Below are 71,314 nucleotides of genomic sequence, written 5' to 3'. Positions count from 1 at the left end.
CCATGCATGTCTTACAATAGAGACTAATTCTAACTTACCTTGCATCAGCCTAAATCAGGAGTCACTCCAATAAAATCAATGGAGACACACCCATGTTGGAGACACACCCATGTAGGGCCAGCATAGAGGAAACAAAATCAAGCCCTATGGGCTGCCCCACTGGTTTGCTCCCTGCAGTGTGAGGCATCCAGGATCTTGGCTCTGAGCAATATTAGGTAATGGGCTAGCCCTGTACTTGCTGTGCTGCCACCTCAGCTCATATTGCATGGCCTGTTCTCACAGGCTGGGTTCAGCTTTTGGGGACACTTGAGTGACTCTGAATTTGTCTCGTGTCTCAACCTGAGTTCTCCTGGACTGCACGGTGTCAGAACAGTTAGACATTAATCTCTGCGGCTGTATAAAATAAAGTTTGCCAAGGAAAGCCCCAATCGTTTCCTGTGTCACAACGTGGGAACTGTCTGGGTCCCACAAATGACTCAGCACATGAGTCAGACTGACTTTGGGCTTCTGGCAACTACCAGGCAATTATGCCATGCTCTGCAATTCTGTTTTAAGCACCCACTCTCCTCAGACAGCCTCATCAGCCTGAGGAAACTTCCTGGATCGTTAGAAGGCAGGACCTTTGGGAATAAAGTCACTAGCCAATCAGCATTGGCTGTCACTACTAACGTTATTCATGAGTATTGTATATAAATGTGCACCTTCCACTTTCTGAGGGAAAACGGACGTGCCAGCTCATGACACCATTGGCTTCCCTGCACCCTCCATGCTTGTTACCCTTTCCTTGTCTTCAGGCTAGCCTCTGACTGTGACACTGACATTTTCAGTTGCCTGTGGAACTCCTTGCCAGAGGATGTGGTGAAGGCTAGAACTTTAACAGGGTTCAAAAAAGAGCTAGATAGATTCATGGGGGTTAGGTCCATCAATGGCTATTAGCCAGGATAGGTATGAATGGTGTCCCTAGCCTCTGTTTCTCTGGAAGTGGGTGACAGGGGAGGATCACATGGAGATTACCTGTTGTGATCCCTCCCTCTGGGGCATCTGGTATTGGCCACTGTCGGCAGAGAGGATACTGGGCTAGATGAACCTTTGGTCTGACCCAGTCTGGCCATTCTTATGTTCTTAGGAATTTGGATGCCATTGCCATTCGTATCAGATGGTTCTGAAAATCTCATCCTGAACTGCTCAAGGCAAGGACCACAACCCAAAGACCTCATTGTGTTTCACTGCGACATCCAGCCACAGCATTCTCTGGTGCCTCAGCATTCTCTGCTTTCGTTTTAGCCCACTGGGTTAGAAAACATAAATCCAGAATTTTGTACTGTGTAGGAGGAGCTGGAACCCAGCAAGCTGTCATTAGGAGCAGATGTTCCTAGACTACCACAGCCAAGCAAGGACCGCAATATGAGTAGGCTTACCAGAATTTAATTTTGGTTTTATATATCATTTTGATGGCTAATAGCTACATTATTTTAAGCACTTTTTCAAATGTTATTAATTTAAATTTTCACAGTTTGGGGAAATTAAAGGGGTCGGACTATAATTACTTCATGGCAGTAAATGTTGAGATTTGAAATGTTAAAGATATATAACCATTAAAAAACACACATCAACATCACATCAAAATTTTAGCCTTAAATCAAACCTTTGTAAGTTCTCACATGGTATTTTTTTTTTACTATATGTTTCTGGAAATATGTATTATGATTGATGGGAAGTATGTGTTTATCAGTTTGAGTGCATGGTGAAATCAATGTTTTATTGATTTTACTAATAAAAATCTGATCCTTCTAAGCCTAAATATGAGGATTTATGGTTGCTTCTAGAGTGACGACAATGGCCAAAGTAGAGAGGGAGTGGAATCTAAGACACACCAAAGATAGCAACTTGTGCATACGTCCAACCTCTGACTAGAAGTACTCCAATGCTAGCTAGGGTCACCCCAAAAACTTTCCTCATCCAAAATGAGTAGTTCTTTTAAAATAGCTGAGTAAAATATTCATGGTTTCACGAAAGACTTTCAAGGCTGAACAAGGACTAGGAAAAAACTCAAAAGATGCTGGGACTCAACAACAGGGCTGGTCGGAACCTGGTTTCCCATCCTGTGGTAAAGTCCGAAAATAAAAATCATTCTGCATTGGAATGAAGCCCGGGCTCACAAAGCAGCCACAACGGGTTCAAGTTTGGATTTGTGTGATTACTTCAACGCAGTGTTCAACTGGCTCTTTATCCACATTGCAAAACATCTTTGTAACAGGGAGTCTGCTGAAGAGAGCCCTCATGCTGAAGTAGCTGGGAGCAGCAAATTAGAAAGGAAGAGTGGAAGAGAGGAGTCTGGGGGAATGCGGGAGGTCAGGCTTGAAGCATTTCGGTGGCAAGACGTTTACACAGCACCTTTCGGACTCTGTTTGTATTAGTCTTCACTTCCATGAGCATTAAACTCATACAAACGTGCAAGGGAGACGCAGATAGCACAATTAACCGCCCATGTCTCCCTCTTATAATTCTGTAGTTCCTTCTTAAAGTAAACATGTGAATGTTTGAAAGCAATCTCAGCTCATGTGGTTGGCTCTGTACTCAGACACCGTGTAATAAAGGGACAAGTGAAATGTGGCACTTTAAAGTTTATCCTCTAAGATTGGAGTGATTGTTAACAAAAGAAACTGACCTCTTACCTATACTATTTGTAGCTGTGTGTGTGTCAGATGGGCTGGGAGAGGAGGGCGGGGTGGGGCAAGGAGAGGAACAGTGACAGTAGGTTGGCCAGAACAGAATATTAGCTTAGCAGAATTGCAGAGTAAAGTCCAGTGTTCTGCACCCTGGACCATAGAAAGAGCATAAGCTGGAAGAAAAACATGTCACTCCCCTCAGTGCCACAGGGGGAGAGGCAGGAGTTCAGGGCAGCACAGAAACAGATTCAGACCCTAGCTATTCACTCAAGAGAGACACCAAAGCAACCCACTGCCCCACATGCTAAATCCCTGGGAAGAAACGGAGGGGCAGTCCTTCCCAAATTTGTCGTCTACATGGCATGTTCAGTTTCCTTATGGCATGTTTGGGGAAAAGAGGGAGAGGCTCTTTTCACAGGCCAGAGTTTCTCAGGTTGTTCACATCAAGTGGGTTTTCAGTGGTGCTGATCAAAACATGCAAAAAGTAATTCACCCTGTATCAGCGAACAAGCTGGAGGTAAAACTTTGACTCACAAGGCCAGTGGTTCTCAGCCCTTTTATACTGTGATCCCATGCTACCACAGAAAGACGTTTAAGGACTCTTCTCCCATAGGGTCTGATATGTCCCTCCCACCTAGCCATAAAAAAAGAGAAGATAGTCAGGATGATGTCCTCTCCAATCAGAGCACAGGATTGGAGCACTTGTACAATTGTACCCTACCCCCCTAGGTATCAGAACACCATATAGACATCAGTGACTTAATTGTCTCAACACTCTGTAAGACTGGGAAGGAGAGTTATCCTTATTTTACAGATGGGGAAACTGAGGCATGGAATGATGAACTGACTTCCCCAAGGTCATACAGAGTCTGTGTCAGAGGCAGGAATTAAACTCATACTTCAGTCCCAATCCAATGCCTTAACACCTCACCCTCCACACACCTTCCACCACCACCACCTTCTTTTTCAGACTACACCATTCATTTTTCAGGGGCATTTGGAAAGACACCAATTTGCAAAAATATTCACAGTTCCCAAAGTCCTCACCCGTGTTCACACAAGTGGATAGTTCACTGACGATTTGTACAGGAAAGGGTGTTGCTCATTATTTAGACAAGGCCTGTGAGTCACTTATGGACTTGACGCGGGATGTATGTGGTGCAGAGACTTTGTTTGAGTCCTCTAGGTGGAGATGTATATCACCCTGCAGGCTGCAGCCTCTGTCCATGTCTAGTTCTGCTTTGGTCAGATAGAAAGTAGAGAGGACAAATACAAAATAAACAGAATATACCCAGGTTTGGCTCTTCACACTCTGTTAGCCAGACCCACCCCACTGAAGGTTCAGCAAGTAGGATGCTCCCACCTTAAACATGTTTGCACCTGTAACCGTGCAGCTCACTCCTTCATGGCTGGAAGGCTGGCGCTAGTCAACTCCAATTACAGACTGAGCCCGACCTGGGAGGAAGCAGGTGATTCCAGTATAAATTGAGCAGAAAGTTTCAGGGAAAAGAGCAAGTCCAGGAACCAGGGCAATGCCTGTACAGAGTGAGAGGGCACCCAGTCATGGGGAGGGGAGGGAGACAGACAACAAACTGCAGGAGGGAGGTGCTGGGGGGCAGAAAGACAGACCCCCCCAGGGAGGAGAGGCTATGCCCAGGTGAAACTGGCATGAGGACTAGTGAGCTTTTGGTCTAGTTTGAAAGTCTTTGTTATTTTGGGTTATCGGGAAAGATGCTGAACTGGGCTCACAGCTGGAGGACCAGTGGATCTGAGGGCTGGCTAAGTTGGAGCCCAAGTGGGGAGCATTTAAGGCTCTGTAGAGTTTGTTTGGGGGGAAGACCTGAAGAAGGAAAGAGAGGGGATGGGAGACCTGCAAGAATGCCCCCGGTCATGGGTGAGGTTCTGGAAGCAGTAAGTGGCAGCCGAGTTACAGCACCAATCAGTTCTTTGGGCCCTCTCCAAGCGCCAGTCCCTCTGTCGGCGACACGCATGCTAGCAAAGAGACCTGCTCTCATTCTCTCTAGGATCTCTGCTCTCTGACATTCTGCTTGTCCCCCTGGGAGTCTCCATCTGGGAACCTAAGTTGTGAGCCTCTGGCATGGGATTCTAGCCTCAGTGCATTAACGAGGTTGTTCATGTCCCAAACCAATCCATGGTCTCATCTCCACACACAATATCCACTGCATGTTCCAGTTTTAGGTCATATGATTTTCTGGACCAACATGCTGGTGTTTCATCTTCTGAACCTTAGCAAATATTGTTTCAAACGTTCCTTCAAATTTATATGTAAATGCTTCTGGGTATGTCTACACTACAAAGTTAATTCGAACTAACAGACATTAGTTCGAATTAACTTTGATAGGCGCTACACACGTGAACCGCTAGTTCGAACTTAATTCGAACTAGCGGTGCGCTTAATTCGAACTAGGTAAACCTCATTCCACGAGGACTAAGCCTAGTTCGAATTAACTAGTTCGAATTAAGGGCTGTGTAGCCAATTAATCCGAACTAGTGGGAGGCTAGCCCTCCCCAGCTTTCCCTGGTGGCCACTCTGGGCACCACCAGGGAAACTCTTCTGCCCCCCTCCCAGCCCCGGAGCCCTTAAAGGGGCACGGGCTGGCTACGGTGCCCGTGCCAGGTGCAAGCCTGCCAGCACCCAGCCAGCAAACCCTGCACCTGGCACGGATCGAGCCACCCATCCGATGCCACCCAGCCCTTCGCCTCTTCCCAGGACCAGGCTGGTGGCTCCCGGGAGCCTGCCCAGGTCCGCAAGAGGCAGGCGCCCGCCTGGTCTAGTGCAGACATCGTGGACCTCATCCACGACCTCCACACTAGGCACAGGAAAGTGGCTGTCTAGGGCAGGATAGCTGCCAGCCTGGCCACCCAGGAGCAGGTGTGCATGAACATCAAGGTGGTCCACTGAGACCCCCGACCCTGAGTCCTGAGCTTACAATGGCCGTACTGGGTCATACCAAAGGTCCATCTAGCCCAGTAGCCTGTCTGTCAACAGCGGCCAAGACTAGGTACCCTGGAAGGGATGGACCGAAGACAATGACCAAGCCATTTGTCTCGTGCCATCCATCTCCAGCCTTCCACAAACAGAGGCCAGGGACACCATTTCTACCCCCTGGCTAATACCACTCCATGGACCCAACCTCCATGACTTTATCTCACTTCTCTTTAAACTCTGTTCTAGTTCTAGCCTTCACAACCTCCTGCAGCAAGAAGTTCCACAGGTTGACTATTTGCTTTGTGAAGAACAACTTTCTGTTACTAGTTTGAAGCCTGCTACCCATTCATTTCATTTGGTGTTCTTTAGTCCTTCTATTATGGGAACTAATGAAGAACTTTTCTTTATGCACCTTCTCCACACCACTCATGCTTTTATAGACCTCTATCATATCCCCCCTCAGTCTCCTCTTTTCTAAGCTGAGAAGTCCCAGTCTCTTTAGCTTCTCTTCATATGGGACCTGTTCCAAACCCCTGATTATTTTAGTTGCACTCCCCTCTCCCACCCTCTCTCTTCCCCTCTCCCACTTCCTTTTCCCAGTCTCCCCGAGTTTTGTTCAATAAAGAGAGTTTCTATTTTTGAACACACATGTCCTTTATTTTGTACATCAGGAAGGGGGGACTAGGGAGGGGTAAGTGGAAGGAGGTGAGGGAGGAATGGGGTATGAGCCCCCGATGGGGAGGACTAGGGTGGCTCTGCGGGCTCCTCAGGGTGGAAGCTCTCCTGCAGCCCCCCGATTGACCCGCCCCCAGATGGCAGCCTGTGGCAAGTGCAGCCGGGCTGATGGCTGAGTTCTGTGATGTGCCGAGTGTGGTCAGTCTGGGCACTCCAAGCCAGGACTGCTTTGCTGTCCCTCATCGAGTTAGACAAGTGAGCGGGGAACCCCTGAGAAGTGTCTGTCTGGGGTGGGGGTCGGGTCCCTTTAAGCACAGCCCTCGGCTAGCCTGAGACAGCAGCTCCACGCTCTAAATCCTAATCTGATGCCCTGCCGGCACTGCTTCCGGCCATCCTTAAACTCGGTTCAGGGTCCACTCAATGCGGACATGCTAGTTCAAATTAGCAAAATGCTAATTCGAACTAGTTTTTAGGTCTAGATGCACTAATTCAAATTAGCTTAGTTCGAATTAACTAATTCGAATTAAGTTAGTTTGAATTAGTGCTGTAGTGTAGACATACCCTCTGTCTTCCCCACACACAAGGGTTTCCCTCCCCAGTGCCTACCCTTCTGAGTACTGCGTTTTACTATGTAGACAGCTCTTCTTGTCCAAATCTAAATTAGCATCATTTTCTTCCTACACTCCCTACATCACCTCTGCATTTCCTTATTTAATTGTTGCAGATTATTGCCCTTCAGTTACAACCTGGACGTTCCTGCATTTCTGTCATTCCATATTTCTCAACAATACCAATGGCAGCATGGAAAACCAGGGATCCACCCCATCTCATTGGGGTAACGAGGATCCAATTTAAGGGACAGCCAACTGGTGTTTCCTTCATTCTGTGATGAATTGTAGCATTCTGCCATGGGGAATTTTGCTACAAGAGAATGTTAATGTGAAGAGCTGTAGACAGAAGCAGTTACTATGTCTGTCCTTTCCTGGATAAGGCGTGCAGCTCTGGGAAAGTTTCTGAAGAAATGGTAGGAAGGACACATTGACATCGCTACTTGGATTGCAAAGCCCCTGTGAAATAAAGATGGCTTGGAGACCTCTAAACTCTGCCAGCAGATACTCTTTCCTTGGGTAAAGAAGTATCCTTTAGCCAGGGATAGTTTTATACCCATGAGCAGCAGCAATAAGAATGGACTTCATTATCTTTCCTGTACCTGTGAGCGGCCTACACATCTTGAGCAATATCAGTAAAGCAAACAGCAAATAAGCATAGCAGCAGCAATCTGTTTTTCCTCTGCACTCATCTTCTGCTTGAGCTCATTTTTGCCCCCTCAGCAAATGCTTACCAACTCTATAGCACTTCCCTGAACAGCTGAACTGTAAACATAGGGCAAGACCAAAGGTGAGACAAACATGAGGCTGCAAAAAGCAAGCAGCATATCCCAGCAGGTTGCAATGATTCAGGAACAGGGGATGGAGCTGAAGTCCAAGAACTGGACTGAAGCTGGTGTTTGCTTGCCACTACGATCATAAAACGCTGTTTGTTTTGAAGTCCCTTGCCTACTCTGAAGTCTATTGGAAATCGACTGACTAGTAGCAGCAAGGTTGGGAATGGGAAACAATCTAGATAGTTAATAATAGTATTTGTTTTATGTTAAGTGCTTTACGAATGCATGGCCAGTCATCATCCTGGCCACCTAACCTAAAGGGGTAGGTTGTACCCCTTTTGTTTACCCTCTCTTGCCTTTTATATTATAAGCCTTTTGGAACAGGGGCTATACCTTCTGCTGTGCCTGCACAGCTCTCAGTACCTTGTGGGGGCCACTGGACACTCATGGGACTAAATATTGTTTTTTCTGAAGCTGTCCCCCGGGACAGCCACCACCAGCTTCATGATGGATGGACCAGGTACCCTTGGAACAAAGGAAGGATAAGGAGATCCCAGAATGTAGGGAGGTTGGGGGCTCCTCCAGTGGCTATAGGATGAGGTACCCGCCTCTGGAGCCAGGAGTCCAGCATTCAGTACAGGCAACCACAGAACCTTGTTATCTCAACTTGAGGACATGGAAGGGGTTAGCAAGATGGCCCTGAGATGGCTTCCATCATTTCTCATAGGCTGCTCTCCACTGGCTTTCTGCGGCTCAGCCTCCAGAGCTCTCACCTGAGGAGCCCTTAAGGGTCCATGTTCATCCAGCTTCAACATCATATGAAATGCTTCGGAGAGACTGTGATTGGCTATGGACAGTGAGACCTGACTGAAGCTAAACCCTGGAAAGGCAGAGATGGAACTGAGAGGGCGGGGTTGTGAAGAACTCACTGTCTCTGTATCATCAGCTTTCATAGTGATCCTGCTTCCTCAGAGGGCTCAGACAGTCCACAGCCTCGGTATTCCCCTGGACACCTCACTGCTGCTGGACACCCGAATGGCTACATCTTCTAGATACACCTTTTTCCACTATCCACTGGCTAGAAGACCACACCCCCTGTGGTCAGACTCAGAGTTAGAGACCATACTCCCAGCATTTGTCACTCCCCGTCTTACATAGTAAATCTCTACCACCTCGGTATGGAAATACCGGTTTTAAATATCCCCGCTTGCTTCAAAACAGCACAAGCCAGGTACAACTCACCAGCCCCGAGCTCCACTGGCTCATGCTCAAATTCTGGGTCAAATTCAAGGTGTTTGTCCTTATCCTCAAATACGGCCTTGAAGTCCAGTCTCTGTGGCTGAGAGGGAAGAGGAAGCAGGTACCGCTCATGGGGACATCATCACTTTAGAGGTACCAGACATTGTGGTGATGCAGACTGTGAAAGAACCAAGACAGAGATAGGAGCAAACTGGGAATGAAAAAGAAATAGTGGGTCAGCTCAAAAGTCCATCTAGCCCATTATCCTCTTCCAGTGGCCAGTGCTAGAAGTATCAGAAAAATGTGTGAAACCCACGTAATGGACAATTGTATGCCATAATCTGCATAGAGGGACAATTTCTCCTTGTCTGATGGATGTAGATGTCTTTCTCTTGTACATTTTCAGCTGACTGATGTAAAGAAGGTTCATATTTTTGTTAGTCATAAGGCAAATGTCCAGTCTTATTTTACCCCGCAAAGCTTGTGGCTTGATATTTCAAGGCAATGAGTTCCCCAGCCTATATTTTATATAAAAATTATATTTCTTTATCCACATTGAATGTATTGCCTTTTAATTTCATTGTATGCATCTTTGTTATTGTCAAAGGGTAAGTAGTAGTGTCGAATTTCTCTTTTCTTTGACCATTCTTTTTTTTTTTTTTTTTTTTTTTTTGTATACTCCAATTATGTTCCCACCTTTCCAAGCCACGTGGTTCTAATCTGTTTCAGGGAGGCTCTTTCAGGCCTCTGATCTTTTTCATCACTCCTCTTTAGACCGTTTCTATCTCCTTTATGTCTTTCGGATAAGGTGACTAACTCTGAATACAGCTTTCCAGATGGGGCTACTCTTTGGATTTATAAAAAGGTGTTATCCTTTCTTTGATATTGTTTTCTTTGGCATCTTTATGTACCCTGACATTTTTTTTTAAACCACACTCAGCAGAGGTCTGAATTCAGCCTGGAAAAGTATTTTCCTGAGTAAAAAACAGTTCTTTACCTCTACTTGCTCACACTGAAATTAAACTGACATTTGTTTGTCTGCTGTTGGTGAGTCTTTATCACCATTTCTCCCACTCTTGCTACTCTAAACAATGTAATTCAACACTAAATAAGAGGGTTAATGCTACAGAGTCCTTTGGGACTCACATCTCAGAGCCTTTGATGAGGAAGAGCAGATGCCAATGCAATCCTCTGGACCCACCACAATCATGGCCACTGTCTTTTGTGCTACTGAAGGTGGCTTGGAAGATCTGGTATTATCTGGAAGAACAGCTGCCCTCCATCCACTGAGGTGGAGATTGTTATCCAGCTCTGTCTCTGTGCAACAAACAGCTCTGAAGGCTGTGTGATATGGGTCCAAAAATTGGAACCTAACAATTGCTACTGGGGTTCATAGATTTGTAGATTTTAAGGCCAGAAGGGACCATTAGCATCATCTAGTACAGGGTTTCTCAACCTTTTTTGAGAAAGTACCCCTTTAAAAAAAACAAGTACCCGCAGAACCTACAGTTTTCAGACACACACAATTATTTTCTACTGTTGCAACACATTTGTTTAAAAAACTTAATCGTAGCCAGGAGGGCAATGAAATTTTTGGGTGTAAAAATACAAAAATAATAAAACGCTGTAAAACTTAAAACAAAAATTCAGTTTTTTCCAACTTTCAATTGTGTTGATGTACCCCTCAGACTTCTCTCGAGTACCCCAAAGGGTACTCATACCACTGGTTGAGAAACACTGAGCGAGTCTAACTTGCATAACTCAGGCCAAAAAGTTGTCACCTACCAAGTTCCATATCAAGCCTATCACTTCTGTTTGAGCTACAGCATACCATTGAAAAAGATATCCAATCTTGACTTAAAGAGTGCAAGATATGGAGACTCCATCACATCTATAGATAAGTTATACCAGTGAGAGGGCTCCGAACCTAGCAAGGGGTGGGTTTTGGTTACTCCCATGATTGAAGAAGGCAAAAAGATAAGACAGGCTGGATCCCGCAAGATTTCCCACTCCCATAGGACTTCCAGAATAGTCTTCGGGTCTTATGGGATTTGGCCCACGATTTGGAGTCGTATACGCATAGCCACTTCCCATTTGCTAGTTTCCAATGGTGAAAGGTTCCCCCCCTCCTCCCCCCCGCAGTGTTAGTCACCACTTTGGAGCTGGAAAGGATTTTTTTCCCCATACCACTGGACTGGTCAAGGCTGGCTGTATTTTTTTTCACCTTCCTTGCGTGAAATCTAGGGGGTATTTGGCAACAAGAGGGCAGGAATTCTTCCCCTCTTGGGGGCCACAGTGTGGACTTGTACAAGTGTCACTTGGTTTTCACAACTTTTGGCAGGGGACCCCAGTGTAAGAACTCACTGATTTAGGCTCCAGATCCAAAAAGGTAACATTGGGCATCTGCTTATGAGACGGCGGAAGATGTGTCTAGTCCCCTGGAGGCAAACGTGTAGCTGGGGCTGGGGCACGGCCCAGTGGGACTGCCTTGACTATGCTCTTGACAGCAGCATTGTCAGGGGGCTGAGCTCCTCCCCTGCCTCAACCCCTGAAAGGAGGAGGGATGTTAGCAGGTGAGTGGGGGTGCCCAGAGACCCTCCTTGTGTGTTGATTGCAGTGGGAGCCCCCAAGAATTGGTAAAGGGTCAATGGGATATGAATAAAATGGCAGGTTTCTTAATGCCCATCCCATGTGCCCTGGCCTTTTTCCAGGCAGTCAGCACACCAATTGATTACCCTCACTACTAAAATGCACATCTGATTTCTAAGTTTACATTTCTCTGGCTTGAGCTTACAACCTGTGGCTCTGCACTAAAAGGAAAAAGACATCATCCGATTCAATGGTTGGAAGTTCAATTCACACCCACAAATAACAGACCAAGTTTATACTCTGGTCATCTGAAGAAGTGGGTTGTGCCACGAAAGGTCATGGTACCACGTACATGTTTTGTTAGTCTTTAAAGTGCTACTAGACTATTTGTTGTTTTTAAGGTTTTAACAGAGGGGGTAATAAACCATTGGAACCACTTAGCTAGGGACATGATGGTTTGGTCCCATCTTCTCTGACTCCGTTAGAGATAAGACAATAATTTGCAATTGACCCAAGTGTCAAGCACTGGGCATGCAGGAGATGACCATCTCATTCAGCTAGGTCTGTCCCCTGGTACCTCAGATCCCCCAGTGTTAGTAATCAGTATAGTTCCAGTGAATTCAATGAAGCTATGCTAATTTAAACACCAGCTCAGGATCTGCCCTCCTCTACATTCTTGAATTCAGACAGATTGTCTGGTTTTCACAAATACCTGGCTGGCATTTTTTTTCTTTTCAGCCAGATTCCCCCCACATACTTCCTCTTGGAATCCAACAAACTCCATATTCTCACTTGTTTGTTGTTGTGTGCCATAACAGCTCCATGTTAATCCCATAAATAAAAGAAGTGCGCACACACACACACAGGTTTTCACGACAGAGAGCTGTTAGCAAGTCAAAGCAACAGCTCAGAAGGGTGGAGGCATGAACCTAAAGAATCTGTGGTATTTGTGAGAAAGGCAGATAGCAGAGTATTTGAGTTATTTCCAAATACGTCAGAAACTGTTCTCCTAATTCATATGGGCTGTTTGGCCAATTGCAGGGCTTGCTAGCTACTGTACCAGTAGAGAGAGATGTATGGAGCACTGGGGAGTGAAGGAAAAGGAGGGCTCTAGGGGCTTCTGACACCTGAAAGTAAAAGCTGTCATACTTTCTTGTGAAGCATCTTTCCTCTAAGGGTGTCTGAACATTTTGCCTCGCAATTATTGAAGCCTCAAAACATCCTTGTGAGGCAGCTAACTGGCATTATTATTATAGCCGAAGAGCGGGTAAGTGCCTGGCTTCTGGTAGTCAGTGAGAGAGGCAAGAATAAAACCTAGTTCTCCTCATTGTCAGGCCCCACTTCTCCTCATTAAGCAACACTCATCTCCCAGAGCTGGCAGCAGAACTCAGGAGGCCTGACTCCAAGCACCCAGCTGTAATTACTCGACCGCACTTGCTTCCAGAGCCAGGAACAGAACCCAAGGTTCTCCCAAGCCCTGCCTCTAAGCCAGTAGCCCCAGTTCTTTTAAAGAAAGCTTTGGCAAAGAACCATCCATTTGGTTTTAGCTACAAAATCGAAGGCATTGTTTGCTTTCAGACCGTGTGGGGAACAGCATGCCCGGTCTCCTCCACCCGTTGCTGCTGCTTTCCATTGTTTTGGAAGGGATACCTGGGAGAGTGAGAAGTCAGGCCTACCAATGAGAGCAGGCTGGGATTGCCAACCCGAACACAAGTAAGTGTTGAACCACCCACTAGTCACCATCCCTGCTGGGGCACTGGCCCAAGGCATTTCAATCCAGCTCCCCCTCTTTGAAGAAAATGAACAATCCCATCCTACTGGCAGCTCCTGATCTTACTTCTTTGTTCCTTTTCTCTCACTCTCTCCCTTTGTCTTTTGCATCCTCCCTCCCCATCCCCTCACTCCCTCTTTCTCACTGCTGGCTTTCATTTCTTGTGTAAATAGCACTATATCCAGCAAGGACTGTGCCAGACACATGCACAGACAAGCTTATGTTTGTGGGTGGAGGGGTGAGCGGCAATGCCAGCCCTGAATCACCTCCGCCACCTCTACCCCCGACACACCTCAGCAGTGAATTCCACTTGCCAGCTTATGCCAAGTCCGGCAACCTCTGAGCTGGGCTCCATCCTGGTTATTAGTGGCAAATGCTGTCACCAGCTGTGCAGTACCCCATGCTCACTGCTCCAGCCTCTGCCCTCCTACCCTCGCTGTGCGTGTGCGGTCCGGGGCCGCCGGCAGCGCATGTGCAAAAACGCCGCACGCCAGCATGTGGTGGGCTTTTGAGAAACGCAGTCACAGTTTCTCAGTCAGTGCAAGGGCGGGGCTTGGAATGTGCTGCAGGGCTGGCTGGGAACCGAGGAGCCATGGGGAACAAAGGTGGGGGAGAGAGAACCGGGCCTTGCTGGGGATGCTATAGAGATGGAGGGGGAGAGCAGAGCAAATGGGCAGAAAACTGTCACTCCCTGCCCCTCAGTCCCCCCCATCTGGCAGAAACAGTGAGTGGGGGAGTCACGTGCCCCCCCTCCCCCCATCACCAGTTATGTATCCACTCTGGCCAAGTTCTTCTCATTTTCCTTTTCTCTTTCTTTTTGGTGACTCTCCTCATCCCTCTCCATCCTTCCCTCTCCTCTCGTCACCTCTTTCCCTGAGTCCAGTCCAGTGTCCACTGCAATCATTGAAAGGACTCCATTGACTTCGGGAACCTTTTGTCCTCAGTTCTCTCTCTGTAGCCCATGTCTCCCCCTTCTTTCCTCACAGTTTGGTATGAAATCCCTCTGCCATTTCCCATCTATCAGATCACACATGAACCAGGCCAGGAGGAGCAGAATTCCCTCAGTTTCTTTGGCTTATCTCAATTTGTCCAATATCTTTACATCATTATTATTATCTATGTCATAGGCCTGCCTAGAGGCTTCAGCTGAGATATTGTGCAATATGTTGAACATTAAAAGAGAAAGAACATGAACCCTACATACACCTGGTAGGCACAAAATCTTGCCCAAAGTCATATGGCAGAGCTAGGCACAGAGCGTGGGTCTCCCAACTCTTACACCATGCCCTCACTGCTACACCATGAAAACGCCCACCTCTTGCTCTTTTCCCCATCCCTCTCTCCCAGCCACTGACCTCCTCTCTTCTTTATTTTAAGAGTTGACTCTGCCATTTCCCATCTATAAGGTGACAGACAAAAACTTTCTTAGAAAATAGTCCTAAAAAGAAGAAGAAAATGAGAAAGAAAGCCCCAATGGACAGCAGAAAATTACAGTGTCTGGGGCAGTATTTACAATAATTATAATTATTATAAAGTGCAATAGGCTGTGGAAACCCATAATTCGCCGGGTGCTTTCTGATTTTTAGCTCTATCTTTAGACAGTGCATGCCAGAGAAAAAGTCAGAAACGGAATGTCATGAAGTCACTTTCTCCCCTGCACTGTAAACTTGTGGGGGAAATATTTGTGTCTGCAGAGATGCAGGGACTGGCGGCTTTGGAAATGGGAGGTAGAACTGCTGCTGCAGGTCACCAGCTGGGGGAAGTAAACATGCTGGGAATCTCTATACAAGAGTAAGGAGTTGCATCCAGTGGTGACTTATACCCAGGTGACCTTCTTCTGACAGCTCATTGGTCTGAATTTCCCTCACAGAACTCCTCCCTGGCTTTTTTCCAGTAGAAAACCAAGACTTTGTCTTGTACTTTAGGTTGCAGGTCACTTGGCAAACTGCAGCTGCCGTGTGTTTGATATCTCCTTGCACAGAGCTTTCCTGACTTCGACCTCGCCAGGTATCACCTTCTAGAAGCCAGGGTTACTCCCTGTTCTCAGTGCCGTAGCGAGGGTGTTATGCACCCGGGAGCAAAGGCAAAACTGCGCCGAACTGCGCAGTGGGAGCGGCAGCAGTTCCCCAGCCAGAGGCGCTGGGCTCTCGGGCAGGCCTTTGAAATATCCACTCTTGCTGCCTGGCCCGGCTTTGGTGGCTTGTCCGCAGGGAGTAAGTGGCCTGGCAGCTAAATTGGCACACCCCTAGCATGGCGCTCGAGGACAACTGCCCCCCTGCCACACCTCGCTACGTCACTGCTGCTTCTCAAGTCCCTCTGAAGCCCATAACCCACACTAGCAAAGCCATGCAACTCTTCTCATCTGTTCTAGGTTCTTGTGCCACCCTCATCACAGCAGGACCTGAGCATGTTCAAGCAATGCATGAATTCCCATAACCAACATGCATCATGGGTAATTTGTTCTCTCTCTCTTCCCCAGGGCAGAACTGCAAACACTGGGTAAAGGTTTGTTCTGGGGGAGGGGGGTGTTCTGCACGGACACATTGTTCTGAGTTTAGGCTGGAGAGGGCAGGCTGAAGCAGTGGCTTGTGTTTGTGGTGGCCCTTAGTTTCTGGCCAGGTTTGTTCCACTATCAAGGACAAGCCCTGACTGTCTCCTGCACAGATGAGCTTTCCCCACATGACAGACAGTTCCCTGGGCCGTGAGGAATGGAGATGGTGCCCGGGGTCACTTATCCAGGAATGTCAGGTGATCTTTCAGGCATCCTGGTCTCTGGCCATTGATCAGCTTGAAGGCGGAGACTGAGAGTGAAGGTAGGGACTTGGATCCCTATACAATACTGAATCAAGTGTAGGATAGGTGTGATGTACACAAAGCAGCTTGTGTTGCCAGGAGAGATACTGCAGTGTTCTGTGACAGTTGAAGTTGTCTATGATTTAGCTTCACACCATTCCTCTCTGTGGGGTATGAGGGCTGTGCAGAGCACATTACTTAGCATTGCAAACAGCAGCCGACGTGAGGGAGGTCACTACAATGCAGCTTCCTAGTCAATGGCAAGAATGCTGCCACTGGACGAAGCCAAACCTCCCTTGGGGGAAGGAGGCTCATCCTCTTCTCTGGGTAAAGCTCTTTGGAGTAGGGACTGCTTCCTACAGACACTTCCAATAAAATCACCCAGTCATATATTTATATAAAGAGGCTTCATTCTTTATAGGGTGTGCACAGCATCTAGCACAAGGGCCAGCTCTCAAGTGGGGCCTCATGCTACTGCCATACAAACTAGTCCCTTGGCGCAACTGCCAGAATTGAACAACAGTAAATCATTCTCACACCCGGCAGTGCTGCGGCAGGAAAATGGGGCTAGAACTATGATGTCATTCCTAAAAAGAGCCTGTTCCAACTGGTGGCTTTCCCAAGAGAGATATCAGAACATAGCGGGGAACTGGGAGCTTGTCTGAGTACCTGGGGTAAGAGCTAGGATAAGGTGTGATGAGAAGTCTAGGCAGCCCAGGGGTCTTTCTTATGCGATGCAGTTGGAAGCAGCCCCCAGTTCATATTAACATAACTGTTACTCCACCAATGGCCTGTGGGAACTGTATAAACAACAAGAGCAAATTAGAGGAACCCTATAAAGAATGAAGCCCCTTTATATAAATATACAACTGGGTGATTTTATTGGAAGTGTCTGTGGGAAATAAGAATACACCTCTATGCATAACACACATATCCTTTCAGTTAATATAACGCAGTGGTCATAAATGATGGGCCAACCCCTCAGCTGGCCAACAGAGCACTGGAGATCAGGCCCAATGTGTAGGAAACTGACTGGGTACAGCATCTGGGAAAGCCACCAAACTCTCTCCGTTTCACTCAATAGACCAGCGTAAATGTACCCTTCCCTCAATGACTGATTGTCTTTGTGAGCGTCACTCTTTCTGTACAGGATGTGCATAAGTGTGGGCGCCTGTGCACAGATGGCCCCATGAGCGTTGTGTGTTGGTAGGTCTCAAAGGGAGCGTGGAACCCACAAGCTGCTCCCAGAGGAGACAGTAATAGCCACAAGTGAATAATGTGTGCAACATGAACGGCCACGTGAAAAGTCTCTTCCGAGTGTGAACACAGCCCGGGCTCAGAATCATAACTTTCAGGGAGAAAGAAAACCATGTGATTAGCCTCGACCCCGCCACTTTCCAACACAATCACGACAACGGTGCTGCTTATGAGTTGTTTCCATGGCTCTCTAGTGAACTGAGCATGACACCAAAGGGTTATATAGTGAAGGGGAGGACAGCACTGTCAGGGCACAGGTGCTGCACAAAACAAAATGGAATAAGCTGCCTTGGAGGGTTGTCGTATAAACTCAATGGACCACTGGTAACCTATGCCCAATCATCAGGGTGGCTCGTTACTGCAGACACAGAGGGGTACCTTAGGCAGGTGTTCTCCCTTTGGATACCTTACTGCTGTCAATGCCAAAAAGCATGAGATTTTTATAAAGATCACACTGTGGTTTTGTCTTTGTCTTTTACTTTTTGAGCTCCCCCTGCCCACCCCAGTGTGTGTGTAACCACACCATTGTAATATAACAGGTCAGGTCTGAGCACCACTGAGAGGGTCAGATCAGGGTGAATTGCTTAGAACCCAGGCTACTTACAGCCCAAGACTGGAGTCCTTCTCTACAAGGCACCAAACCAGTCACACAGAGCACTTCAGCTGCCAGTGTGGTCAGCGAGAAGCCTCACAAGCAAAACCCCTTAGACACTCCAGCATTCCCTGTACCACAACCAGATCCACACCTTATACAGGTGAGAGGTTATAAAACCAATCTCACCAACTCCAAACAGGTTCTCCCAGTCCCAAAGGACCAGCTACAATCCCAGGTCAATTTATACCTTGGATCTTTCCCAAAAGAGCATACTGAGCCAATTCTAAAATCTAAAGGCTTATTAATAAAAGAAAGAAAAAGGTCAAGAGTGAGATTGTTAATGGGAATACATTACATACATCAATCACCAAGTTCTTGATGCAGACTCTCAGCAGAGATGTAACAAACTGCCAACTTAAAAGTGTCTTGTACATCCTATGTCAGGATGGGTCATCAGATCCTTCCCAGCTCTCTGTCCATAGCAGAGTGGCTGGGTTGATTTAGTTGGGGTTGGTCCTGCTTTGGGCAGGGGGCTGGACTCGCTGGCCTCCTGAGGTCTCTTCCAGCCCTAGGTTTCTTTGATTCTAGGGTGTTGGAATCAGGAGCAGGATTGAAGACAAAGATGGAGGCACCCTCATGGTACATTTATAATCTTCTCCTGGGTGCTCGTGCCTCCCAAAATGGGCTGGTCGCTTGACCCTCAACCCAGTTTCTGTCCCTTTTAGGCAAGGAGCCAGAGTCCTCAGGTATGTCCTTCTCAGGCAAGGGGCCATTGTGTGCTCTTCAAGTGTCAATTGGCAACCCTCAAGAGCCATTGTCCATGCAGTATGGAGCAACCACCCCTTTCAGCAGAAAACATGTCAAATAGAAATACAAAGCCCACATTCATAACTTTACACACACACAGATTGTACAAATACAGGGGTAGCCTAGACACAGTCAGCAAAGCCTAAGCTTTCATTTGACACCCCACATGGCCGGCTTTGCACCGAATTGGGGGCAAACACACGCCAATGGGTGCAACAGCGACCTGCCTGCTCATATTAAAATCCAGTAATGCGAGAACCGCTCATGCTGCCATTCTCCCAGAGGTAGAGGCCATGATTATTTGAGCCCCATCTTCAGGCTGCCTCATGGTGGGGGGCTTCCAGCTTCTCCCCAAAACCCAACACTCCCCCCGTACCACTTCTACCCATGCTCAGGCCCCGCCCCACCTCTGCTTCTCCTCCACCTCCAGTGCTCTTGTCTTCATGCCCCTCCCCCAGGCCAAAGGGGGCAGCTGCAGTCTCCCTCCCCCCATTTTAATGCCTGGGGCAAGGGATAGCACTGTGTGCTCTTCACATCCCTCTCCTCATTCTCAGGTGTGGCATTGCCGAGATGGAGAGGATCACACTGTCCCCTTACTATTCACATGAGAGAAGTGAGGAGAGGAGCTTTTTTTCCTTTCAGGAATCTTGTAACAGCTCTTCCCCAGCACTGGAGAAGTGGGAAAAGCAGCCAATCACAGGGTGCTCTGCCCAGGACAGGCTAAAATTCCCTAGGTGAGCTGGAGCTTCTCACATCACTGCCAGACTTGCTCCAACCCGCACCACAGTTAAGCAGGATGAGTCAAACGCAGGTTGTTTAGGCACTTGCAATTCCACTATGACTTGGGGCAGGACGAGGAGTATTTCACTTTTCTGAGAGTTGTAGCCGGATCAAATTTCCACTGGAATAAAGAAACCAAACGTAGTTGGTGTCTGCTAAGTTCAGCTGAACTGCTTAATCATCTGGTGTAGGCTCGGCCAAAGAGGGACAAAAGCAAAATACTACGTTCCTCGCTCTGCTGACACACTCCTGCAAACAAGGCTTGACTGCAAAATGCAAGGTGAACAGCAATTTAATAAATATCTAGACTAAGTGCTACTGCAGCCGGATGTCTTATTGCAAGCGTGTAGCATGTGCCTTCTCTTTTGGAGATTTGTAATAAACAGAGGATAAGTATATTAGGGTGCGTCTACACTGCACCCTTAGCTTGAAATAAGTGATGCTTATTTGCAGTTGGTCCTGCTTTAGGCAGGGGGCTGGACTCAATGACCTCCTGAGGTCGCTTCCAGCCGTAGGATACTACAATTCTATGATACACAATTTGAGTGATGCAAATTGCATAGCTTATTTCGAAATAGCTTATTTTGAAATCTGGCACTGTCTACGTAGCGCCGACCTTCTGGAACGAGGTTTATGGGGACGTTGGAAAAGCAAGCCCGTTATTTTGAAAGCTGTTTTGAAATAACGGGCTTGTTTAAAAGACACAGAATAGCTATTTCGGGATACCGGAAGTTTCCCAAAATAGCACTCAGTCTAGATGCACCCTCACTGCATATGGCTCTTTTCACTGGTAAAAAGTGTTGTAAACCCTCAGAAAGCTATGCCCTGAGCCCTGGGGATTGGGTAAGGGTGGGTGCCTGAATTGAGAGTGTTACATCTTGAGCCTTTGGAACTGGGTAAAGGTGGGCCCATGATGCAGTTTGGGTTTATGTGGGTCAACACACTGCCCATGAGTGGGAGCCAAAACAAAAAAGTAGTCAATCTAATGGTCTTCTGTCGATGTGCGTTTTAGTAGTTAAATTCCTGCACTGTCATTGCTCATTGAAAGTGCAGGCATATGGGTGGAAAGCGAGTAAATATTGCATTTTATTAATAGCAGCAGAACTGACTTAAATGGGGCCTGCGTGTTGTATAGTCTTGCCTTCATCTTTGTATTCATGCTTGTCAGTGTGAAAGAAGCTATTTGCATACCTTTGCATATAGATTTGCCTGTATATGCAACCACACTTAAGTTGCAGCCCTCAGCACGTGCTGAGAGTATCATCGTGGCCCCCGGGGCTTCCAAAGTTGAATATCCCTGGTCTAGAGTATGTAACAGAGAATTTTGTGTGTGCTACCTAAAGACAACAGGTACTACAGGAAATAGAATCGGAAGACTAGGGCTCGCAAGATTCTTCTTGCAAGATTCACCGGAAGCTTTGCTCCTTTCATTACTTTCTTCTTTCCAATTGGTTTAACGATGTAATGGTGTCTATGGAGTTGTGTCTCCCAGCTCAGGGGAAGTGGTACATTCGGAATACTGAATTCCTACTCTGCTCATCCTTTGGGAGTCTTAAGGAAGGCAACCTTGACAGCTCCCAGCTGATCACCAGTATCTGGAGCAAATGCAGGGTTTGCTAAACTGGGTGAAATAATGAGTGAACACTGACTCAGCCTTTTCCCTCTGTCACAAAGGTCAGGCCGTGTTCTTTTGCTGCTTCCCCTTCCTCCTAGGACCTTGAATCCATGTTTAAAGAACGTGAAATAACAATAACATGTAAACTGTTTTGCCAGGGTATATAAGTAGAGGTCTTTGTGTATCATAAATACATAATAAAGGAACAAAGAGAGGAATGAAACAGCCTTACTCTGTATCTTGGAAGAGTCTTTTTCTATGGGCTCATCTACTCCCCTAGGTGGAAAAGTCTGATGTTACAAGGCTGGGCCCTCAGATGGTATCAATCAGTGCGGCTCCACTGAAATTCGCAGGCAAGATTCCCAGCCACTGTACTCAAGGCAGCTCTGCTGAGACCAATGGAACTGTGCTGATTTAGGAGGGTGTGGGTCATACACTGAAGAGAAATGAGGACATCTTAAGCACCATTATTTTTATTTAGAAAAATACATACATACCCCGGAGTAGAAGGGGGACCAGTTACTGCATGAGCCCAGCCCTGGCATCCATTAGAGCAGTTTAGGACCTAATATATGCCATTGGCAACAGCCCCTACCGGACCTTATGCTAGATGAGAATGAGCAGAGAAAGCAGAGATCCCCATGAGCCTACCCTCTCCCTGCCACTCCTTCTCCCAACACACCTCTTCAGTAGGAACTTTCTTGGAGCAGGAGTCAGCCTAGCCACCCTTATGCCACTGGGAGTTCCCCTCTGAGCAGCACAAAAAAGCTGAATTACAATAGAGAGTCTGGCCTTTGATCACTGTCTATCTAGGTACCCAATCATCATAGTATCTCAGCCATTAATACAAGTTTTGGTGTTTTGGGAGGTACAGTAGATCCTGCAAACATGGTAAGGCTCTATGGTGAAAGTTGCTGCACATATCACATATTTAACACAAACTTCCAAAGCAAGGATCATACCCTCAGCTCCTCTATCCGGAGACATATACCTTCATATCTGCACAATTGATAGACTGCAGAGAATGAACCATAACCGTAACTCTGCCCTAGTCAGGATGCCTGCCTTCCAGTATATCCTTTCCTAACCATTAGTATCCCAAATGGACCAGGCTTCCCCTTCTACTGTTTGGTCCACACAGTTCCAAGAAATTGCACTCCCTTGTGGGGAGTAGCAAGCCATCATTGGAATATGTAGCAGGCTTGCTGAGGAGGCAGGAGAGTGACCAGACAGCGAGTGTGAAAAATCAGGACAATGGGTGAGGGAAATAGGCACCTATATAAAGAAAAGCCTGAAATATCAAGACTGTCCCTAGAAAATCAAGACATCTGGTTGCCTCAAGTGTGGGCCAGTGGCTCGGGTTCCAATTAGCACTCTGGCCACCTGGGTCTATTTCCAGCTCTGCCACTGATATTGGACAGTGGCTTCACCTCTCCTGTTTCCCCTCCTATCCTTTGTCTGTCCAGTTTATTTAAACAGTAAGCTTTTTAGAACAGGGACTGTCTCTCACTATACATTTGCACAGTGCCTAGTTCTGTGGGGGCCCAGTCTTGACTTGGTCTGCTAGCCAAGACTGTAACACAGGTAACAACTATTCCATCAGAAGAGGCCTGACAGGACAAAGATGGCCTCCGTGGGAGCAGACAGACCTGTGACCATCTTTTGTCTTGTTATAGAACAAAAACATTCCCACTTGTGGTTTAAAAGCCCAGTCTTGTCTCTGAAGAGTTTCCTGCTTAGGGATGGTCTAAACTGAGAGCCATAAAAGCACTGTTGTCTCAGGCTGCAGCTGTGAATGCTCTCATGAAAGAAGCGGCTCTGCTGAGGACTGGGCACTTACCTGAGAACACAGAGCGGAGATCCTCTGTCGAGCTTCTGGGACTATCACACAAACGCCTTGGAATTCCCCAGAAGATCAGTACCAGGCTTCTGGCTCCAAGCCTGTCATTCAGGTAGTGGCAGGGGAGAAGCAGACAGTGACCCTGACATGGTTCTAACAAGGGGTGAGGGCCACTTGCCTGCGTCACTGCAGAGATAACATCAGTCTGCTAGAGATGGCCTTACAGCAGCCTGCTCACTCCTGCAGATGGAGGAGAGGCTGGACAGGACCCCAGAAGTAGCTCCCCTGATCAGCTAATCTCTGGGCAGTGCAGGGTTGGGCATGGGGCATTGTTTCGTTGGGCTCAGTGCCACTCAGCCAGCCAGTCTCACCGCCTTCCAGGCTTCTGCAGATGCCGCAGATACCACAGTGATGGGCATGGCATGCACACTGGGGGGAGGGGGGGCTGATGGATGAAGCAGCCCCTGGTTTTGTTCATCCACACTACATGGTGGAGTCACAGCTCAATCTCTGGCTCCTTTCAGGGACTGGGGGTGGGGGGAGGGAAGCGGGGAGAAAATGCTACAGAGTCAGCTTCTGCTCAGCTTCTCAGGAGGAAGGGAGCACCTACGCCCGTTCAGCATTTCCAGACCTCCTCTCATCCACTCACCAACAGAGCATGGCAATGTAGGAAAAAGCCTGTCCAGAACTCAGTGCCACAAGCTATCCGGCTAAGTCTACACTTCAAACATTATCTCTGGGACAAAGCTCTCCCAGCTCTCTGTGTAAACCACCTAAACGGAGCGTAACTCCCAGTGCTGGGAGCCTGTTTACACTGCCGCTTTACAGCCCTGTAACTTGCTACACTTGGGGGGGGAGGGGAGTATTTTTTCCACACCCCTGAGCAACACAGTTGGAGCGCACTAACTTGCCAGCGTAGACAAGTCCTCAGTGAGGACAAGAAGTGTGTGGGATTCACAAAGGGAGCAGAGGTGTAGATGTTTGGCAAGAACATCCAGAGTTATATTAGATAGGAAAGGGAAACAATTGGCATAAACTCTTTTGATCTGGAATATAAACCAGCCACTGACTGACAGGGATTAAGCAGAGACTTCCCTTATGGACATGTTATTCCATAAGTGCCTACAGCTGGGTTTCATGCACCTTCCTCTGAAGTAACGAGTGTTGGCTACTGTCAGAGAGAGAGAGAGAGACTGAACTGGATGGTCTGCTGGGCTGGCCCAGCCTGGGAATTTCTCTGGGGCAATGGGAGGAGTGAAAGAGGATGGGAAAGGAAGAGAGAAGGGAAGAGCTGAGGAGTCTCTACTCCTGTGCCACTCCTTCTTTCCCTCCCTTTTGCTTTTCCCAGGCATGTCCAGCTTTGGAAAATGGCTCCCCTTGTTTGAGAGAGGTCCCATCCCGCAATGACTAACCTTCCCAAGCTACACTAATGCTTACAACAGCAATAGTAAACAACAGACTATTAAACACTAACAGTAATAAATCAAAGCATATCTGGTTCCTCCCCCGGTCTTCCTTTGTCAAAGGACGGAAAAGAAATACTAAGGGGACTCTCATCCAAAGCTAGTAAAGAAGCTCTGCCTACAAGATGTGTTTGAGGGAGAATTCCTCTGAAAGAGGCTTTGTGTGGAAACTATGACTGAAGAAGGGGTGACCCATCACATGCTGGGCACACCCAAGTGTATACATAAATAGACCTGGCCATGCATCCATGTTGAATGGCTGAGAACAGTTGCCATCCAACTGCAGGAGCCAAAGGAAAGAAGGAGAGAGTTCCTCTGAGCAGCTAGCTTTGCAGAACAGGCAGCTCTGCAGAGCTGGAGAGAGGCCATCCTAACTCAGGCCAAGTCTACACTGGTGCTTTACAGTGCTGTAACCTTCTGGCTGAGGTGTGAAGAAACATTGCTCCGAGCGCAACACGTTACAGAGCTGTAAAGCACCCGTGTGAGCCAGGCTTCAGCACTGGAGGAACTCCCCTCGCAAGGTGATGTGGCCACACTTTCACTTCAAAGTGCTACCACCGCAGCACTGCCGTGGCTGCACTTTAAACTGTTAAGTATAGACAAGGTGTCAGATACACTGTGGGGCATGGGCAGAGCTGAGGGCTGGGATAGCAGGGGATGTTTCCTTCATTCTCCTTCCTCCCTGCCCTTTCATTTATGGTGTTTTGACTCTGATTATATTGTAAACTCTTTAGGGCAGGGACCATGGGTACGTCTAGACTACCGCGTTTTGTCGACGGAAGTTTTGTCGACAGATACTGTCGACAAAACTTCCGTCGACAATTTGCGTCCAGACACATGGAGTTCTGTCGACAAAGCAAGCCGCTTTGTCGACAGAACTCCGTAGTCTGGACGCAGTGTTACAGGCAATAACACCTTCTGTCGACAGAGTTCTGTCGACAGAAAGTGTTATGCCTCGTAAAATGAGGTATACCAGCGTCGACAAAACCGCGGAGTTCTATCGACGTTATGTCGACAGAACTCCACGGTAGTGTAGACGCTGGTATTGTTTTGTCGACAAAAGTCCACTTTTGTCGACAAAACTAGGTAGTCTAGACACACCCCATGTCTGCATAAATGTGAAGCACACAGAACAATAGGGCCTCCATCAATAAATATATTATTATTAATTACAACAACAATGTGTGTGTAACTAAAGGGTATGTCTACACTTGCATCCTAGTTCGAACTAGGGATGCAAATGCAGGCATTAGAAATAGTCAATGAAGCGGGGATTTAAATATCCCATGTTTCATTAGCAAGATCTTGCTGGCACGCTAGTTTGAATCACAGCTGATTCGAACCAGGAAGTGTGCGCCAGGATGCGTTAGTTTGAACCAAACCCCTTGGTTCGAACTAATGTTACTCCTCAAAAACTCCTCAAAAAATGGGGGTGCAGTGCAGGCTCGGGTCTTGGCTCTAGGGGTTTGGAGTGTGGGAGGGGTTCTGGGCTGTGCCTAGGGCATGGTGTTAGGGGTGCAGAAGGGGGTTCAGAGCTAGGGCAGGGGTTCAGGATGCAGCTTACCTCAGGTGGCTGCTGGGTGGTGGCACAGTAGAGCTAAGACAGACGCACCTCCACCCTGACCCTGTGCCATTCCCAAAAGTGGCCAGCATGTCCAAAAGCGAGCTGCTCCATGCACTGCCCCTATCTGCAGGTAGCATCTCCATACCTCTCATTAGCCATGGTTGCCCATCCCCAGCCAATGGGCTCTTCGGGGTGGTGCCTGCAGGCAAGGGCAGCGTGTGGAGACCAGCAGCCCTGTCTCCCCCAGGGACTACAGGGATGGGCCAGCCCTTTCCAGGAGTAAGGCAGGGGGAACTCTGCCTTTGCTCACCAGTGCTCCTGGGCTGTTAGTGGCTGATCTGGCTGCGGGAGCCTGCAGGAGATCGAGCCCAATTCCAGGAGACTCCTGAAACACACAGACCTCTCAAACACCTGAAATAACCCACTTTGAAAGAAGTAAAAGAAGTAACAAGAACAAGTCTGAGTTGGGCGGGGAGGTGAGTGTGAAAGACAGAGTGTGTTTGTGTGAGTGACTGATACACACTGTGCGTGAGGGTGACAGAAATGCACACTGCCCCGTTAACACGCAGAGCACATTCGCTCATAGGAGCAGCTGCCAGCAAACTCCCTCCATTCCGAGCCCTGTCATGTCCCCCCTCTCTGTGGAGATGCAGTAGAGGGGTGGAGGAAGGAGGCACCCTGACATCAACATCTCCCTGCTCTGCCTCCATAACCCTGTGCAGCAAGTGGGAGTTTTCCTGGGGGCAGAGGGTAGGAGAAGTGCAGCAGTAGGGGGAGGGGAAGCCGAAGGGCCCAGCACATGATGGCCTCCCACTCAACCCAGTCAGGACCACCTGTCTGAGGCTCCAGGTTTGACCAGTAGATCCTGATCTACTGGTCGGTGACCACTGGAAGCGGCACCTTGTCCCTTGCTAGCATCTCCCTCTGCTCCTATTCTACAGTGGAAGAGCCATTAGTGGCTGCAGACACAGTTCACTCCATCCTTCAAGTGGCATTTTGGCTGGGGCTCTGGGAAAGGGGAGACAATCTGAAACCAAGGGGAGATTAAGGCGCTCAAGCCTCTTCAGGGCTGCCAGGCCCCAGGGTAGGTGTGCCACTGCTAATGACTGTTGAGTCATGCTGGCCAGGGCTTCCTCTTATAAAATCTCTAACTGCAGTTGTGGGTGGCTGTTGATCTGCCCTCTGGTAGTTCAGCATCAGGTGAGTGGGGGAGCACAAGTGCCAGCAGCCTGCCTTTTATGCCGTAGCCAACCCGTTTAGCAGAACAGGGTCGAATCAATGGGGTTTGCTGCCCGTTTGCCACCTTCACACTGGCTTGCCTTTCCTCCCTCTGTAAATCGCTGCCCAACAGCCGGGCCCGTCACAAAGAAGCGACTGAATTTGAACGCTCAGCCTGGGAATGTAGGGCACTAGTGCTTCAAGACACACTGCTTGTCTCTGAGATCATCAGCATCCCCACCCCACTCCCATGCCAGGATCCCCACTCCCAGCCCTGGAGCACAGGAGCCACCCACCAGCATTGTGATTGATACTGTGCCAGAGCCAAATTCAAAGGTGTACGTTGCTTAGACTGCTCCTTACTGACTGACATTCCTTCTGCCTCGGTTAGCCTTCCCTCCCCTCCCTTGCCAGGGCTCCTCTACGTACAAATGCTGCAGCTGCAGCGCGGCCATGAAGACGCTACCTACACTGACCGGAGGACTTCCCCCACTGACGTAGGTATGACTGTGTTGCCCAGGATGGGAGTATGGATTTTCCACTCCGCTGGGCAACAAAGTGATTCCAAGGTAAGTTGCTGGAGCAGACCAAGGCTCAGACTCACTGATCTCATGACCCGGTTGAAGAAAATTATTGATGCCCCACAACCCAACATAATTTGACTAAAGTGCTTCAGGGTGGGGCTGAGGATGAGAGTTTTGGGGTGTAGGAGAGGACTCCGGCTTTGGCGAGGGCCAGGGCTGGGGCAGGAGAGGCTTACCTCAAGCAGCTCCCAGTGAGCGATGCAGTGACACCAAAGACCAGGCTGCGCCACAGAAGCAGCCAGCAGTAGGTCCCAGCCAATGGGGGTGTGGAGCTGGTGCTCCGGGCAGGGGTAGTGTGCAGAGCTCCATGCACTCTTCCTCCCCTCCCCCAGAAGCTGGTCCTGCTGCTGGCCACTTCTGGGGCTCAGTGCAATTTGCGGAGACAGGACAGGAAGGCATCCTGCCTCAGCATCCCCCTGCAGCAACGAGACCCAGTGCCTGACATTCCACAACCCAGGGCTGGGTTGAGAACCCTAGTTTAAAAGCCACTGATTTATAATGAAGTCTTGAAGCCAGGGTGCGGAACCTTTTTTGGGTCGGGGGACACTGACCCACAGAAAAATCAGTCGGGGCCATACACAAGTGAGAACAACAACAACAAAAAAAGAACAAAACAAAACAAACAACAAAACCCCACTCGCTGACAAAGCCCCCAGCTGAGGAGAAAAACATCCCCCTTACACACCAGAGCCTAGGGGGGCCCAGCCTAGTATATTTTGAGTGCTTGCTGCAGTGGGGCAGAAAGGGGGCTAGAGCACCAGCATGGGATCCCCAGTGCTGGGGTGGGGCTTGAGCCTCAGGGCCACATCCAGGCAAGCTGGGGGCCCCCGGGCCTGAGGTTCCCCACCTCTGCTTTAAGCTGTTGGAGGACCTGAAAAAAATGTAGGTTACAGTAGGGCATGGCCTATTGCAGAATACTCTTCCAGGTGTCTCCTGTAACCCTGGCGGGCTGCTGGGCCGGCTTCCAGTGGCGCACATTATCCGGCCACTCCTCCACCCACAGCCCCACATCCACACACCATGTGGCCCCTCCCGCCCCCTATAGGACTGCCTCTGGCGTGTGAGGCCCCTGGTCTGGCCACGCCTCTTCCTCCTCCTCCAGGCCGCTTGTTCGCACAGCGGCCACCGCCTCTGGTGCCAGGTGGGTCCAAGGTAAAACCCAGCAGAGCCAATCCTGGACCTTGGTGCCTTGGAGCTGCTGCTTCTGTCCCGACAGGGGCTGCACGGAGCCCAGCTGGGGCACATCCCCCATCATGCCCAGACCCCCACACCCTAATTCTCCTCACACACTCCCCTCCCCCCGCCAAGACCCCGCACCCCCAGTTTGCTCCAACAACCTCCCTTGCTCCTGCCCCCTCCCTCCTGGCCATTCACCCTGCCCCGAACCGCCTCATGCACCCTCCCTCCTGGCCAGTCACCCTACCTCCAGCCTGCTCCTGCACCCTCCCTTGCTCCTGTATCTCCCCCCGGCCAGACACCTACCCACACTCTGCTCCTGCATCCACCATGGCTCCTGCACCCTCCCTCCTGGCCACACATTGTGCCCTCCCTTGCTTCCACTTCCTCCCCTGGCCAAGCACCCAGCTCCCAGCCTGCTTCTCCACTCTACCTCCCACCCAGACCTCTGAACCTCTCCCCATTCTGCATTCCACCTCCTGTCCAGATCCTGCACCCCCATCCCTATCCTACACACGGGCAGCCCTGTCCTGCACACTGAACACCTCATTTTTGTCCCCATCCCAGAGACTAAGGGGGTCCATAAAATGCACTAACTCTGGAGCCCCAGAAAAGTAAATTGGGCCTATGGGAAGCCCTGAACCTCAGTCCTCTCTGTCCCTTCCCCACTCATGGGGCTGGAACGTCGGAGGAGTGAGATGTCTCAATTGGGAGCCACATCAGTGAGGGGTGGGGGATTTTGAGGAGATTTTTTGCTTCTCACTTCTGTGGTCCCCAACTGATTTTTCTGTTGGTCAGTGGCATCCAATCCAAAAAAGGTTCCCCCTACCATAAATAAAGAAAACATTGAAACCTTTTGGGTTGGACATGAACTAATATTTTACTTTATTTAAAAAGTTTGATAAACTAACATGAGAGAGTTAAAATGCTTAATCTGTCTAATAATTTAAATTAAACCATTCTCCCTAGCTGCAGCTGGTTCAGAAAATATGGTCACCATACCCAGCCTGCCTCATCCTCCCCTACCCCCTGCATACAGATCCATAAATAGAAGTGAATATGTTGATACGTCACTTCTGAAAAGTTGCTGACACCTGCTCTAACCCCACTTTTTATCCTGTGATGGCAGGGATATTGATGGGCCAGTCTGTCTTGAATGGTCTCTTACAATATGTGCTAAACTATCTGGTCCTCTTTGCATTTAAGGGTGACATTGGGAGTTCCCATCCCAGACTTGGGGAAGAGCTCTGCATGGCTCAAAAGCTTGTCTCTCTCCCTAACAGAAGTTTACACCCACTTGCCCCTCCAGTATCCTGGGACCAACACACAGCTACAACACAGAACCTTATACCCTCTGGTCCATTATATTTCTTACTTCAACCTTCTCTTCTGACCCTCCCTCCATATGTGACACGCACACACCTGGTTACACTCTGAAGAGGTTGATGTGTGAGTTGGGGTGCGAAAGATAGGTTATACGTTGGTAAATTATGTGCAAGTAAGGGTATGTCTACATTACAGCGCTAATTCGAACTAACGCATCCAGACTAAAAAACTAGTTCAAATTAGCGTTTTGCTAATTCCAACTAGCATGTCCACACAGAGTGGACCCTGACCCGGGGTTAAGGACGGCCGGAAGCAGTGCCGGCAGGGCATCAGATGAGAACTTAGAGCGTGGAGCTGCTGTCTCAGGCTAGCCGAGGGCTGTGCTTAAAGGGACCCGACCCCCACCCCGGACAGACACTTCTCAGGGGTGCCCCGCTTGCAAAGCAGTCCTGGCTTGGATGGCCCGGACTACCCACACTGGGCACATCACAGCACTCGGCCATCAGACCGGCTGCACTTGCCGCAGGCTGCCATCTGGGGAGAGGGGGCAATTGGGGGGCTGCAGGAGAGGTTCCACCCCGAGGAGCCCGCAGAGCCAGCCCAGTCCTCCCCATCGGGGGCTCGTACCCCATTCCTCCCTCACCTCCTTCCACTTACCCCTCCCTAGTCCCCCCTTCCTGATGTACAAAATAAAGGACATGTGTGTTCAAAAATAGAATCTCTCTTTATTGAACAAAACTGGGGGAGACTGGGAAAAGGAGGTGGGAGAGGGGAAGAGAGAGGGTGGGAGAGGGGAGGGCAACTACAATGATGAGGGGTTTGGAACAGGTCCCATATGAAGAGAGGCTAAACAGACTGGGACTTTTCAGCTTAGAAAAGAGGACACTGAAGGGGGATAGGATAGAGGTCTATAAAAGCATGAGTGGGGTGGAGAGGGTGCATACAGAAAAGTTCTTCATTAGTTCCCATAATAGAAGGACTAGGGGACACCAAATGAAATGAATGGGTAGCAGGCTTCAAACTAGTAACAGAAAGTTGTTCTTCACAAAGCAAAGAGTCAACCTGTGGAACTCCTTGCTGCAGGAGGCTGTGAAGGCTACAACTAGAACAGAGTTTAAAGAGAAGTAAGATCAAGTCATGGAGGTTGGGTCCATGGAGTGGTATTAGCCAGGGGGTAGGAGTGGTGTACCTGCCCGAAGTTTGTGGAAGGCTGGAGAGGGATAGCACTAGACAAATGGCTTGGTCACTGTCTTTGGTCCATCCCCTCCAGGGTCCCTAGGGTTGGCCTCTGTCGGCAGACAGGCTACTGGGGTAGATGGACCGTTGGTCTGACCCAGTACGACCATTCTAAGCTCGGGGCTCAGGGTTGGGGGTCTCAGTAGACCACGTTGATTTTCATGCAAACCTGCTCCTGGGTGGCCAGGCTGGCAGCTCTCCTGCCCTAGCCGGCCGCTTTCCTGTGCCTAGTGCGGAGGTCGTGGACGAGGTCCACGATGTCTGCACTGGACCAGGCGGGTGCCCGCCTCTTGCGGTCCTGGGCAAGCTCCTGGGAGCCGTCAGCCTGGTCCCGGCAAGAGGGGGAGGGCTGGGGGGCATCGGGTGGCTGGCTCAAGCCGTGCCAGGTGCAGGGTCTGCTGGCTGGGTACTGGCAGGCTTGCACCTGGCACGGGCACCATAGCCAGCCCGTGCCCCTTTAAGAGGTCTGGGGCCGGGATGGGGGCAGTAGAGTTTCCCTGGTGTTGGCCAGAGTGGCCACCAGGGAAAGCTGGGGAGGGCTAGCCTCCCACTAGTTTGAATTAAGGGGCTACACACCCCTTAATTTGAACTAGTAATTTCGAACTAGGCTTACTCCTCGTAAAATGAGGTTTACCTATTTCGAACTAAGCACTCCGCTAGTTCAAATTAAGTTCGAACTAGCGGAGCGCTAGTGTAGCACCTATCAAAGTTAATTCGAACTAATATCCGTTAGTTCGAATTAACTTTGTAGTGTAGACATACCCTAAGTGGATGAACCTAAGCTGATGTAACATACTGTAAGGGGGCAGAAGTAGAGCAGGGTGAAATTTTTGGCCAAACTCTTCTCAGCAGAAACAGATTTGGCAACACCAAAATGTCTCTTGAATGTATATGTATACCATGTTGTAGACATGTCACTCCCAGGACAGCCGAGCGACAAGGTGGGTGAGTAAACATCTTTTACTGGACCAACTTCTGTGTCAAAAGAGAGCTCTGTGTAAGCTTGAAAGCTTGTCTCTCTCACCTGCAGAAGTTGGTCCAATAAAAGATATTACCTCACCCACTTTGTTGCTCAAAATTGTTTCTGTTTTGCCCAACTGTTCTTGATGAAAACAAAAAATTCCAAGAAAGAGAAAGCCCTTCATTTCAACATCTTCTGACGGCTCTAATTTTTCATTCTCAGTGACTTTTTGGGTTGAAATCTCTTTGTTTTACCTTTTAAAAATGCAAAAATAGTTTTGAAAGTTTCAAATCTGAACCAAGCATTTTGTTCAACCCAAAACATTTTAAACCTTTCAATTCACCTAACATTTTTTTTAAATTCATGTTCAGTTTGACCCAAGTCAAAGTTTTTCTCGCAAACTTTTCAGAGTTGCCAGCAAACCAATCCCCCCCCCCCCTCATTTTTTACATAGCTCTAATCTAGTTGCGGGTGCCAGTACCCACCCTGCATAAGAATACATAACTTCTGTGTCCATTCAGACTAATGCCTGCTCCCCTGTGTAGCTATGCAGAGTTCTGTCTGCTGTCTCTTGCTGGCTGGTGGATTCTCTCAGCTCAGACGCAGGATGGAAGAAAAGTGTTTGGAGGATCTTTGTGAGGCACAGGGAGTTAGGGGACAGTGTTCTGCCTGAGTAAGTCCAGCATCTCCCTTAGGTTGTTATGGAAGTTAAAATTAAACAAAACCTCAGATAAGCTTGGACAATATCTGTGTGTGGTTACTCTGTACAGAGCAGGATGGGAACTAAACTTGGTACCACATTCACACTGAGAGGGCAGAAGGAAGGTTAATTATACTCAGCACTGGATCTAGTCTGTGACTGTATCCACCACCCACTCGGACACAGTGCTCCAGCTTCATAAATACTGAGGAGAGCAGATAGTGTTTTATTAATAGCAGGAGAGGTGTTTATTGCTGAGTGATAGTCAGAAGTGTGGCGATTACTGCTGTTACATGCCAGGGCCTGAATTCTGAGTCATTTGGGAACTAGCTCACTTGTTTCATTGCTATTATTTTATTCTCCAAAGTGAGGTTCCTAGCAACAAGGTGCAAAGTCAAGGGAGGAGCAGATGGTAGGTTCTGACCCAGTCACAGGAGTTCCCTGCTGCTGGGTGATGGGTTTGGAAACAGTGGGTCACATGAACAGTGAATACATTCCACTGCCTTGGAACCTGACCTGTGTAACATACAGTAGCTCTTTGGTAAGAGGGCGGAGCTCCCTCAGGCATCCAAAGGTGAGTATAAAGGTGCAAACTCTTATCATACCCTGTAATGGTCCAAGATTGCAGATTGAACCTGAGGGTTAGGGTGCCACTGGATCTTGGACATCCTTATTGAAAGACCCTTGCCCCTCATGAGTCCTTGGCCTCTCTGTAGTGACTACAATCGTAGTCACAGTGTGCCTCCTGAGACTAACAATACTGTGCCTACTGCAAATGCTCCTCACTTCTGACCCTGCTATCCCAGCCCTGGGCTCCCCACACACAGCTCTGCCTGTGCCCCTCCCCCTGCCCTGCAGCCCCCTGCTATCCCAGCCCTGGGCTCCCCACACGCAGCTGTGCCAGTGCCCCTCCCCCTGCCCTGCAGCCCCCTGCTATCCCAGCCCTGGGCTCCCCACACACAGCTCTGCCAGTGCCCCTCCCCCTGCCCTGCAGCCCCCTGCTATCCCAGCCCCTGATCCCCAGACAACAACCTCAATAAGAGTAATTCAGACAACAATTGCACATCACATGTAAGTGAGGTTGTTATCTGAGTATGATAAGAGTTTGCACCTTTATGTCATAGAAAGCATTTTACAAACATTATTAATTAATCTTTAACCATTATGTGTTAATTGTCTCTTTAGCCCAATGGGATAGATTAGTATTATTAGCGCTATTTTACAGTTACAGAAACTGAAGCACAGAGAGGGGATGGCCCAGCTCCTCAGAGATCTCTAAGCTTCTAACATCCTTTGAAATCTGCACTAAAGCCATTTGCCCACGGTGACACAGCTGGTCAGTAGGGGTATGTCTACACTACAGCGCTAATTCGAACTAATTTAGTTGGAATTAGTTAATTCGAACGAAGCTAATTCGAACTAACGCATCCAGACTAAAAAACTAGTTCGAATTAGAGTTTTGCTAATTCGAACTAACATGTCCACATTAAGTGGACCCTGAACCGGGGTTAAGGATGGCCGGAAGCAGTGCTGGCAGGCATCAGATAAGAACTTAGAGCGTGGAGCTGCTGCCTCAGGCTAGCCGAGGGCTGTGCTTAAAGGGATCCGACCCCCACCCCGGACAGGCAGTTCTCAGGGGTGCCCCGCTTGCAAAGCAGTCCTGCCTTGGAGTGCCCTGAGTGCCCACACTGGGCACATCCCAGCACTCGGCCATCAGACCGGCTGCACTTGCCGCAGGCTGCCATCTGGGGAGCGGGGGCAATTGGGGGGCTGCAGGAGAGCTTCCACCCCCAGAAGCCCGCAGAGCCAGCCCAGTCCTCCCCATCGGGGGCTCGTACCCCATTCCTCCCTCACCTCCTTCCACTTACCCTTCCCTAGCCCCCCTTCCTGATGTACAAAATAAAGAAAACGTGTGGTCAAAAATAGAATCTCTCTTTATTGAACAAAACTCGGGGAGACATACCCGAGGAGACTGAGGAGGGATAGGATAGAGGTCTATAAAAGCTCTCCTGCCCTAGACAGCCACTTTCCTGTGCCTAGTGCGGAGGTCGTGGACGAGGTCCACGATGTCCGCACTAGACCAGGCGGGTGCCCGCCTCTTGCAGTCCCGGGCAAGCTCCTGGGAGCCGCCAGCCTGGTCCCGGGAAGAGGGGGAGGGCTGGGGGGCATCGGGTGGCTGGCTCGAGCCGTGCCAGGTGCAGGGTCTGCTGGCTGGGTGCTGGCAGGCTTGCACCTGGCACGGGCATCGTAGCCAGCCCGTGCCCCTTTATGGGCTCCGGGGCCGGGAGAGGGGCAGTAGAGTTTCCGTGGTGTTGGCCAGAGTGGCCACCAGGGAAAGCTGGGGAGGGCTAGCCTCCCACTAGTTCAAATTAAGGGGCTACACACCCCTTAATTTGAACTAGTAAGTTCGAACTAGGCTTAGTCCTCGTAAAATGAGGTTTACCTAGTTCGAACTAAGCGCTCCGCTAGTTCGAATTAAGTTCGAACTAGCGGAGCGCTAGTGTAGCACCTATCAAAGTTAATTCGAACTAACGTCCGTTAGTTCGAATTAACTTTGTAGTGTAGACATACCCCATCAGAGCTGAGAATAGAGTTGTGTAATTACAGTACTGTCCTCCGCTCTAGCCCCTTGCTTCTACTCCTTGCCTTGGTTAAAAGGACCCACTGAAGTCTTCTCTTTGTATCCAGAGAAGAGGTCTTCTTGGGTTACATTAGTTCAAGCTTTCTTCTTCTGTTTTACCAGTAGGTTTATCCCACATCACTAGCATCCTTTTGTGTGTGAGAGGTAACTCAGGGCAGGTCTACATTTACTGGGAGGTCGGTGCTTCAACAATCGATCGCCCCTGGGTCATTTTAGTTGGTCTAGTAAAGACCCACTAAATCAAACAACGATTGCTCTTTCATCAACTCAGGGACTCCACTGAAATGAGACACATAAGAGAAGTCGACTAGAGAATTTCTCCATCAGCTCCTTACAGTGGAGACCCTGGGGCAACTCAGCTTAAAGTACGTCAACTCCAGCTATGCTAATCATGTAGCTGGAGTTGTGTACCTTATGTTGACATTGCCCCGTAGTGTAGACCTGTCCTCAGGGCAAAGCTTACACTAATATCTGTGTGCTCACTGAGTGGTGTAGAATAGTGGTTCTCCACCAGGAGTATGTACCCCTCGGGATATGCTGAGGTCTTTTGTGGAGGAGAGGGGGGTAGGTCAACTCACCTAGATATTTGCCTAATTTGACAACGGGCTACAGAAAATGCACTAGCAAAGTCAGTACAAACTAAAAATTCACAGAATGACTTGTTTATACTGCTCTATGGACCATACCCTAAAATGTATGTATACTATTTATACTCCAAATGGTTTATTTTATAATTATATGGTAAACATAAGGGATTTTTCAGTACTAGTAGGTTGGGGCACTTTTGTGTATTTTTTGTGTCTGGTTTTGTAAGCATGTTGTTTTGGGGGCACACAAGACAAATCAGAATGCTGAAAGGGGTCCAGTCATTTGAAAGAGTGCCAGTGTTACCCTGGAAAAGGGGAACTATATTATGGTTTTTGTTCAGTGGGTTCCATTTTAAAAGAGACAGTTTGTTTCAAGAGGTTTTCCCGCTCAAACTGTTAATTTGCACACGGTACCACCTTGTGCACCCCTCCCAAATACGCTGTGCACTCAGCACCAAAACACGTGCACTCAGCACCAAAAGAGGTGCACTCAGCACTAAAACGCTGCACATAGCCCCAGGGAAGCTGCACTCAACACCCAGGTTCATTAACATATTTTTCCCGCCTCTGAACCAATAAAAGCCCTGAGGTATCAAGGGCTCGGGTCCTTGGATTTTCCCAACCTTGGATCTCGTCGTTTTTGTTGTTCCCTTGTTTGTGTATTGTTCTGCCTGAAGCTCGGATACCATCTTGGTAATCTGAGGCCTGGACTTTTGGACTGTGCTACCCTTGTGTGATGAATACCCACAAGGTTTCCTTTTGCATCGGCCATTGGAACTGGGACTCTCTTCCTCTATCATCCTCATTGGATTACCCGCCTACTGGATCAGACGGTGTTGCCAAAGGACAGACCAGACTGTTTCCAGAGGAGATTCCTTTCTGGATCGAGGATCCATATCGGGGCTCATCTCTTCAAAGAGGACTCGCCACCGTGGGATCTCCCTGCTTGTCCTCCCCAAAGGCTTCCAAATAGCCCGAGGGTCGAAGGTTGCAGGCATCGATCGCCTCAGGCTTTGTATATATACTTTCTGTACCTAGGGAACTGTTCTATCTCCTTTCTTCGGGTTAGGGTGGGTTGGTTTGTTGTAATTTGCTGATAGTTGCATATCTGTTCACTTTATTTCCATCAAATACATGGTTTGGACCTAAAATTGTGTGTGCCTGATTTGTGGCTAGTGATCCACCGGTAATTAGATACGGCTCTCAGGTAGGATCTCTCTTCTGTGTAGGGACTCCCTGTCTCCGTTTTACATCCTCACCATTGGCCAGTTTATTTCAATTACTTGTCCACGTCCCTAGGGCAACAGTCACTGATATAGCATTCTGTCTGCTTTGCTACCCAGCTCCAGCTATAAGACCTGTGAACTGATTTGATCATTAACATTGTAATTTGAATGAGAATGAGGGATGCACTTTGGTCTGTGGGTACATATGAGAATATGTCCCAGAGTCAGTTTGAGCACCTCGGTATGTGTATTTGGTGTGTGATGGCATGAATATGGTGACATGAAGTACAGTACATTCAAGAACAATATCATTTGGTAGTGACCAAATGTCATGACATTTCACACAGTGAGCTCCCAGGGAACAATGTAGTGAGTTTGGGAAATGTTCCGACACTGTATCTTGTGAGACAGCCTGTTTGCAGATTGACTAATGATAGGTTTATATTTGCTTTATGTCTCTGGAGAGGCACAAAACAGCCGGAACGTACCTGTGAATTCTGCCTTGAATTATTTAGAGTAGAAAAATCTCGGTTCTGGGTTTTTCTTCTCTGTGCCCCTTATAGGCAATTAAAAATAACAATCAGTTACCAAAACAAAAACCCTCTTTGTCCCCGGCCTGCCTGAAGGAGTAATGAAATAGCTATAATATTAATATGCGGAGCTATAAACACACCCACATTTCCTTTTAATTAACATAACACAAAACAGCTGCACAGCTGTGACTGCCGCACTTGCAACCAGCTGCCCCCTCTTTAAAGGGCTAATCTTACTGAAAAGCTTGGCTTGGCAGCCCTAAATCAGTTCCTGATTCAGTTTGGTGAGCTGCAGTAGTCCCGTCCGCGGAAGTAAGCCGCAGCTTCTCCCTGACACATCTACTCCAGTGTGTCTCTAGAAACAAACCCCCACTTCTTCTGCAGCCCAGACAGGGCCGGCCCACAACATTTTGGCACCTGAGGCAGGGAGCTCAAATGATTCCCCCATGTCCCCTCGCTTGGGACAAAACTTTGAAAGGTCTCAATTCTGCCTTCTTCCTGTTCTACTCCAGAGCAGAAAGAATACATATGCACCAGCAGCAGACACAATTTTCTACACTATGGGTCCTAGGGGCACTCCTCCCTCACCACCATCTGGCACCTTAGGCGGCCACCTCAGTTCGCCTTATGGTAAGGCCAGCCCTGAGCCCGGACTCCAGCTTGTGTAGCTGGGCTGCTTAACTGCACCAGCCTGAATTAGGAAGTACTTTAGGGATTCGCAGTCACTGCTCTAGGTAAGACTAATAACACATCATAGGAGCCGGTTTGTTTGCAACAGGAACAGCTGGGCTGGGGTTCCACTGGCTAGTAACTGATACTTGTCATGTGACAGGATATTGACCTTTGTGACTGGGGCCAGGTTACAGTTTAGTCTCTTAGCAGTATTTACATGTGGCCTACCTTTAGTAGGTGTGCTTACAGATTTGTGGCTTCTTTCTCATCTGTAAGACCTATAGAGTATTGTAAATAACTAAAATTGGGGAAGGGAGATTCAGACCTTTTTATTTCCTCTTTACCCTTCTCCCTTAGTTTTCCATGATCATTAAGCCTCCCTGAAATCAGTGGCAGTTTTGCCCTTGGCTTCGGTGGGGGCCAGGATTTCCTCCTGTGATTGTAGGGATTGTTTGGGATTCCAGAACCGTTGAGAGTTAATCGCACCCCGCTGTGAACACTCCTCTCCTGTAAAGGAGAAAGGGCCCTTTAACCTGTGATGTCATATTTTGGTAAAAGTTAAGTCAGATAGTAAATAAGATTTTCTCAGTGGATGTGATTCACTTGCATTTTCAAATGCTTTTGATTGTAAGACTCACCACAAAAGGCTGTTAAGGATAATAAATAGCTGCTGAATGAGGGGCAATGTCATTTTGTGCATTAAAAGCTGGCAATGTGATTAAAAGAAAGAGGCCTAATAAAAGTCTAGTCCTGAGAACAGGGGAAGGCAGGCAGGCAGGTTCCCCAGGACTGGAATGTAATGATTGTTACTTACAGTTTATATTAATGCTCAAGAGAAGGAACTGGCAGAATCTCAAGTGGGAGTAACAAGGTTAGTGTACCTTTCTATTGGGCACTGGTAAGACCACTTCTGGAACAGTGTCCCATTCTGCTGTCCACACTTCAAGTATGTTGATAAATTGGAGGGGGCCTCAGAGAAGAGACACAAAAATAATTAAAAGATTAGAAATCAGACCTTCTAGTGATAGGCTCAAGGAGCTCAAGCTATTTAGTTTAACAAAGAGGTTAAGGGGTGATCTGATTACATAATGGGTTCTTCATCCTAGCAGAGAAAGGTACAGCATGCTCCAATGGCTGGAATTCAAAGGTAGACAAATTCAGATTGGCAATAAGATTTTTTTTTTTTTTTTTTTTTTTTTTTTTTACAATGAGAGTCATTAACAATTGGCACAGCTTACCAAGGACCATGGATTCTCCGTAGCTGACCATTTCTAAATGGAGATTGGATGATTCTCTTTATGTTCTGTTCTAGGAATTATTTGGGGGCAGTTTATGGCCTGCTTTATACGGGGGAGTGGGGGAGTCAGACTAGATGATCGCAATGGTCCCTTCTAGCCTTGGAATCTATGACTCTGTGACCTTTATTGTTGGCACTCCGATGTTTGTGCAGTTTGAAATGGATTGAAAAGCACTGGAGACGAAGCAACATGACACACTTTGAAATTCACCTTGGATCAGTGCAAGGTGACATTCCCTGACACAAAGTAACTTGGTTATTTTTTTTCTTATAGACCAAAGGCCTGTGAATTTCCTCTGAGAAAAAAATATGTAGGGGTCATTTAAATCCCCCAGGATGGTGACTGCCCTGAACAAAGAATCCATCCAAAACACAAAGTGAGGGCTTGAATGCATTAAAACCAGGACAGGAAATCAGCAAGAGATGTTTCTGGGATACATTGAACAACTCTTTTTTGTCCTCGAGAAGGCTTTAAAACTGATGATAGGCAAGAGAGATGGTTAGAAGTGAGGTGAGGTAGGATGTGAAAGGATGCGATAGGCAAACTAGGGATTTTGGAGCCTGAAAAGAGCTAGACTGGATTTAATGGGGGAATTTAAGATTATAAACAAAGTTCATCTAGTCACATGACTCCAGGAGACAGGGCTTTCCAGGAGACCACGTAGCATGAGACTCACTATAAAAGTCATGAGAGCTGGCAACTCTGCTAGATCAGTGACTATTTTTACACATAACACCATGAGGTAAGAACGTGGGGCGACTCCTTGAAATCAGTTACCCAGGAGAGTGTTGATGGAGAATCTGAGGACTTGCTCAGAGGTCTCTCATCTGGGAAGGGCTCATTCCTCAGCCAAACACTGGTAGTGGCATAGCCTCTGAGCGTGCATTCATTGGAGGCAGCAGCAACAGTTGTTTTGCACCCAGACTCAGAGAAGACGCAAAAGATACCTCCAACAAGCAGAAAACATTGGTGGGAAGACATGGGATCTTACCGGAGCTGGTCAGCTCAACAAGCAGCAGGACACCAAGTTCTCCAATTCCCTAGTAAAGTTTAACATTAAGGGCATGCTCCCATGCCCCTCCTCTCCAGGGCCAGTGCACAACCAGTGACTTATAAACAGCAGAATGAGCAACAGCTGGGGTTTGTTGTGCACCTTCCTGAAAAGGGCTTTAGTTCCCCATCTTAGAAGAAGCCAATTGGGTTCCTTCAGGCTGAGATTTCACTTTCAGAGGGCCTTTGCAGCTGTGCCCTTAGTGGAAGCATTGCAGAGGGCATCTTTCTTGGCTTCCATTTGTAGTGATAGCCAGGCAGGCATGCTCGCCATCTTACAAATATAGGAGCATCCATCCCGTTGCTGGACATACCATCTGCTTGTGCATTAAATCAGTACAGTCCTAAGACACTGACTCCCCCTCCCCCTCCATCTGCAGCACGATCGCTGTTCAATGGGCTCAGTCAATGCCCTCAGGGCTAGTGAGTCCTATCAAATAGTCCCCCACCCGGGTGACAACTAGGAGAGGTCAGGCGCCTCCAAAGCTCTCAGCTTCAGGACAACCAGAGGATTGAGAGGTCACACCTTCCTCCAAGGCTGTGCCAGAATGGGAAAAGAAAGCTGGTGGCTTAGCTCATTACTTCACACATACTAAGAGCTTTTAATCAGTAGGTACCAAAGATGTCAGTATCATTCTCTCCGTTTTACAAAGGGAAACAGTGAGCCACTGAGAGGTGCCAGAACATGCTGGCAATGGCATGGTTCAGCCGTTGCTGATAGCTATGTGTTGATGTAAGACAATGAAACAAAATGTTTATTAAAATGTACACACTGATTGTCTCCCTCTCTCCTACACCTTGTATGGCTCTTCTCAGATAGTAAGCTCACTGGGATCCATTAGGGTCACATATACCTCTATGGCCTTGTCTATTTACTGGAAGATCAGTGCTGGGGGAATCTATCACCCCAGGGTTGATTTAGCAGGTCTAGTAAAGACCTGCTAAATCAACCACTGATCACATTCTTGTTGCCTGCAATACTTCACTGGATTGAGAAGCCTAAGGGGAGTCAATGGTAGAGTTTCTCCCGCAGTGGAAACATCATGGTAACTTGATGTAAAGTACATTTCCTCCCTCTATACTATTCATGTAGCTGGAGTTGTATGCCTTAGTTCGACATTGCCCCCTAGTGTAGACCTAGCCTGCCTTTCTACTCTACCAGAACAGTGGGGCATCAAACCTGACAATAGTGGCAATTAGGAGTAGACTGCTGGTCCCAGTTCTGTGCTCTAACCATTAGGAAACACTCCCCTACCAAAGGCAGGAAAAGAACCCATGTGTCCTGACTCCTCTTCTCCTATGCTCAAATCCACCAGTCCACAATCTCCTCTTAAAGCTGGGAGCAAAATCATGGTGTCCAACCACTGAATCCCAGGCACTCTCTAATCTCGAGGCAACCCTAGAGGGTCTGTTTACACACTAGAAGCACAGCAGGATGAAAAGCAGAAGGAGAAGCCAAAGAAAATCAAGATCAGAATTAAATTCTTTAATACAAAAAAAGTTTGTCATCATTGTAGTTGTTTTTTTAAGATATATCTGTACTTTTGTGTTTGTTTGTTTAAAAAATAAATATGTACTAAGGAATATCTTGAAAAAATTCACTAGACACAATATGTATTTGTTAATATCTTTCCCCCGCAATTATTACAGATAAACAGTAGCACCAATAAATAAAATGATAACAAATATTAAAATTAAAAAGGAGAAATTCAGGATGTAGAATTTTCTATTGTTCCTGTTTTTTGTTTTTACATATATAAAAAAATCGTAGTGTCTATTTAATCCGAATCACACATATACATAGACATATATATATATATATATATACACACACACACACATATAGCCAAATATATATATAGTATGTAGATGTATATCTAACCCTTGTCTCAATAGGAATGTGTAGGGGTGGGTGTTAAGAGAAACTCAATTAAATTACTACTTATAACATGCTACTGAGTCTGCCAACAATTGGGGAGAGATGGGTTGGGGCATAGAAGGGTTAAACTTATACATAAATCAGTTAAAAAAAGGAGGTATGGTTTATAAATAGTTGAAATTAAATATTAACAAGGAATACTGAAAAATCCCTACTCTTAATTAAATTATTTGTTTAATTTCTAATTTAAAAAGGGATATTAAATAAGTATATAAAACACTTTCTCTTCCCGCCTCCGAAGGCTCTGTCTTGAGCATGATGCAGCGTGAGTATAAACATGATGGATGCAGGCACGTACCCGCGTGTTTTCCTCCTCCTGAAAGCCATCAGTTGGCTGGGGAATTCCTAGTGGTTAGTAGTCACTTGTGGTGAGTCTGGTTTTAGACTGGCTTGTCTTTTGGGACGCTTGCATTTGGCACATTATTAAGCGTTGGAAGTTCAGTTGAAGGTGGTGGCTGGCAGCATTCTGACACAAACCAAGTATCCTTTTGATTACTGTTTTTTAATCACAGAGCTGGTAATATATTTCCACGCAGACATACAAGCACTCATTGGTGTGTGGGTGTGTGTGTATACCGGCGCCTATTACAGCTCAGGAGAGAGATGGCCAAGATTTTCAAAAAAGCAGTGATTTGACGTGATGGATACCCAATTTGATGCTCCTTAAGCCTGATATTTTGGGAACAGGTGAAAAATCAGGCCTCAGAAAGCACCCCAAATCGCTAAGTAATTTTGAGTATCTTGGCTGTATATATAAAATAAGTACAGATAATTAGATATACAGACACACACAGACACACCCCTACTGTGTATATACTCTTGATTAATATCCCTTTGCAGAAGTGTTCCACCAGCATCTTGGATGCTTGTCAGTGGCGGCACTTGTGCAAGAACCGAGCAGTGTGAAATGGCTGCCCAGCTTTGCACCAGCCCCCATTCTTGCTTCAGGGCCCTGTGAGTCTCCTGTCGTTATACAGCCACCAGGGCGAGAAAGATAGATTCTTGTACTGTGATACTTCCTCACAGGGAACGGTTCATGCCTCAGCTGCCCACCATCCTTAAGGCCAGGCTGTACTCTTGGTAGAGTTTCTACAGCAAGTCAAGTCAACGCAAAACGTACACTGACATCCCCCAGCAAGGCAGGTCGTGAGAGAGTAAGGGTGAAGGTTGGAGGAAAGGAGGAGAGAAGGAATCCTCAATCATGCAGCAGGGTCAGTGCCCCATCTCTTTCCTTGACCTTTGACACATAACGCCCCAAGGCACCGCTTTTTGGAATCTCCTACCCATCTTCTCTGGTTCCTCTCCTCCCCTTGCTAGGGAGGAGAAGCTGGTTCGTGGAACGGCCCACCCAACAGAGAAAGAATGGAAGCCGCACAAGTCAGTCAAGAGTTAAGAAGGCTATCCCCAGCGCTTCTGCTACAGTCCAGTCTCAGCTTGTTTCTTATGCCCCAAGTAGCCCGCTTGTGTCCACAGCAGTTGAATATATCCAGTGAAGACACCAATAACATTAGCAATGTTAAAAAAATTCAGCATGTGTACACAGACACACTTGCGAACACACACATATATGTGGTTAATATATATATATATATATATATACATACATACACACATATATATGTATGTACATATATATTTATACCTATGTATATGTATGTATGGGAATCCCATAAAACACACCCTTATAGTCTTCCTGGCTCTCTTATTTAGCAGCATGAAAAGAAAAAAAACAATAAAATAAAACATCCTGTGCGGCAGGTGCCTCGGGGAATGTTCCTTCCAGAGTCCATCGTCCATACTGAAAGTGCTGTGCTCTACCGATCCTTCATTAGAGGGTTCATTTGGATTAGAGTTTTTGTGTTTTCTTTCTTTCTTTCTTTTTCCATCCAGGCGAGAAATCCGGCTCCAGAAACAGGGCTGTCCCCCATTCTTCTCCACTGCTCACCGTCTTGGCTTTTCACATCTGCTGGGGAGGAGAGGGAGGCAAGAGAGAAAAGAGATTACATTTGTGGGGGGAAGGAGAGAACAGGGGCAGGCAGGGAGGGAGCTGACAAGTTTTTGAGCATGCTCTGTGGAGACAAGCTGAAGGCACCACAGAGACCCCAATAGTGATTTTTTATAGACTAGAAGATAGGGGAAATCACTGAGAATATCAACCCAGACATATCAGGCTCCTCTGGATTCACTTAGGTTGGAGGGCGAGTTAGAGGCAAAATTACCACCAAAAAGTTCCTTCTCTCTCAAATCCACTCTGCTTCCCATCTGAGCCCTCAGGAAATCATACACCAACTTGTGCAGAGGGACTGACCCACCCATGCAGAGACAACCCCCCCCACACACTCGTTGCCTGTGACTCCCACTGGAAATGGTGCAGCCAAGACAGTCTCATGCAGACAGGAAGAAGAAAGGAAAGTGCCTCATTCCACGAGCTGCTGCGAGCAGGGGTTAGTGCCAGAGAACAGCGGCCGCCGCTTGCGAAAGCAACGGGAGAAACGAGAGCTTGCCCTGCCGCGTACGGCTCAACTTCAGAAACTCCAGCAGGGAGAGAGGGAGGAACTTGAGCTTAACCAGCTTTAAATCTGGAAACAGCTAAATCCTCCACTCCGTGACTCCATCCTGTGCTCCCGGCCAACGCACTAGCTCTGGAAACCTCTAATCATGCCACTCTCCCCACCGCAGGGAGGGACTGGCAAGAAAAACTGATAATCCCTCAAGCCAGGAAGGGCTTTTTGTTCCACTTGGGAATATTTCCCACCCTTAAATTCAGGAGGGATGATTTCCATCTGCTTCTGGGCGGGGGAAAGGAGGTGATGGGAGATAAAGGTCAAGGGCAGGGAGCTCATGGTCTCACTCTGTGTAATTCAAGATGGGCTGGCTCTGCTCTGCCCACAGCACCGGTCACTCTCCCACTCAGGTTACAGGACCTCCCCCCCCCCCAATTCCTCTGCATTCACAAGCCGGAAGCACCCGAAGTCTGGGCTTCCCAAGGTTTGGCACAATGCTTTTGGGGGTGAGCACCTCACTCCCAGGAGTGGCCGTGATTCACGGACGCTGATCAACCATAAAACTACCAACAGGCTGAGAATGAGCTGCTTCATCTTCCAAGCCCTGGCCACACAGGGCCTTCATTTTCATAGCTGCTTGCCCTCTGCGCCCCAATAAAAACCGCCCGACACCCTGTGCTGGGAACCGGATCTTTGCAAAGTGAGGCTTGAGTTTATTGCCAGAGGCTGGACCGAGGGGCCCTAGTGGTTCCTTTCCCACACACCAGCAGGATCCTCAACTGGAGTCAACCAGCAGAGCTCCACTGAATTGTGCCCGCTGAGGGTCTGGCTCCCAGTTTCTATGCAGGTCTGTCTTCAGCTAGAGCTGTGACTGAGAGAGAACCTCTCACTGGGCTGATGAGACCGCACAGGTAGGCACAGACCACACTGGGCCCACACACAAGCTGCCAGAAACATTGGCCCTGCCTTGCATATGCTGTGGGCAGACACACTCGCGCCATGTCCCAGGGCACAGCCTCACGTGCTCTCACATCAGTGTTAGGGCAGGTAGGGAGCTGTGTGCACCACACAGGCTGGGAGGCCCCCCTCTGGTGTTTAGGAGTAGGAGAGTAGGAGAAAGGCTGGCTCGAGGGGTATGTGTGGGAGGGCTTGGAGGAAGGGAGAATTTCCGGAACTGTTTCCACTCTCCCCAGAGTGGTCTGAAGGAGTCACCCTCCAAATGTGCACAGAGATACAGTGCTTATGCAAAAGGGGGCATCTAATCAACGTGAGATAGAGGAGCCGTGTGCCTTCCCTACCCCAACCAATGGGCAGTATGTATGCTGGGAGGTATATGGGGTTAGCGGCTCCTTCCCTGCTTAACACAGCAACTCAAAATCCACAAGGGTGGACCTACACCCCCTGCCTGCGGAAGCATCCCATCCAATCCCTGCCAGCACATGAGAAGCTCACAGCAGACCAAGGCAAACACTGCCCCTTTCCCATTGCAAGGTGTGCCTCTGAGCCCAGCCCCTTAGCACAGAGGAAAGGAGCGATCACAGAGGACTGGTGCCAGAAGCCAGCAGGAAGCAAGCTCCCTCCCTCTCTTTCTCTCTCTCTCTCTCTCTCTCTCTTTCTTTGGGTGTTTCTCTTTCATCCTTCAGGACACAAACCTGCAAGTGCGCTCGTTTAACTCAAGCTGCCTCGACTTGCAACGTGAGTCTGTGAATTTGCAGGAACATTTACAGGTCTGGGGATCTTGTACAAACAACTGCTTTCTCCTCTCTGAGCAAGGCTCACAGTGACTGCAAAAAGGCAAAAGGAAAGAAGTCTAAGCTACAGCGCTTCAGCAGGAGGAAAATACACATGCAACACACTACACATCCAAGCAATCCCGTGCCCCCTCCCAGCAGCTCCCACACGGGCCCGCTGAAGCTTTGCTGGCAGACGGCTGCACGCGCACGCAGCAACGCTCCGATAGGCCCAGAACCTAGGCGGCACAACATCCACTTGCGTTAGCGTAAAGAGACAGAAAACAGGCTCTCAGCACGGTATTCACCAATCCCACTTTGGGTCCAATCTGCCGGGGGGACAGGGAGGTCACAGAACCACCCTGACTCTGGATGTCTTAGCAACACGCCCCTGAAATGGATCATCCAAGCAAGGAAGAGGCGAGCAGCTAGTAAGCTAACCCCCCAGCGATCTCTCTGCTGCCGGAGAAGCAGGCTGGGCTCAACTGTGCCAGAAGAGGAGATAAGGTCCCTGCCCCTTGTGGCGACAGTCGAGTTTGGTCTTGTCCGTCTTTGGGGACTGGGGCTTGAATTCATCCTTTAAACCCCCTTCCTGCTCCAGACCTGCCACCTGAGAGACTATCAGGAGAAAGGGTGTGAATTTACAACTGTAGAATTGTGTGAATCAGAGTGAGAGTAAGAGAGAGAGAGAAGCCACCCTAAGGAGACAGAGAGCACCCCCCTAAGTCACCCCACCTTCCGCTACTCCTTTATGCTTCTTTTCACCACCAGACACACGCACACATGCATACACGCATGCACAGCCCAGGCCAGTCTCCTATCACCCGCCTTGCAGCAGGGACTGGCGGAGGACAGAGGCCAAAATAGGAAGGGGGAGGGAGGGGGAGATTGCATTATAAGGCGCGATTACAGTGCAAAGAGCCCGCCCGGCTGCTGCATTCCTGTGCCCTTGGAAATGACCACAGCCATTCGTCAAAGAAAGGAGGTGCCCAGCAAGCAAAAGCCACCTGCCCTCAGCTGCGCTGCCCAGTGCCAGAGCTTTGCCACCACCAATGCCGCCCTGCAGGGAGAGGAGCCAACCAGTGATTGGGAGGAGAAGGGGGAGATTCTGAGAGTGCGGCAAGCGGGCTGATGGGGTTGGGACAGACTCTACGAGCACAACGCACAAACGTACAAGCTGAGCGGTTTGTACCGGCTTTTCTTGCGCTTTCTCTTTTGCCCCTTCCCCTTTCCTCGCTTTGATTTTCTGGAAGAAAAACCAAAAAAAAAAAAAAAAAAACACAGAAAAAAAGAAAGAGAGAGAGAGAGGGGGAGGGAAAGAGAGAGAAAACAGAAGAAAACCAAAAGGGAGAGGAAGGCTTTGTGGGCATGGGGAAAAGGAGCAAGTGTGGCCCAAATTCTGGGAGGGGCAACGACAGCACGTCCACCCAGACGTGCCCAGCAAAACTGCAGCATCAGCGCCGCTCTGCATGCCAGATGCACTGCCAGCATTCCCCAGGAAATGTCAGTGCTGCGGAGACGTCCACCATGGTGTCCTGCCGTGCCAGGCTGACTACCTGCCAGGCCCGGAAGCCATCCTCAGTTACACACGGGCCAGGAGGGCAGACGGGTTTCCCTGAGGCAAAGGGGCCTGTGCTGAATCTTTACCATGTACATCTCATTAGGAAGGGGTAACAAGTCGAAAGCGTTTGGTTGGACTTCCCTCGGCCCTTTGCCCTGCACCCACTGCCCTCGCGGCTTGCTCACTTGTGGGGGAGGCCCCTGCAGCGCTTGGCACCTCAGGCAACCAGCCTCTTTGCCTTGGTTGCAGAGCAGCTGCCCAGGGAGCGATTCCTGCAGGCAGGTGAGTAGCGGTGCAGGAGGAGTCAACAGCTGAGTCATTCACTTGCCCACTCTTGTGACAGGGCTGTCTCCTGACTGTCAGCCTATGGCCCGGAGCCCCAGGGCCCTTCCCCTGCCTCCTACTCACAGACAGCTTCCTACCTGCTCCCCTGCAGGATGAAGAGACCTGACCTAGTTCTGACACCTGGGAGGGGAAACAGACCACTCTTTGCCAGCCAAGCAATTTTCAAACCTCCCCCTCTCCCCTGGCACAGCTGGAGAGAGGCGCAGACGGAGCCAAGGGGCTGACTCATTTTACACTTTCTTCTTCCAAATCCATCAACCGCCTCTGATTGGCAGGCGGGTCTGGGAGGAGACAGCACCAGTCCGGCTGTCAATGGCGGAGCAGGGGGACAGCCTGCTCTGCCCTTCTAGCTGCACTAGCCCCAATGCAAGGGACGCGCGACACAGAGACAGCAAAATCCCAGTGTTTGTCAGGCAAGCGAGACCTTGTCCTAAAGCCGCCCTCCTCCTCAGCTCTGCCTCCTTCCTCCCTTCCCTGGCTCAGTCCACCTTGAGGGGGTGGAGAAGGGTTGGGAGGGGAGGAGGACCCTGAGGGTAACTGGCAGGGCCTTACTTGGGCCCTGTTCAAGCCTGTTTGCTGGCACCAGCAACTGAATGTTAATTTCCTTCCAAACTCTTTCCTAGCCGTGGGCAAAGAGAGCGTCCCAGGAACACAAGGAGTCATGGGGTGAGGATGGGGGTGGGGGAAGGGAGTTATCACGCCTTGCAAACTACAGAGACATTGAGGACAAATGAACTTGGGGTGGTGAGGGGGGTAGGAATGGAAGCATCAAGCACAAGGACTTCGGCCTGACCCACACCAAACTGTCCCTAGCGGGCCGGAATGGCCAAGTGGAGGGGAGGTGGGGCTGGTTAGCGGAGAGGGAACGCTGCGCCGACGGGACAAAGCCGGCTGCTTCGCCCAACCCCTCCCCCCCGCCCACGGCCCCAGCACTCACAGCCACAGCTCTCTCACACTTTCAAAGCCCCGTCACTCAAACTGGGCCACTGCTGCACGCACTATTCCAGAGAGAAGGCGCTTCCGGCCAAAGCCGGGGGGAAGTCGGCCTGATAGAACCGTGAGCCAAATTCCAGGGAAGGAGGAAGGGCTGGGAAGCAACTCTGGCTGCACAGCCGACCAGCAAGGCGTTCTCTCTCTTTCTGCCTCATCTCCCCGTGCCCAGCTCCAACCAGTCTCTCGCTGGCACCGGGCGTTCACATGGCAGAGCCGCTACCCCGGCCATGCGCAGTTCAGCTCTCCCGTGCCCCCAGAGGGGTGGCGCTCTCCTCTTTCGTGATTTGATTTGTGCTGAACAAGTGAGTGTGGGATCATTTGTTCCTCCCTGTCTCTGTTTTTGTTGCTGTGAGTAGACGGTGGTGGTGTCATTTCATGACTGTGTTTGAACAGGCTGTACCCTGACCCCTTCTGTGTCTCCCCAGCAAATCCACACGCTGACAGAGATTTCACTTCTCATGAAAGCCTCCGCCACGACCCCCCTCCAAAAAAAACCACTGTGAGGTGTCTCCTTTCCTTTTCCCGCCTATCAACGAACACTCCAGCCCCGGGTCACGTTCACCTCGTCTCCACCAGGCCCCTAATGCAATCTCTTCTGGATGCCAAGCACAGCACTGGTTCAGAGAGATGCCCTGCTAGGAACCGAAGCTGAGAGGGACAGTCTGGCTGCTGAAAGAGCCTCTGGGCAAGCGGATGGGAAAGAAGCCAGCAAGCGCTCACCAAAACCATGGGAAATAAAGAAAAGCAGCGATTTCCAGGGACCACAGAAACACCATCAGAATCCATTCCCGAATGGCCTGTCACTCCACTCCAGGATTTCTCTGACACTCTGTGTAAAGTGTTAGGGAGCCAATGGCATGCTGGGATCAGGCAGGGAGCAGACTCCCACAGCCTGGAATAAGATGGAAGAACCACCAGAACTGGATTTCTGTGCCCTCCTGGAATGGATTCAGGGTTTATAGCCCCTTTAACAGCAGCCCATGCTTATTAAAGAAACAGTGCCTAGATCTGAGCATCTCCTGCTGTCAAATGAGCAAAGAGGAGGAAATAAATCGCCAGCCAACCACCAAAAGAAATCAGAGGGAAAGACTTGTCACTTACTTTTCTTGTTTAGCTCTGACATCTTTCTTTGGTCTGCAGGGAGAGAGAGAGCAAATGCCCAATTAGAAAGGAGCCAACGGCAGGCCCTTACTGTACTGTGCTCCCCTTCACCATCCCTTTCCTTCCCCCAGGACAGCAGCCCCACCACTGAGCCCTGGGCAGGACGGACACTGCCAAGCGCCCCAGATCCCATCTATCTCAACTGGCTGAGCAACCACCAGGGTCTATCGTCGGCTCCTCCAGCACTATCGAGAAAGGAGATGACATCACCAGTGAAGGACTCTTTGATTCCCAGCCCAGCTGCCCTTCTGCACGCCAGCCTGGACCCAACTGCAGCCTCACGCCGGGCTGCTTAGCCCCAATCCCAGTAAAAAGTACAGGGCGGCTCCCCGAGAGTAGGTGCATTCTGAGAGCAGCTGGAACCCTGCAGATCCCCAGCGCTGCTCCATCCTCACCTGCATTCACATTTACTGTGTTGTAAGAAGCTCGTGTGCACTATGTGCTGACTCTGGTGGGGTTTAATTTTCATTATCTACAAAGAAAGACACAGAGAAAAATCAAAATCACCGGCCAGTCGGGGCTGGGAAGCAACTCTGCCAAGGCCAGCAGCCCAAGCACAGGCAGTAGGAACATTCCCAGCCCCCCGCTGTGCCTCTGAGGACAGCACCCCAACTCCTGTCCTACAGGGGCTTCCAGGCACCTGCGCACTGCCGGGGGGCCCTTTGCAGATGTGAAGTGGTGCTGGGGAACAGGGCAGTGCGACAGCCCTGGATGCTGGGATGGAAGCGAGGGCAATTGTGCAAGCTTCGTCCATAGAGTCTCCCCCCGGTGACACTGCTTAGTGCTGCCACGTGCTTTTTCAGGATTGGGCCCCTCTAAGATTGGTAAGAAAGGGGCTGATTTCAACCAAGGCCCAGGCTGAAAGGCTCCCCAGGCTACTCTGGATCCCCTAGCCCATCCTGGATCGCAACTGAGGCCTTCCAGGTGTAAGGCTCTGGGAGAAAACTCCTGATCCCCTGAGTCATCCTCTCCTCCCTGCCTGCTCACGCAGAACAAAAGCCACTGTGCAGCAAGGCATGGGACCCATTCAAGGCTGCCAAGCTGTGATCCCTGGGCACAGCACTAGCATCACCCCTGTAGCGCCAGCTCTTCAGCTGGGGTCAGTGCAGCTGCAGCAGTTACTTAAGCCAAGTCTCAGAGCCAAGGCCTTTATCCCATTAGCATCAGCGCCTGGAACCCAGCAGGGATGCCAGCACTGGTGCTTGTGGCAGAAATCTGCTGATGTGCACCTGCCCCCAATGCATGTGTAGATAGGTCCACTCTGAGGGGTAGAAAGTGTTTCTAATTTCCAGCACCCAACATCCTGGGTTCCCGATTCTGAGGGGAGGCTGCATTGCTACTGCAATCTAAATAATCAGGGCTTGACAAATACGCTTATCTACTCGGCCATGGTGAGTAGATTTCAGCCAGTCACCCCTATTCACCAGTGGTCCGTGCATGCGCAGTGCGGGTCTCGCACATGTGCGGTGCAGGGCGAGTAGTTTTTACCGCAATCGTCGAGCCCTGTAAATAATGCTGCAAGGTTCTCCACACACACACACACACACACACTCAAATTTGGCTCAGGTCATGAGTAAAATGAGCGTGTTTGGTGTCAACACAGTCCCATGCGGTCTCCTGTCTGCCCCACAAAGCCACAATATTTACAGTCTCTGCTTGAGGGGCCCACGGCTGGAAGAGAGGAGGGAAGAACTGTGTACAGGGAATCCAGGACTAGAGCAACAGGGGCAGTGCTGGTCAAGCTCAAGAGCATCAGCATGGCTGTGAGGGCGAGAGGCAGGAACCAGCCAGCGTGGAGCTGCAGGGGCTGGTCTACAGGGGGAAAGGCTTTCTCAGAGAGCCTCCTCTCAGTACGCCTGGCCTTTGCTCCCCGCTGCCGGCCTCTGACTCCCCTGAGCACTGAATTCAGCAGTTTCAGAACAAAAGCAATAAAGGCAAAGGGGCTTTTCTACTTGATATGGGCCCTTCTCTCTCCTGCTGGGCCACTGGAGCTAATGACCCAAATCCTCAGCTCTGCCAATAAAGAGGAGAGAGTTCAGAGAGGGCTTCTTCTTTTACAGGACACTCAGCCACCTTAGCACTGCAGCAGGAGCTGCCTGGTACGTGTACCAAAGCAAGAGAGAAGGGCTGGGAAGTTTCCCTACCAGGCCTCCAAGGTAACACCAGGAAGTAATTAGAAGTGCTGCCTGTATAGTGCAGCTTCTCTGTCTCTGGCTAGCCAGTTAACTCCACTGACCCAGAAAATGGATTTTCCCATTAATCTTAAATAGGAACTCCTGTTAAACAGCAACTCCTGTTAAAGCCGCTTGGTGCGGCCATGGGAGACTAGAGCCCCAAAGCAATGTCTCTTCACACGAGCGTATGACTAGCAATGAGACTGAACAACTCCCTTTTCCCTCCCCAAGACTCCAGAGGAGGCCCATCTGCTCTCTCTGAGGAGATCTTGCTCCCAGATTAGGCTTTGCCTCCTCGGCTGCTCAGAATGACCAAGTTGCAGTGACTCGGGATGGCGGAGGCAGGAGGCTCCCTCCCCTCTGCTACCCCCATTCCCTCACCTCCATGGTGATGTTGTGCACCTCCACGGGGACGCATTCTAGGCCCTCGTCACCACAGCAGCCTGCACACCTTTGCAGGGGCACGCAGGACGGCTTGAAGATGTACTCCACCTCATCAGGATACTCCTGCAAAATGTCCACCAGGGTCTCAATCGTCCTGCAGAAGCTACGCTCATAGACATCCATGAACTTGATAACTATGAGGCAGGAGAGAGGGAAGGAGAGAGAGAGAGAACGAATTAATAGCAGCTCAGTCTGGGAACATGCAGACCTTTGCCCTCAGAATGAGGCAAGCAGTTGAAATGACTGGTCCCTCTGCCCTTCACTGGAGGCTCTGCAGCCCTGATCTGCCTCTACGATATAGATTTCCTCATAATTATCCCCACCAAACTGAGGAGCCACTCCCCCCCACCAGTACAAATGAACTCCCCAAATATCCTATTAACGGGGTAGGAGGAGAATCTTGCTTGAATCAGCTGCTGCCACTGAGTAGCAGTGGGAGAATGGAAGTGTGAAGATAACAGTCTAGGATGATCCGACTCACCTTGGCCCCGATGCCTCCCCTACCTGCCTCCCCACTCCTATTATCCGACACACTCCATCAGACATGCTGCCACTGAATGACTTAGCTCAGCCAAAAAACACTGGTGTGGGGGTGTCTTATTGGTAAGATTTATCTTTTCCCCATTCAAAATGTCAAATTCTCCGCCAGTGGACACTGGGAATGCTAGAATCTAAAGTGGGGAGTAACCCCCAAAAGTCCCCCCAGAAGGGGCTGGATCCACCCCTGCCTATCTCTGGGAAAGGAAGCTCCCATGAGGTGAACGAGAATGGGTTTCAATCATTAAAAGTGCATTCCCCACTCCTCCATGCCATTACACCTTCCTGTCCTCCCACCTGTCAGATCCAAAGCATCCCTTCCAATATGCCACCTTCTGGAGCACTACACGGTCTGTGAATGACATTTGCCAGAGTCTCAGTCTCTAACTGCCTGGAACCTCACAGGCAGATGCCTGTTTCTCAGCCCAGGAAATCCAGGGTCAGCAGTGGACTGGAGGAATCAAAGCCACTCCTCAGCATCCAGAGTGATAACTGGCCACATACCAGAATTAGGTGGGGGAGAGGGGAGGTGCAGATCTGCCTTTTCCCTCAAGGCACTCAAGTGGACTACACAGCAGGTGCTGCAGCCCTCTCTGATTTCACAAGTGTTTCCCAGTGTTCCTGTGTCTGGTGCCAAAGAGTCATCCCACTGCTTGGTCGAGGGTTGGAGAGGTTTAAAGAGAGTTCAGATGAAAGCCCTGGTCTGCGGACAGCAAATGCACAGCACCCTTCAGTCCCACATGCGTTCTCGAGAGGACGTTTCAAAGAGCAGAAGGAGACAGTGGCTGTTCTGCATTAGAATGATACGCCCGCAGTGTATGCACAGTCCTGTAATGGCGAGGTCGATAACCCCATGTGATAAGCACAAACTGCTTGCATCATGGAAAAAATGGTTTCCACTAAGCATTTCTGGAGTGCCCTGAACCTGTGACAAACTGGCATAAAGGTTACTTTGCCACAAAAATATGAAAGCAGCAGCTCTGAGCTCAGGGCCCGCAGGTAATTGTTGAAAGTTAATTCTAGGTCATGCAGAGCTGACAGGATCACAGTACTGCTGGCAGCGGGTGCCAGGGGGAGGAGTATCTGTTTGGGAATTGAAAGTGTCAGCGAGCACAAGTGACTATTAAAAGGAAAAGTGGCTCAGAGAAAGGAAATGTGACCTGCAAGGCAGGGACTGGTTGCTAGCATTCTTCCTCCTCCGTTCCCCCTCTCCTCAGTAAAGCTGCCTCTCATCCGTTTTGTTTGGGCCACCTCCTTGTTCCCCTTCAGGATGACCTTAACCTTAAAAAGAGACTATCTATATACAGTGGATTTAAACAATTTAGCACCTGGGAAATTATGCAGGCCCAGAGGCAGCTATGGAGACATGCTGCTGCTTATTCACACCCTCCCAGCAATCAGGATCTGGGAACTGATGCAATAAAAATAAATCCGAGATAAAAATGCTGATGATCCACGCAGGGGGGAAACAGTTAACATATGCAAACTAAACACTGCTACATGTACTAGGATAGTCATGAGAGGCAGAAACTGAGCCTGCCTAGAAACTAAAGTGAAACGGACCAGCCTGCTTCCATTCTCCAAATGGAGAGTGTCAGAAGGGAAACCCTACAGCATAAATGGTGGAAAAAAACATACTTGGCTTTTAAAAAAAAATCATTTTTAATTATCTAAGGGGTTATTAGCAACATAAGGAAGGTGATTCCATGGTTATGGCCAGATTCAATGATGGATTCCAATTACACGGCTTTGCCTGAACAGGCCCAAGCAGCTGGATTCATAGCAGTGACTGTGGTTTCAAAACTGTACGTGTAGTTTTCTTTGCAGAGTCTTTTGTTTCATTTGTAAAGTCTCCAATCCTTACACATTCAGCAGTGCCTGGACCACAGCACTAGGGACTCAGGGTAGTGCCAGACTCAGAACATCCCCATAAGAAATTATCCACATAAGGTGCAGTCTTTACCTGCTGGTTTTTGTATCTGAATAAGAAAGATTCTTTTCAGGAGCCTATGTCAGCTTCTGACGAGGGGGGAGGGGAATCTATATTAGACCAGCTATATTCTAAATCAGAACATCCTGCCCACAAAGGAGCTGATCTTGCCAGATGCACTGATTTATTTGAGTTTAAGGCACTCACTTAGCAGGATCAAGCCCAAATTTGGAGCTGAGTGGTAGAGAGAAACCATGCTAGAAAAAGGGGTGTAACAGAAAAGAATGGGTCTGTGATTGGTGTATATATGGGCACAGAAGTGTACACACACACACACACACACACACACACACACACACACTTCTTTTAAAAATAAAAAGCGCAGCCACAAGGGTGGTGGTTTCCTTTATTTAGACCAGAAAAAAATCTTCTCGTGGAGCAAACAAAGAGGGTTTGTCTGGTTTCTCTACAACGGCTTGTGCCACAAAACCACGTGGAAGGATATCTGAGCAGCAGGGGGGCCGGGTCTACAATTACAAATAGTCCCCAAATTGGATCACGTCCACCCCAAATGTAATCCTGGCTGAAGCACTAGGGTCAGCGAAGAGACCAAAGAAACAAAGTGACCTTTTATCCCAGGACCTTTACAAAGGATGAAGCTGTATGACTCCCCTTGCTGAGTATTATCACCCCATTTCAGAGAGGGGAAACGGAGGCAAGAGGGATCTGACTTCTCAAGGTCTTGTAGCAAGAGAAACACAGAACCAAGAACGTAACCCAGGTGTTCTGATTTCTAGTCCCCTGGGCTAATCAGAGACATAATTAGCATCACACAACTAGGAATAGAAATTAGGAGTCCCAATTCCTAGTCCCCCATTCCAATCAATAGACTAATCTCTTTTCCCTTTCCATCACCCTTCCAGTGATGTGGAACCAGGAGTGGGTAGAAAGTAAGATAACTTCAGGGCAACAGGCACCGTTCAACACCTCTCACCAGTAAGACAGATGGGAGCACAAAGGGGCCCCAGACCAGGGTATTTGCTGCTACTTATTTCTACCAGTCGCAGAGGGATTGGGTACCAAAATGAGCCTCGCAGCGGGCTCAATCCTGCTCCCTCTGAAGTCAATGAGTCGTTCACTGTTCACAGGGCAGTCTGCCAGCAAACAGAAATGGATGACAATGCAAAATGGACACCTTGTAACAAATCCAGCCTGCTGCAAATCTCTGGCAACACTTCTACAGCTTGTCATGCCAATAAAGTTATTGAAAATGAAACGGGAGTGTGGCAGGGAGGGGTTCAGTCCCAAGGTGCATTGCTAGAGCCCCCTGCTGCCCTTCTGTGGGAATAACACCGAGGGTCACAACCTGCCAGGGCATGCCATTCAAGATGATGATAAAGAGGAGCTAGGGCCAGTGATGACCATTGCTAGAGTGGCAGTGGAGTTCTGCAGCATGAAGGAGGAAAAGAATGGCATCCCTGTCTGAGATGTGGCACAGAAGAGTGCCTCACTCTACACAGCTGTAATCCCCAGTCTGAATCAAGAACTACTGAAAGACAGCCGAGCCATTCAAATACACAGGCTCCTGCGAGTCAGAAATGGGCTAGCAAGGCCCGCCCTTTGATAACTCGGTGCCTACTACAGATCTTGTCTCTGCCCAGCTTTGTTCAGAACTCCATCCAAACACCTGATTTCCTCTCCAGTAAAGCAGCTGGAGTTCTCTGAGACTGCAACTGAATGAAACTGAATTGAATCAACTGGACTACGGTACCAACTAAGAAACGCTCCAGGCCTGCTAGCTCCAGCCAAGCAGAAGGGAATGTGATTCAGGTCTGTCACTATATAGTGCTACTCTTTCCAAGATTTCTGGCTAGAGGGGGGGTAGGGCGTGAGTCTGGAAAATTATCCCTGGCTGCTGCTTCTGCTTTTTTAAAGACAAGCTATCTTACAGGCTCCGGGAGATCCAGGTGCTGATTGGTCCTTTGTCTGATGATCAGATCTTATCATGGGAAAGAGAGCGAATGGGAAAAAGGAGAGGAAGACGGACAGCAAAGATGACAAACTCCTTCCTGTGACATCGCAGCACGTCTTTAGGGAGCTATTCATAGCCACTCAGCTTTTGGTCATTTTTTGTCAGCATTCTGGAAAACGGGCACTGAGTTCATCAGGATCCGCAATATGTTCCATTGGACTGAGACAGTCAGTGACCCTCTATCTCTCCCAAAAGGCATCTCGTGAAGGAAGGGAAAAGCCAGCTCTTCAGACGGGCCCACCCATTGCAAAAAAAGGCTCTTCCAAATGAAAGAGCCGTTCTAATGAACATGACACCACAAAAGGGTTAAATCTGGCATCTCACATTTCCAGTCCTAGTCCCCCCCACCTCTGTATGCACGCTTTGCTCCTGCTTTCCAGAAGGTGGCAGTATTGGTCCTAAGGATCTTCCCAGCAGCTTGGCTCAATGTCTCCCCCCAAATTACCCCCCAATTCCCCACCTCCCAGAGCATCTGCAATTCCTAGTGGCGTGTAAGCCCTGTAACTGTTGAAAAAAGAACAAGGCAAGCCGCTTACCTTCATTGGGTTTCCTCTCCACATCCCCCAGGGTCGGAGCGGCCTGCGACAACTGAAAAGATAATAGAAAATTAGTCAAAACACAAAGTCATTACCCTGTCCCCAGGGGCGGTTAGAGAACTGAGCCGCTTCCCAGGATTCCACCCGCTAGCTCCAGAATGCTGAGGTAACAATGCCACAGGAAGCAACAGTGTGGAGCGTTCTCATGGGGCTGAGAACCCACCCTTCTTCTCCCCATAGCAAATAAAGCCACCCCAAAGGAGCACGTCTGACTTCCCTGCTGCAGCCTTACTGGGGGGAGTACTGCATGTGGGGAAAAGTTATTAGTAAAGGCTTTTGCCGGCTTTGAGTGGAAGTGTTCTCCCCCCCCCCCCCCCCCCGCCACCCCATGTGACTACAAGACAAGCACAGAGAAACCTTTGTCTTCTCTTTCCTCCAGAGCAGAAGAAAATGAAATAAAAATAACACCTTGGCTTGGGCTTAAAAGGGGAGAGGGTGGGCAGAGACACAGCATCCAGGGAAAGGCAATTCACCCCAGTGTATGCGCCAGAGCAAAAGTGGGCACTTGGGAGTGGAGTGGATGGGGATCTGGTTTAGTACAATATTGCTTTAAACAAGAACACACAGAAATTATCTGGTCAAAGGCATTTTGAATGATTAAGGTCAAAAACAGAGCGGGAATCTGGGCAGGGGGGAGAGGGGAGAAAAACAACATTGGTGACCTTCTAACGCTGACATGACAAATAAGCTAGGAGATTGCCCACGTTCATGTTCCAAGGAAAGTTAGTGGAAGGTATTTCGAAAAGTGGCCTATGGTGCAAAGCAGGCTAGCAAGTGCAGACAGATTGGGTACTGCTTTTAAAGGGACAGCAGCCCTATTTTTCCTCCCTCCTCTCTCGCTCCTAAATTAGTCTCTGTTATAAAGGTAAATCATTTGAGCTGGCATTACGTGGCGGTGGAGGAGGGGGGAGGAAAGGAGGGTGAGAAAAGTCTCGTGGTTTGAAAGGTCATCTCTGCTCTTACCATGTTTGCCGCTGAGTGGTGGCGATTGTTGGGTGGCGATATTTGGCTTTATGTCAGAGTAGTTAACTGTTGCATCACTGCCACACACAGCAACTGCCCCAAACTACCCCTGCTCCCTTCCACACCCTCTGGCAGGCAGGGCACTGCCCCACAGAACAATGGAGTCACAGATCTGGGCCAGAGCCTCTAAGCTGCAGAACCAAGACTAGGCCACTCAGCTCCTCTATCACGCTTTCCCAGCAAAGAAAGAAAAAAGAAAAGCTCCTGCTGCTTTTGTAGGGACAAGAGACACTTCTGAGACGCTGCTACAGGCATTAAGGAAATTAACGAACCTGCCCCCCAGCCAGAGGGAGGGATGGCGAAAAAGTATTATGGGTTTTAGTAGAGAAGTGTTTTACATTTCAGGTGAGACCTTAAAAACTCAACTCGTCTGCTTTGTGTGAGCATGGTAGCTCTGATGGTGTTTTCCATAAGGCAGAGTTCACTCTGCTGTCCTTGACCAAAAATGCCCGGTCTCCAAGTGTTTGTGCACGATGCTGCTATCTGCACGGTTTTCTCAACCCCGGAGACACCTGCATTTCAGTGGAACTGTATTAACGTGCCAGGAGAGGAGTGGCACTAAAGAAATGCAATATAGTCACGTTAGGCTTTTTTAAAAAGGTAATCACTACGATCTCACATATGGCCAGATACAAGACTGGAGCCAGCCAGCCCAAGCCTGCCAAATAGATCCAGCTGCCTATATACTTCCACGCTATCCCATGCACTGCCTTGGAGCTTCAGCTTTAAGAGGAAGGAGGAAATAGAAAGTTTCTAAAGCAGGAAAAGAAACCCTTCTCCCATTGTGCAGTTCCCTCTAGCTAAGGTGGGCCCATAAGCTCTTAGCCCTAGGTATTATGTGCAAATCCAGCCTTCAGCCGCCTAGCCACCCACAAGGAAGGAGAAGCAATCTCCCCTCACAGGGCTGCAAGATCAGTTTTAAAAGTGGGCTCCCATGAACAGTTTCATGCCTGCAGGGCGAAGTTCACTGCAACAAAACACAGACAAAATGGAGGAGGCAGAGACTGCGCCAACCTTCCAGAACCAGCCTGGGCCTGAAGACCCAGGGCCAAAAGGGACAGAAAAGCATCAGCTGTGGTCTAGTGAAGGAAGGAAATCACCAGCCAGCTCAGTCCGTTCAACCGACAAGGCCCATTGTTACGTTAGGGCTTGGAGTCAGGCACGGCATGACCATTGCTTGCTGCTGAGAACTGGCTCCGAGACCCCTTTACAGCTCAGCAGTGCCTACTTGCTTTCTGGGACCACTGGCCTCCCCTGCCATGTGCCCCCGACATCGCCAGCAGGTGTTAAGAAACAGGTGCAAGCAGCACATTTTCACTCCTCACCTGCAGCACAGCCCGTACCTCATTCTTCTGCAGAGCCCAGTGACTCCCAGCCAGTGCCACTCGAGGAAGTAACCAAACTCTGCCTCACGATTTTATGGCAGTCAGTGTGCGTGAGCGCGTGCAAACTGCCGGCTCACAAAGGCTGCCCAAGTGTTAAGTTGTACAGTGGTCTGGGAAGTCAAACTGGATCACTGTGCCTGCCTAAACTGAAGCACTTCGTGACTACCCACTGGCATGGAAAGAAGGTGATTTCACAGCACACACACACACACACACACACACACACACACACACACACCCACCCCCATCGCCTTTGGATCTGGGAGGGCTTCTGGAATTAATAATAATAGTGTCTCCCTAGAGGCCCTGCTCCACTAACATATCTCTCTCACTCCTTTTCCATTTCCTATCCCTGGTACCCACAGAGTCTGTCTGCTGAGGCAGCTTTGCTTGGATGGAAGGGCCTTTGCCTCACATTAGAGGGCTTTGTTCCATAGAAGGGGTAACTGGACAACACAAGCGGAAGAGCCCTTTGGGAGACAACAAGGCCCAATGCCCTTTGGTGGGAGCCTGAAGGTCATGCTGCCTGGGCTCTCTCTCCTGTGCTGGCTTTTGGAATTACTCATCACTTCCATAATGATTGCTTTCCACGTTTTTCTGTGGCCTGGATGCAGTCCCCAAGTTAGAGGCACATAATTCCCCCTTTGGGGGGTAGAGGCTTCTTTTATGCCCTGAGCTATATATGCAGGTGGTTGAGAATTTGTAATCTGGAATCAGACAAACGCTGCCTAAACAGTCACTCAGCCTCTGTGTGTATCTGCATCTTCTCTGTCCCCTCTGCCTTACTGAGGGATCCAGTTCTAATGTGAAGCAAGTTACTCTCTTGAGGAAGAGAAAAGGTTAATCCACTCATTTCCCCCCCCCCCCTTCTCTTCCAACCCTTCCCCCTAATCTCTGCAGGCTCATTAAAAGAGCTTTGTAACTGTTTGGGGGTGGAACAAACAATCCAGCCACTTTGGGAGGGACTCTGGGACGGGAGTTAAGGCACTTTCAGTCTTAGGCGCAAGAAATTCTTCTCAGAGGTTTTTACTCAAGGGAGAGGGGGGGCTTTACTGCAACCTTTCCCCATTGTACATACAGAGAGAGGTCAATAATCCTGCAAACTGCCAGTGGACAATATAGGCACCTCTGAGACAGAGCAGAACGGGGCAAAAGTATCTTGGTTTGTTCGAGTATTAGAGATCCTCTGGGATGGCAGCACGCAATCCCCCCCCCCCCCCCCCCCGAGACACTGTTAGTTTGGTCTCAGAATAAGAGGGAGAAGCAGCTTTGCAGGAGTGTAGAAGGGAAGTTAGTTCTCCTGGTATTTCCAGCGTGGCTTGGCTCATAGACACACCAAACGCAGGAGCCTGGTGGGTGTGAGATCATTAATAGTCTAGTCACAAGCTTTCTTTCCCTCCCTCCCTCCGTGTCTGGTCACTGCCGGATCCCTATGGCAATACAGCTGGCTGTACCCAAGTCTTGCCACATTCCAGGGCAGGAAGGGAAGAGCTCGCACTCCCAGGACATTCTCACCCTGGGGTCACACCTGGGAGGCTGCAGTTTAGAATCAAACCCAGCAAGCAGCAAAATGATGGGTCTGGCCTCTGCTCCCCTGCTTTCTAGGGAAAAGGGGCCATGGAGAGCTCAATTTACCCTCTTCCCAAACCCATCAGCCTCACCTGACCCTGGGAAGAGTGAGGACAGGGCAGCAGGGCCAAGGCCGGCTAACATCTGGGGGAGGGGGTCCAGTAGAACAGGACACCTGCAACAATATCACCCATCCCAAGCCACCAACTCACAATTTCCCCTGTCCCAGCAAATAGCGATAACAATAGGAACAGCCTCAACAATGAGTAATTATAACACTGCCTTTCCTCAAGCGGCACTGCAATACCTGCCCTCTCCTCCACATTTGTTAAAGCAGCATTCATCACCTGTACCTGGCTTTTCCCCTGAACCTGGGCCAGGGTTTTATTTAATTCTCCCCAGCATGCCTGGCTAGGTAGATACATTTATTCTGCACCACTGCTTGATAAACAGTGGAGATAAAATATTATCATCAAAGCACAAACCTCTTCTCTCAACACAAAGAGTCATGCTTATGCCATGCCCACAGTCATTGCCATGCTGCCCACATGAGATCTGTCTAGTCCAGCATTTCTAATGTTCCCATCGCTGGAGTACCTAGGTGACCAACATATGAATAAGGATAGAACTAACATCGGCTTGCAGAAACCTTGAGGTCTGTCTGTCTGTCTAAGCGTTTATCTGGCCCCCATCTCTGTACTAGTGGAGTATCTCTCTGTCTTCATTCTCACAACACTTCTGGAAGGAAGGGATGCCTCTTCACAGCCACTCTGTTATTCTTCCTTATCTGTTCCCACCTTTTCCCTCTATTTTGGTCCTTGTCATTATCCTCTTCTGAGGAGAGACTTTTTGTACTGTGATCTACCGGTTTCAAAGTGTTGGGGGTTTTAAAACCACCTTCACATGAGACTACCCAAGGACAAGCCGGTGATATCACCATAACTTAGCACATGACACTCTCCAATAGGACGGGAGCTTGATTTCCTCACAAGTATAGGTTAATATGCTGCTGTCACTACGAAAGTGGGAATATAACACGCTAGCAACAAAGCCCCTGACGCCTGCCAGACTTTAGTTACTGAACTGAAATGGCTTCTAATTGAGAGGTTACCTTTAGTGTCAGAGCCCCACAAACAATGCGAACAGCGGGTTAGTTTAAATGGCATTTATTTTCGCATTGGAGGGCCGGGCCGAGGTGCTGGCCTCCCCAAATTCCTGAAGACAAATGGCAGCTGAAAACTAACCTGTTCTTATCCCTCCCATTGTTGCCCACCTAAGCAAGCACACACCACCCCGCTCAATATAACCAATCCAGTTTAATAACTCTTGGCAGGCAACATATGCCACTTGACTTGGAGGCAGAGGTTTGCACAAAGGGGTGTATTTCTGGAGGGGGCCGATCTTTCGGAATGCCAAGGGCAGCTGGCTAGGGCAAAAGCAGGGAGAGGAGAAGGAAAAGGGAGTTTTGAAATCCCAGCGGCGGCATGTATGTTGCAAACCAGCCTGGATGAAGTACAGAATCCATTTTGTCCCCTTTGATCTCTATTTGCTTTTCCAGCAGGCTGCGCTCAGCGCCAGTCGGGAACATGCCCAGAGAGCTACCTAAAGGCAAACAGGGCACAACCGCCTCGGGCAATGTCAGGCGGCAGAGGACGCAGCTTACGGCCCAGGCCAGGCGCTGAGTCCCAGAAGCTGATGCAAGAAGCCAGCGTGGTGCTCGACGACGGGCACTCGCACCGGGATCGCGTCCGCCTGGGCGTTCAAAGGCTGCTCCCAACTTCGCCTCAACTCCGCAGGCAACAGACCCGACCTGTTCCCGGGAGCAAGAGGGACCGGGGCAGCGAGCGGGACCCCGCGACTCCTTCAGATCCCAGCAACTCCCGGCTCCCTCGCACGCCCCCGGGACCGGGGTGCCCAGGGCCCGTTCCTCTCCGAGTGGCGCGGGTGCGCTCCCGCCGGCTCACGCCCCTTTCGCTGTGTCCCTCTGCGGGGACTTCTGCAGCGGCGCCTCGGCTCTGCAGGCAGCCGTGCCCGCGCGCACGCACACAGCGACAGCTGCATGTGCATGGCACGCACCGAGCCCTGGGCACCGGGGGGCAGGCGAAGGGGGTCGCTCCGGCTCCGCCCGCGGGCATCTTTGAGTTCCCAGCGTCCAGGCACGGCCGGCGGCAGCCGCAGGCGGAGGGGGAGACCACGCCGGGCGGGGGAGTTGCGGGGGGGGGGGTGATGCCCCCCTCCCCTACACACACACACACACACACACACACAAGCCCCTCTCCGCCCTCCCCCTTTACCTTGGCGTTGTGGAGATAGAGCAGCGCCGCCAGCCCCCAGTGGATCCAAGTGAGCAGAAAGTTCATGATTCCTGGAGCAGGTCGGGGGAGGCGGGTGGCTGGCTGGCTGAGGCTTTGCTGTCTCCCCTTTCTCTCTACTTCTCCGAGCCCTGGTCCTCCCTCTCCTGGAGCCGCTCCCCTGGGCGATTTCTGCAAAGCTTGCGGCCCGGGGAAACTCTTCAGTCTCGGGTTTCACCCCTCCATGGGCCCGGCTCTCTAAGCGCCAAAGAAGCAGACCCCCCGCCCCAGCCTTTTCTCTTTCTCTCTCCCTCTCTCCTGCTCCCTGCACAAAGCTCAGCCTCCTCGGTCCGGCCCGGTTCCGATCCAACCCCCGGCGGGCCAATCCAAGCTCCAGACGGCACCGATTTGTAACAGATTTCCCCGCGGCGGTAAGAAAAACCCACGCGCGCGCGCACACAAAAAAAGTTTGCCGGAAAGTTTCAATGCATTTTCCAGTCTTCGGGTTGGCTTCCTGCGGCTGGAGTTTCCTTTCAGGGGAGGGGGCTGGCTGACCCCCGCTGTGGATCCCTGGCTCGGCTCGCTCCGACTTCTCCTGCCCCGGGCAGGGATCGGGCGGAAGGGGTCCCTTTTCCTTCTGGCCACCGCTTTCAAAATCCAAACGGGTCGGGGAGTGGAGGGAAAATCCAAGCCGGCAAGAGTGGGGGCGGGAGGGAATAAATTAATGTATGGGGAAAAAATAATCACAACAATAGCAAATCCCAGCGCACAGGGAGAGCTGCTGCTGCTCCTAGCCTGCCCCGCGCCCTCCTGGCTCGCTCGCCTCTCGTGGCGGAGAGTCGGGGTGCACTTCGCTGTCGCCCGCTCGCAAACGTCAGGCAGCGCCACAACCCAGCGCGCTTTCTCTCCCTGCTCTCTAGCCCTCCCTCTGCAAATGCTCCGCTCGGGCTTCAGAGAAGAAGAGCTGCGAGGCCACGCCCCCAGCTCCACCCTCCTCTCCGTCAAAGCCCGAAAAATTCATCCGGGGAGGAGGGGGGGCCTCCAATGTGCAAAGCCAGCTCTTTCCGAAAGCCCTCCGCAGAGTTCTGTGGGGCTGCTCCGGTCTCTTGCAGCCAAGGAACCGGGGAGCCGCTCCAGCACCCCAGCCTCTTCCACTTTCTCTCCTCCTCCTGCCTCACAAGTCACGATTGTCTCCCCCCTTTTTGCCAGCCCCTGGGGGCCCGTGTTCAAAAAATTGGAATTCACCTTGCTCCAAAGCAAAATGCATGGGGGGGACGCTAATCTCCAAAGGGACTCTCTGACCTTAACATCTTATGATCTCTTAGCACCTAGGCAAGGGCGCATTCTCTGCTCCTGTGTAGGTTTGACTTCTGGCAGGCCTGTGTGATGTGGTGTCATCCCAAAAGACCTGGGCAGAGGCACTGGTGGGAGAAATCGGGCTGTGATTGCAGAACCATTCTGTCTGAGAAACCTCAGTCCACTTTCTGGGGGTTAAAAGTCAGTGCCGATGAAATGTGGAGTGCCTCCCTCAATTCTTGACCCAAGATCCTTCATTCCTGCCACCCAGGATATTTCATCCTTTAGGGAATACTGTTTTTTCTCCCTTCTCTTTTCTTATAACAATGTGTTGGTAGATAGATAGATAGATAGATAGATAGATAGATAGATAGATAGATAGATAGATAGATAGATAGATAGATAGATAGATAGATAGATAGATAGATAACCGTACACCTGGGGGTAGGAAAGGTGCGAAAGCACCCCTCCATCATTCTCAAAGTAGGCATGCTCCGGCCGGCCAGGGGAAGGCTGGGGCTGATTTCCCTGCTTACTTTAGGGACCATCGGAGATGTATTCATACACTTGCAGTTCACATTTACAAAAAAAGCACACACACACACACGAAATTCCTGTGTATGGGTGACAGATCTATCTGTCTATCTATCTATCTGCTTCCTGACAATCCAGCAGAATGCACATTCAACCTTGGCAAATTATGGGGAAGGATATATTCTCATTAAAAGGCAGTTTATTTCCAGTTCTATGCCACTAGGCCTGCGATGATACAGAGAAGCATTGACTCGATAGAGGCACCTGCTGGTTGAGGGAAACACATACCAAAAATCACTTTATTTCCCTTGGTGGTTTTTGATGCACTCTTTCCTTTGTTGGTTTATCTTGGACTCACTTTTGTGTAGTCATCTCACGCAGCTTTTAACAACAGCGGGCTCAGTCTTGCTGATTCAGTCTCAGACTTGGTCTGAGAAAGGACTGACGAACTTCCAGCAACTGCAGTAGTGAGCTGCATGCATGCACTGTGGGATTTGCAGTGGAGGAAGAGGCCTGAAGGGGGTCCAGGGTCCTGTAACAAGGCAGGAGTGTTATTCAAACATTGCAAAAGACTCCCTCCTTTATTTCTAAATATTACAAAGACCCCTTCCAAGGCAGCAAATTGCAGATGACTGGACTTTCCCTTAAATGTGCCAAAAATCCCCTCAGGGAGCAAAGAGGCTGACAGGCCTACAGAAAAACGATAGGATATTTCTCAAATAAAGCTAAAAAGTCCCACATTCTGGACTTTTTCCAACAATGTTTTGTTCAGATTGTTATATGTAGTGCTGTCCTCTTGTCCTGGCCCCTGCATCACTCTCCACTGGCAGCAGACAGCTGGGTCTGTGGGGAGGGAGAGCTGCACACAGGTTTTTTTATTCATTGTAAAATCCAACTGGCTTTTTAAAAGAAATTTTTTATGAATGAATGTTGTTTTGAATCAAACAACCCATAATTTGAACATTCCTATGCATGGGTGAAATTGACAAGGTCTGTGCATCCCAGTAATCTATCAAAATAATTTTCAGTCCACCAATTGGTTATATCCCCATAAAGCTAAAATGTACTATGAATAATGTATCATCCTCATTTCTAAAACTACCACTTGTGAAGGTTCTACTACAATTAATGTGAGGCAACAGTCATAAGCATTTCTATGGAGCTGAGAATGTTTATTAGAAGGGCCATACACCAAAAAAGAAACAAAATACGTGTTCATGCCGTATTTCCCATATGGTTCTTATACTTTCACACATGATGAGAAGTCATAAGGATGGGAGGAAGAAATTAATAGACAAGCTGTTAAATAATGAGAACATAAAAGTCCTAAATCCTTATTTAGGCTCTTAAGGAAGTGGCTTGGTTTTCAAAATGGCTGAGCAGTGACTTACTTGGCAGCTGCTAGTTGCTGAGCACTTTTAATAACCCGGCCATTTAGGATTTAGGCTTGTGCCATTGAAGTCAATGGGAGATTTGCTACTTACTTCAAATGGGGCATAATCAAGCTCATATCTAGGTGCTTAAATATTAATTTAAAGCCGTGTGAAAAGGGGGTGTCTATCATAATCTGGGAGCAGGAGCATCACTAACACGGAGCTTGAACTGCATCCCTCAGAGATCTGACTCAAATTTTAAATATTTATTTTTGCCAGATGGCAAAAATCCCCCTCCTCCCGCTCACACATACACTGTAAGTACTAACTCTATAAGCCTAATTTTGGGCCTCCATTTTTGGAAATCTTGACCCATGCTATTAATACCCTTCAGTTAAACACTTGATTAACCCTGAAAAATACATAAATGTCAAGCCATTTTCAGTAAAATCTGCATTGATGTGCTTGGAAGAGCTGATGGGTGTAAGCTGGAAAGTCAGGGTTCTCAGAATTGCATTTTCATTGTTCCCCCCCACCCCCTCCCCCCCAGTTTTCTAACCCCTGAAGAAACACAAAAACACTTCTAAGGGACCCTAAGCAAATTTCAAATTGGAATGAGAAATCTGAGAAAAGTGGGCATTCAAAAACAAACAAAAGAGTATTTTCTTAGAATTACATCTTGCGGGCAAGTCTGATGGGACCTGGATTTGGATCATCTAAACTGGGAGAGAAGTCAGGGAAACAAAGAGTAATTTTAAACATTTTTGTGCCAGAGCTATTTCTTAATACACAAATCACTCTCTGAATTCATATAAAGCCCCCTCGTGCCAAGCCTGGAGCACAGCACCAGAAAAAAAGTTGTTAGCCTTGAACAATTTTCCCAGTAGATCTGGAAAAACAGACAAAAACAATAGCTTACTGGGAAAAGCCATGAGTTGACAGGTCTGAGTCCTGTGTTTCAGTTGATTATGTTTCCTTAAGAAATCACAAATATGCAATATATAGTAGCTCTATTATGGCATAGTCAGTTGCTAAACTGTGGGTGGGTGGCTTATTAGATAGATCAGTCATTCAATCCAATTCCCCCCCCCCCCCCCGCCCTCTCCCCCGTTCTTCACTTTCCTTGACAGAAGCAACTCTAGGTGTAACAAAAGGTTTTCTCTCTACAACACTTTGCCAACGCTCCCTCTGGTGTGGTATAAATAGAATACATGCAGCGGGCACTGGCAATGTTAATACTGTTTGTATTTGCCTCATTAGAGATGCCATGCACCACCCACTGGCAACTTCATTTACCTCTGCCATTCAAGAATTTATGTGTACACCATTATACATGCTGTCACTATTCCTTTTACATCTCGCATGGCTTCTTCAACTGTCAGGTACTAAAATAGGCACATTCCGACTATGTCTACACAGCAGTGTTATTTCGGAATAACTGACGTTATTCCCAAATAACAAAGAGTGTGTCTGCACACAAACAGTTATTTGGACATAATGCCAACATAATGTTGAGCTGGAGGACTTCTTACGCCGACTCCTGAACCCTCATGTTACGAGGAGTAAGGGAAGTCAGAGGAAGAGTGCTCTTTTTCAGACTTCCTGCTGTGCAGACAGCGCCCAAAGCTGAAATAAACTATTTCGACTTAAGCTTCACAATTGACGTAGCTCAAGTTGCGTAGCTTATTTTGACTTAAGCCCTGCTGTGTAGATGTGCCCTCTGGGACCTGAAGAAGAGCTCTGGGTAGTTCAAAAGCTTGTATCATCAAGGGTAGGTCTACACTACAATGGTAAGTCGGAAAAAGAAACATCTCTTTTTTCACTTTACTGTCGAAAGAGACTTTTCCAAAATTTGGTGCCTCAACCCAGCACCAGATTTCAGAAAAAAGTCTTCTTTCAACACATCCCTTCTTCCTCATAAAATAAGATTTACGGGGATGACAAAAGAGCACGTCTGCTTTTTTGAAAATTTTTCCGAAAAAGCAGCCACGTTCCTTGGACGTGGCGTTGCTTTTCTGGGATACCTCTGGTAGCCCGGAAAAGCATTGCAGTCTAGATGTAGCCCAATAGAATTGGCTACTTTACCTGCCTTGTCTCTCTCATGCACTGGGGCCAACACAGCTACAGCAACACTGCACACAACATTTACATAGGACAGTGTTAAGTTGTTTATGGCTTTTAAACACAGAACACTGCACGCACTCCAATGAGTATCTTACTGAAACTACCATAGAATCACAGAAGACTGTTTAAATTGAGGGAGCTTTCTTAATGATGCCTTCACCATGTGAAACCTGAGGGCTAATCCTTCACACATGCAAATACACAGCCACACTGTAAAATTCTCAGATTAGGAAATTAAATGCTGGGTTGCTTCCCAGTTAATATAAGCAAAAGAGACATGCAGAAAAAAGGAAAACATAAGATACTTATGATAACAGGGGCTGTTATCTTCAGCTCTCAGCCTCTTCTGCACAGGCACCAGGGCCACTGACAGGAAGGCGGGGGGACAAGGGGGTAATTGCCCTGCAGCCCATTGATTCAAAGAGGCCTGGGGCTCCCAGCCCCCACTGCTACTGTGAGCCCTGGACCTTTTACATTCCTGCCGGAGCTCCGTGCCATGTGCTCCTGGCAGCTTTGAGAGCTGGCCGGGGGGCGCACTATAGCTCAGGCAGTGCTGAGAACTGGCTGCCCCAAT

General features: G+C 49.1%; 1 protein-coding gene across 11 annotated transcripts; it reads right to left on the bottom strand.

Moving 5' to 3' along the window:
* Positions 1-42,666: 42,666 nt before the first annotated feature.
* On the bottom strand, positions 42,667-66,359 carry VEGFA (vascular endothelial growth factor A). 11 transcript variants are annotated; one of them, XM_025188776.2, is made up of 8 exons: positions 65,417-66,359; positions 59,086-59,137; positions 53,988-54,184; positions 51,828-51,904; positions 51,373-51,405; positions 48,547-48,618; positions 47,295-47,426; positions 42,667-45,104 (listed from the first exon to the last, which is right to left on the bottom strand). In XM_025188776.2, the coding sequence occupies exons 1-8, from the start codon at positions 65,480-65,482 to the stop codon at positions 45,080-45,082; spliced, it is 654 nt and encodes a 217-aa protein (XP_025044561.1). In that variant the 5' UTR covers positions 65,483-66,359; the 3' UTR covers positions 42,667-45,079. The 11 variants fall into 11 exon arrangements, with proteins under 11 accessions (XP_025044561.1, XP_006131393.1, XP_025044562.1 ...); XM_006131331.4 differs by having other exon boundaries at positions 42,667-45,101; XM_025188777.2 differs by having other exon boundaries at positions 48,565-48,618.
* Between the last annotated feature and the right edge of the window lie 4,955 nt (positions 66,360-71,314).

The sequence above is a fragment of the Pelodiscus sinensis genome, chromosome 3, assembly GCF_049634645.1.
Source record: "Pelodiscus sinensis isolate JC-2024 chromosome 3, ASM4963464v1, whole genome shotgun sequence".
NCBI classification, from domain to species: Eukaryota; Metazoa; Chordata; order Testudines; family Trionychidae; genus Pelodiscus; species Pelodiscus sinensis.
The sequence above is the reverse complement of the archived record's forward strand: the minus strand, read 5'-3'. Positions and strand labels throughout refer to the sequence as shown.

What these genes read in the sequence shown, in the direction of transcription:
- VEGFA (XM_025188776.2), bottom strand. Translation starts at nt 65,482, where the DNA reads ATGAACTTTCTGCTCACTTGGATCCACTGGGGGCTGGCGGCGCTGCTC. An exon ending in CACAGTAAATGTGAATGCAG is followed by an intron (nt 51,406 to 51,827) that starts GTGAGGATGGAG and finishes CTCTCCCTGCAG; the next exon opens with ACCAAAGAAAGATGTCAGAG. An exon ending in GTCAGAGCTAAACAAGAAAA is followed by an intron (nt 48,619 to 51,372) that starts GTAAGTGACAAG and finishes TTTTTCTTCCAG; the next exon opens with AAAATCAAAGCGAGGAAAGG.